The sequence below is a fragment of the Numida meleagris genome, chromosome 1 (assembly GCF_002078875.1).
Source record: "Numida meleagris isolate 19003 breed g44 Domestic line chromosome 1, NumMel1.0, whole genome shotgun sequence".
In the NCBI taxonomy this organism is placed as follows: Eukaryota; Metazoa; Chordata; class Aves; order Galliformes; family Numididae; genus Numida; species Numida meleagris.
Genome location: NC_034409.1, coordinates 181,047,530 through 181,098,455, shown reverse-complemented (window position 1 = coordinate 181,098,455; position 50,926 = coordinate 181,047,530). Strand labels below are relative to the sequence as shown.

General features: G+C 39.5%; 1 long non-coding RNA gene across 5 annotated transcripts; it reads right to left on the bottom strand.

Annotated features, from left to right (window-relative positions):
* Positions 20,516 to 48,303, bottom strand: LOC110390079. Of its 5 annotated transcripts, none has more exons than XR_002433531.1 (6): positions 48,010 to 48,295; positions 46,903 to 47,181; positions 45,571 to 46,148; positions 44,660 to 44,815; positions 22,444 to 22,551; positions 20,516 to 22,191 (listed from the first exon to the last, which is right to left on the bottom strand). It is a non-coding gene; the product is annotated as an uncharacterized LOC110390079 (long non-coding RNA). The 5 variants fall into 5 exon arrangements; XR_002433528.1 differs by having other exon boundaries at positions 45,950 to 46,148; positions 48,010 to 48,286; XR_002433527.1 differs by having other exon boundaries at positions 44,660 to 46,148; positions 46,735 to 47,181; positions 48,010 to 48,303.

Below are 50,926 nucleotides of genomic sequence, written 5' to 3'. Positions count from 1 at the left end.
TCTCCTCTCCTCTCCTCTCCTCTCCTCTCCTCTCCTCTCCTCATTTTTCTTTTCCTTTTCTCCTCTCCAAATTATTGTATTTTGACCCTAGCTTACATTTTAAAAAACAGATGTCTCACAGGCACCTCTCTGAATGTTCCCAAGATTCAACAGTATGATACACATCGTGCTTGCTATATATCGGAACATTTCTCAGACAGAAGTGCCTCACCCTGTTGATATTGTGAAGAACTGCTTGACCAGCAAGCAGCAATAACCAAAGGGAATGGCTTTGAAAAGCCTGTCAGGGGAATAGATGTTCAGAGACTGCTTCCAGAAGGCAGCCCTGTACTGTTATGACATGATATTAAAACAAGTAATTAATTTGAAGTGCTTCGCTGGCTACCGAGTTTCTTTTTCAATGCTACAGTATTTCTCCCTTCTCCCAGTCCTTTTTCCAGAAGAGGCAGAAGTTCATGAGTCCACTGTTCATCTCCATGCCCATCTTGGTTTTCCCCTGATGTTTTCATGCTTAGTCAGCTTAGTGTCATGCCTATTTATTCCCACTAGCTTGCTTTCTCAGTTCCACTTCTCCAAATGCATGCTGCACTCATGGCTTGCCTCTGTACTCCATGGACATGTGTTCCCTGTCTTGTTTCCATACAGTGACCTACCTCCTTGCCAATTCTTCAGACCCAGGAAGGGTGAGGAGGCACTGAACTAGGGTTCCTGGAAGGAAAGCAGGACCACATGCTTCCTACAACGCCAACTTACTGCTGCTGGTGACTTGACAGCTACAGTTCTACTCTAAACACCTGAAAAAATCACCAGAAAGATAGGTGTTTATTGCTTGTATTATTTGTCTAAATGTTAGCAGTTGAATAGTGTTCATGTTGCCCTTTCTAATTTCCTTTTTGTGAGTTACCATATATACTCAACTCTTTAATGCTGAATTCTCATTGTTTAAGGAAAACATTTTGTGTTATTTATCTTCAGAACATTTGTAGCGCTTTGATTCATGTCAAATTCATACAGTTTCCATGAACTTTCACTGGCAATTTTTTCAGTTTTCTTTATATTGTTCTGCCCATAACCTTCATTCATTTTGTTTTCCCATGTTCACACATCATTGCGGTGCTCTCCTTGGCATTACTCTGGTATTATACAAGTCTTTCAGTAAGAACATGTAACAAACGCCTTGTCAAATTTATTGACATTATAGTGTTATCATTTTGATATTTTGATTTATTCATTTTGTTTTCTCAGTTTATTGTTGTGGCTATTGCTACTATGGAAGAATGGACAGATCTTGTTATAGTATTTCCCCTGCATATTTGGTTTGGTTTGGTTTTGCTTTCGGGGCTATTTCCTCTATTAACATTGATACTGACGCTTTTACTTTACACCTAAAAATCACAGTTTTTATAGTCAGTATATTTTTTACCAAATATAAGAATTTTAAGAAGCAGAGTGAGCAGATTAATACTTCAAAATAGACCTATTCTGAACTAAACTGTAAAACACTGCAGGATTTGATTGACAGTGCTGCATTACTTGAGATTAAACTAAAACCTGCAAATGCGGTATTTGAGAGCTCTGATTATTTATTGTGACTCTTTCTTTGCTCTGTTCAAAAACTGTAGGAAGAGAGAGATTCTCTTAGCACAACTTCTCATCTTTCCTGCTTTGCAATATGATTCCTATGTAAAATGTCAACAGGAATGGTAATAGGTCTGTACTGGCAACTTTCATGGTAAAGCTGCATGTTTGCGTTTAGATCTTTAAGCAGTTCCTAAAAATTTGTTGGAACATTCAGATGTTCAACATACAACCTCCTTAAACAGCCACTATGTATTTCAAAATCCCAAACCTTTTCTTAAAATAAACTTGAAACATGGCCTAGAGGTCAACAAAATCCATTTTTCTCAGCTCTATTTCTCATACTAAAGAATGCCATAATTCTCAAGAGTGCTCCATATAAACAGTGTCATAAAGCTAGTGACTCGATGTTTATATCTGGAAAAGGATAGGTTGATTACATTAGAAACTCTGAATTACTGCCATAGTCCATGTAGACCTATCTTACAGTGGCCACAATGTTGTCCTGCACGGGGCTTTTGACAGCAGAGTTTAGTAGTTAAAAATACTGGTTGATTTTTTTCACAGTTAATCAATACCTGACAATTTTCTTACTATCATTTGGGTATTTTTAGGACTTGATACAACTAAAGGCATGTTTCTTTTTTTTTTTTTTAAGGAAGAGGAAGAGGGAATATCTGCTACAAAAAAAAAACTCATGAGCTCATAAGAAAGAAAAGAAAAGCAACTTTCCTAAGTGTTGTAGGAAAGGCTTGGAGGTTTCTGCTGCTATCAGAGAAACGATATTTTTGTTTAAAAAAATGTATGTGTGTATCTCTGTAACTGCTTTTTGCACTTCCTACTTAACAAAAATAGTCCAACTTTTCATTATTTACTGTACAAGATAATAAAACAGTCATGTCATGCAAATAACAGCACATTCTTGGTATGTTATGGTTCTTAGAGAAATGTGCTTCTGTGGTTCCATCTCTAATCTCTAAATATTTAAAGACTGCTAAATTCCACTTAAATTAGGATAGCAGCAAACATTAAATATGCCTGTCTCAGAGCTTGTCAGTTTTGAAGTAGCAGCTAAGAAATGAGAACATCTAGCACTGGGCATGTGGTCTGATTGTAAACATCCACATTTGAGCTGGGTGATTCAATTTCTGTAGGCAGATAAGAGTCACAGGTATCTGTGGAGATGGTTCAGTTCAACTTCTGAACTCTTCAGAGACAATTATGTGTTATTATTAAAGATATAAAGAACTCCCGTGATTTGATGGACTGATTAAGAGCCAGGAACCTAATCTTTTTTTTGGCAGTGCAGTGTCTTGGATTTATGCTTAAAATAAAAGGAATCAATATACTCTACTATAGGAGTCGTAGTTTTGGAAACTGTACGCTGCAAGCATACCTTTTTTCCCCTAAGCAAGGGCCTGCACAAGGTAATTAGTCTCTGTAATCTGTTATCTGGTGTTTTATTAGCTTAAGGTAAACACCATCAGATGAAAAAAAAAAAAAAGCTTTAAAAATTGTTGACTTACTAAATGCAAAGGTGGACCCAAACAAATGCAAATGGGATCTGCAAACAGCAAGGTACAAGTCAAAGAAAGCAAACAATAGAGTTATACAAGGAGATGAGGAAAAGGAAGCAAATCACAGTGCACATTACAGTATTTCTTGCACTCATGCACAGAAGTTGCTGCAGGGTTGGTACAGATATGGAAGATGAAGTGGGCTCTGAGACACTTTTATCTTTATAAATTGTCCAAGGGGAGGAAATAAATGTGCATTCAGTTATATTCATGAAAGCAATAGCTTCTCCTGAGACAGAAATCATATATTTTGTTTTATTTGTCTGTTTATGCTTTGGAAAATCTTTACTTAATGGCAGATTATTATAGTTTTGTAGCTGAGAAAATAAGCAGGAGCGTGAGAGGTGAGGAAACAAAGGAGATGAGAAACATCTTCTGATGTCATTCTCTACAGACAGTGCTGTTGCTTGTTGGATGACAACCTGAAAGCCTTTCCAAATACTTTGTCCTCTGGCTTTCAATTAATGCATCATCTCAGGATACTGAAGGGCTCATAGAATCATAGAGTCAATAAGGCTGGAAAAGACCACTAAGATCATCTAAGCCAACCATTAACCTATCCTTACCATGCCCACTAACCATATTTCTCAGTGCCACATCTCCGTATTTCTTAAAACCTCCAGGAACAGTGACTCCACCACCTCTCTGAGCAGCCTGCTCCAATACCTCACCACTCTTTCTGAGAAGAAATTTTTCCTAATGTCCAACCTGAAATGCTGTATATCCACGTGCTATATATCCCTGAAGGCATAACTGAGAGACCTTCACCCAAACACACTAACTTCCTCAAAGTGACTTTGTTGCTGCTGGATTGTCTGGCTGCTTTATATAGAATATGATATTCAATTTTCTGTATATGTGAAATGTGCATTTCAGTGTATAAAGCAGTTTTGCACAGACAACTGAACCCAGGTGGGATGAGGTAACTAACTCCCTAGCACTTCAACATTGATGAAAGTGTATTTTAACAAGATTTGTGTACCGGCTGAAGAGTAGGAGGTTGCTTCTGTTGACACTGAACAGACATTAGTGTTTCTCAAAGTCAGAAAGAAAGTCAGTTATGTTTCTTCAGGATAAGTATTAAAACTAATGTTGTGCAGAAGTGGTGAGTCCTAAATAGGCAGAAAAACTGGATAGAATCTAAGGAAATGCTGAGTTTGCTAGTGAATTTGGTGAATGTGAAAATATTATCAACATGAAGATCAAACACGAAATGAATCTAAGCATCAGCACCTCCCAAAGAGCTGACTGAAGTAAAGCTGGCCTTGGAACTGAGCTGCATGGTGAGTAGAAGTAGGCATGATGTTTAGTTTTGTGTAACCATTGTTACCATCTGTAATTTGATAACACCAAAGTTTTTCTTACTGTTTCTACTAATAGTCTAATATTTTACTGAGGACTTGGTTGTCCAAGGATGTCACAAAATTGACTCTTCAGCCTTACTATATTAACAGGCTCCTCTGAATTATCAATTTCTTTCAATAACACTAGGTTAAAGGAATGCATATCAATTTATATGAAATTCAGTATTCATCAGTAGCTTCATACTTAGCCATTCCACATTTCAATGGAAGTGGCTAAATGACATCAAATCAAGTTTGTGAGAAATTAGCCTCAGTTTCTTATCTTACTAGAAAAAACTGAAGCAGTGATTACATCTTCACCTGTTTTATAACATATTTCTATCATGTGATGATAACAGCCATGCTTCTGCTAGCAGGAAAAGTTAAATCTTTGCACTGATGTCACCTCAGATCCAAATCTTCCTTTTTTTTTATCTCAGTTTGTTTGATAACGTGAGTAATGGTTGGATCAGTAAGTTATGAGGTTCTTCCTTGAACTGTATGAAGGTGGTGAGGCACTGGAACAGGTTACCCACAGAAGCTGTGGATGTCCCATCCCTGGAGGTGTTCAAGGCCAGGTTGGATGAGGCATAGCAGAATAGGAGGCATTATTTTCAGAGCAGCCCTCCCATCATACATGATGTGGATATAGGTTCTCCTTAGCATCTGACAGATCTCAACAGGATACTTACGTAACCTTCTAGTTTCAACATCAGTCTTCAGTTATTTACACTTTTAGGACTCACCTTAAATTTGAGCCTGAAATGTAAAAATTAACTCAAAATTTTATGAAAATATTAATCATCAGTAATTTCATCAAAATTAATAAGTGCTCAATTTTTCTTCATGATTTTTCTTCAGATTCAGTTTTTCTTCATGATTCATTAAAAAAAGTATCTTCGTTAAAGAATTCACTGAATTATATGGTAAATCATTTTATGCTATAGTTACTCATTACTGTGAGAACTTACATCTGTTAACATTTAGGTTAGGACCAGCACTATTTAGCAACTTTTTTTGTGAATTGAGTGTATCCTTAGCAAGTTTGTGGATGACATCTGTGTGGTGTGAGCAACAGGTTGGAGGGAAGGGATGCCATCCAGAGGGACCTGGGCAAGCTGGAGAGGTGGACCAGTTCATGAAGTTCAACAAGTCCAAGTGCAAGGTCCTGCACCTGGGTCAGGACAATCCCAAACATGTGCACAGGCTGCACGGAGAATGGATTGAGAGCAGCCCTGAGGAGAAGGACTTGGGGATGTTGGTTGATGAAAAATTCAACATGACCTCATAGTGTGCACTTGCAGCCCAGAAAGACAAATGTATCCTGTCCTGCATCAGAAGCAGCGCAACCAGCAGATCTAGGAAGATGATTGTTTCCCTCTACTCTGTCTTCATGAGACCTCATCTGCAGTATTGTGTTCAGCTCTGGGGCTCCAGGACATGGACCTATTGGAGCAAGTTCAGAAGAGGACCATGAAGACAATTAGAGGGCAGAAGCATTTTTCCTATGAATAAAGGCTGAGAAAGGCTGTGTTTATTCAGTCTGGAGAAGAAAAAGCTCTAGGGAGAGCTTATAGTGACATTCCAGTACCTAAAGGGATCTAGAGAAAAGAGTCTCTCTCTCTTGAGAGAGACTCTTTACTGGGAGACTCTTTACTGTAGTGATAAGAAAAGGGGAAACAGATTTAAGCTAAAACAGAGTAGATTTAGATTAAATATTAGGTTGCCCAGAGAAGCTGTGAGTGCCCCGTAGGTGGTTCAAGGCCAGATTGGATGGGGCTTTGGGCAACCTGGTCTAGTGAGAGGTTTCCCTTCCCATGGCTGGATGATCTTTAAGGTCTCTTCCAACCCAAGCCATTCTATGATTCTATAAAAATAGAATATAGGGTGTTCATACTGTGAAACAGTTAGCAATTTATTTATGCATGAATGATTTACTCATTGAAAACAAGTGTGTCTGTGAGTTTCTTTTGTGTGGGTGGTAATTTTGTAGTTTCAACCAGAGACATAACTTTATATTGATAACAAGCTTTCATCTAAGCATCCTTTCCATCTTTTAGTGTAATCAAGAAAGAAATTACTGTAGAAAAATAGTTATTTGATTTCTTTTGTGTCTGTGTGTGTGTGTGTGTGTGTTGAAACAACCCTTCTGCTGTGTGTTAACATTCTTGGCCAGGCTTTGCAGATCGTGTCTTGCAATATTCTCTGTTCTTATATTTAATGCATCCAACTTTCTCATCAGATTAAATAATTTTGAGTTATAACTTTTGATTTATACAGCACCATTTGAGGAAAATGATTATCAGGAACAAGATTTACTTTCCCTGTTCTCTAATTTTAAGAGTTGTAGGCAAAACAGTGTTTATGTCTTCAATTCATATCTCCAGAAATTAAATTAGTTTATTAATGGTTAAATCCTCCTCTATCTTCATTGCTGGGCATCAGATATAAAGAAAAATCTCTGTAGGAAGACAAGAGTGTTTTATTGCTGCACAGCAAGGAGTGAAAGCATTTAAGAAAGGCTGAGTTACTTGATTAAATTAAAAACAAATTATTATCTCATGATGAGATAAGATAATATTGTTCCATAAGTTATATATGACAAGGCAGATTTTTCTAAGCGTATATGTATCACCAGTTTAACTGTGTGCTGACAAATGGAATGCAGTCTGCATGGGTTAACTGCGTGCATGCCTGTGAGCTTAGCAGCTCGGCAGTAGGAATGCTCAGATATGAAGGAATGTGCCCTATGATGTTAAAAGTAAACAAGAAGCAAGGCAGAAATACTCTACCTTTTGCGTGATGCACATCAGTCTGAATGATGTTTGGCAATAACATTAACTCAAAATATTGCCAATTGCTTTTGAATTAGCCAGGCATTCAAGAACCAAAATATTAAACTCTGCATTTTGTATGAGAAATTCTAAAGTGATAAACCCACATGGCTGCATTAGATTCAGTGAAAATATTCAACTTAAAAGCTGTCAAGGGACCAATATTCTTTCATTTCTCCAGTTCTATAGCTCCTTCAAATCATGTCCTCTAAGGATAATAAATGCCAAGTCATCAGCTAAGGAGAAGTGTAAAAGAATCTGAAATGTGAACCTTTGGGTCTGGATACTTGTCTTGCTCTCATGGTGTCAGACAAAGCCAGTGTTTAACATCTAGCCGATTGAAAAGGGCTAAGAAATTCCAAATCCTTGGGAAAGAGAGCATGACCCCATACTGAGAGCAGAAAAAAAGATGGTCAAGGAGCCCACAAATGGAAACTTGCTGAAGGCTCTAATAAACCTTTTTTTTGTGCCCTTACAGTGCTGATATCTTATAGAGCTATGGAGCTTAAATTGGGTCAGCAGGGCAATGCCTGGACGTGAAGGTAACACTTGGTTTCTTGATAATGTGAACACTCAATTTAGACGTCATCAGCTTTTCATTTATTGCTGTCCCTTCTTCCACAGGAGGTAGATTCTCTTTTTCTCTTGGAGCTTCAGGAAAAGCTCCCTGTTCACCCATGCCGATCTCCTTCCCCACTGCCTCATCTTGTGGCTCAGGGGGACAGCCTGTTCCTGCACCTTTAAGACTTCCTTCTTGAAGAATGACCAGCCTTCCTGGACCCCTTTACCGTCCAAGACCGAATCCCAAGGGACCCTCCCTACCAGTCTCCTGAACAATTCAAAGACCGCCCTCCAAAAGCCCAAGGGAGCAGTTTTGCTGTCCCCTCTCCTGGCTCCACCAAGTATCGAGAACTCTACCATTTCATGGTTGCTCTGTCCAAGACAGCTCCCAACCTCTACATCTCCCACCAGACCTTCTCTGTTTGTGAACAGCAGGTCTAGCAGGTCACCTCCCCTGGTAGGTTCTCTCACCAGCTGCAGAAGGAAGTTATCTTCCATACAATCTAGAAACCTCCTAGACTGCTTTTTCTGCGCCATGTTTTATACCCAGCACATATCGGGGAAGCTGAAGTCCCCCATGAGGACAAGGGCTGGTGATCCCGCAACTTCTGCCAGCTGCTTGTAGAACACCTCATCTGTCTCTTCATCCTTGTTAGGCAGTCTGTAACAGACCCCACCAGGATGTCTGCCTTGTCAGCCCTTCCCTTGATCCTTACCCATAGAGATTCAACCTTATTATCGCCAGCCGCAAGCTCTATAACATCAAAACAGTCTCTAACACAGAGGGCCATGCGACCACCCCTCCCTCCTTGCCTGTCCTTTCTGAAGAGCTTGTAGCCATCCATTGCAGCACTCCAGTCATGGGAGCGATCCCACCACGTTTCTGTAAAGGCAACTAAGTCATAGTTTTCCTGCCGCACAGTGGCTTCCAGCTCCTCCTGTTTGTTGCCCATTCTCCATGCATTGGCATAGATGCACTTCAGTTGAGCCCCTTGCCTCACCCCAGTCCTGTTATTGCTCCCATAGGTTCACCTCTAGCAGGCCTGGTCTTATTCCCTTCCTCCTTCATACCTAGTTTAAAGCCCTCTCAATGAGCTCTGCCCCAGTCTCCTGAAATCATTTTTGATAATCTTCAGGCTTCTGTCAGCAACCTCATCACTGCCGGCCTGAACTATTAATAAAGGATAATAATCAGAGGAGTGGATCAAACTGGGGAGTTTTCTAGAAATATCCCTGACCTGGGCCCCAGGGAGGCAGCGTACCTCCCTACAGGTAGGGTCAGGCCAACATATAGAGCCCTCCGTTCCTCTCAGAAGGGAGTCACCTACGACGATCACCCTTCTGTCCTTCCTGGTGGAGTCAGTCTTGTGGTGTGGATTTGACCGCCTCACCCTAGACAACTTTGCAGGCAGATCTCCCAGTGCATCCTCACTCACCTCTCCCTAAGGTTCCAGGGCCTCAAACCTATTACATAGAGGCACCTGGGGAACAAAGGTAGGTCAGCATGGGGGTTTCCTGTGTCGCCAAGCAGGGACTTGTTTCCATTCCTCCTCTTCCCTCATACTGTTTCCCTCTGCTCGACTATGGCAGGGGAGATGGTCCGCCACCGTTTGGGGGGTATTTTCTATTGGATGAAAACTGGATTGCAGGCAGAGAGTGAGCCACAGCATGATTCAGAAGCTAGGGCTGGGAGGCACCTGCAGTTTCATTACAGTGCATTCATTACAGTGCAGTTCATTACAGAACATGAATTCCTGCATCAGAACAGGCTGGTCTAAATCACCTTTAATAGACTTATGTGACTGAAGTCATGGGCTTCCTGGTAGTTTCGGGACTAAGGGAACTTCTGAGAAGATGTAAAATAACCCGAGAAGTTTTATTTCACTTCAAAGTTTTAATAGGATGCTTATGGTAGGTTTAACAGTGGGGCAGATTTCTAAGGTGAAAAACTATTTTTAATATGTTGATGTTAGCATCTGCTGGTCCAGTCTTATTTTTTATCATTGTATGTATCCTATTCTAGACTTATACCTGCTTTATTGAATCTATACTCAGTGATTCTGCCCCAGTGTTCACTCCAAAATGTACTACAGCATTTACGTACATTTGCAGATGCTAAATTATTATTTTCTTTTATGTGTTTGAAGCTAACCATCAACTATAAAAGATTTTGACTATCCCTTTGATTCTCTTGTTGCTGAACAAGTAAGAAATACTTAGTGCTTCCTTTGATTTTAAAAAACATCTCCAGGTAAAAAATTGAATTAGAAATCCATTTTCAACAATGCATGTTGCATAGAGTTTGGTAGTCAAAACAATTTTCAATTTTTCTGTCCAGAAGCAAAAAATGGGAGTTGAAGTATTTCTAGCAGAGAAACACCATGGAGAGGGAAGATCTACCTCAAAATGTCAAAAGGAAACAAATCTGTGAATGTGTAACCAAAAAGACTCTGCTCTTTCTGACTTCAGAATGAAAGATGCTCAGTTAAATTCTGGTGGCTGCATCTGGTTATTCAGGTGAAACTAAGTGGCCTTGTTTCATTCTTTATTGTTCAAAATCTAGGAGTCATCCTCATGTTGAAGATCCTTATTCGTAGAAGATTAAACCTAAACCTAATGCTAGAACTAGTGGAATTAAATGATGAACGGTCACCAGCATGGACTGGGAGAAAATTTACACCTCCTCCCTTTTCCAGAATGGAAAAGTGCTGGGAAAGTCAGAATATAAAATTCTGTAGTTAAACTCTGGGGGAGATTTGAGCCACCAAATTAATTTTGGCAGTTATGGTGGATGAGCCTGGGAGTTCACAAAATTATTTATGAATATAAATAATCATAGAATCATAGAATTAGCTAGGTTGGAAAAGTCCTACAAGGTCATCCAGTCCAACCATCCACCTACCACCAATAACACCACTAAACCACATCTCTCAACACTATATCTAAATGTTTCTTGAACACTTCCAGGGACGGTGACTCCACCACCTCCCTGGGCAGCCCATTCCAGTGCCTGACCACTCTTTCAGAAAAGTAGTACTTCCTAATGTCCAGCCTAAGTCTACCCTGGCACAACTTGAGGCCATTCCCCCTCATCCTGTCACTAGTTACAAGAGAGAAGAGGCCGACTATCAGCTCACTACAACCTCCCTTCAGGAGTTAGAGAGAGCGATGAGGTCTCCGCTGAGCTTCCTCTTCTCCAGACTGAACAATCCCAGCTCCCTCAGCCGCTCCTCATAAGGCCTGTGCTCCAGACCCCTCACCAGCTTCGTCACCCTCCTCTGAACACGCTCCAGGGCCTCAATGTCTTTCTTGCAGTGAGGGGCCCAAAACTGGACACAGTACTTGAGGTGGGGCCTCACTAGGGCTGAGTACAGAGGGAGAAGGACTTCCCTCCTCCTACTGGCAACACTATTTCTGATACAAGCCAGGATGCCATTGGCCTTCTTGGCCACCTGGGCACACTGCTGGCTCATGCTCAGCCGAGTGTCGACTAATACCCCTAGGTCCGTTTCCTCCATACAACTTTCCAGCCACTCTGCCCCAAGCCTGTAGCGTTGCCTGGGGTTGTTGCGGCCAAAGTGCAGGACCTGGCACTTGGTCTTGTTGAACCTCATCCCGTTGGCTTCAGCCCAGAGATCCAGCCTGTCCAGATCTCTCTGTAGGGCCTCTCTACCCCCAGGCAGATCGACACTTGTGCCAGCTTGGTGTCGTCTGCAAACTTACTGAGGGTGCTCTCAATGCCCTCATCCAGGTCATCAATAAAGATACTGAAGAGGACAGGCCCCAGCACTGACCCCTGGGGAACACCACTCGTGACCGGTCGCCAGCTGGATTTAACTCCATTCACCACCACTCTCTGGGCCTGGCCCTCCAGCCAGCTCCTTACCCAGCAAAGGGTGTACCTGTCCAAGCCACAGGCTGCCAGTTTCTCCAGGAGAATACTGTGGGAGACAGTGTCGAAGGCTTTGCTGAAGTCTAGGTAGACCACATCAACAGCCTTTCCCTCATCCACCAGGCAGGTCACTCAATCATAGAATATGTATGTAATATTGTATCATCGTCCTTATATTGGTATTTCATTATTGTTTAACTTTTAAAAGTTACACAGATGATTCTAAAAATGACGCACAAAAAGGGTCTCCTAAATATTTATTGCCAAATATTAAGGCTTTTTCAGAAATAGGTCCTCTGACATTTATAACTATTCTTCCCTTTTCCACTTGATTTTTATAAGTTTCCAAAGTGAAGAAATACTGTATATATCTTTCTCTTTTTAAGGCTTATATTAAAGAGCTTATTGTGGCTAAAGAGGCAGTTTAGTTCTGCTTTCTTTTGCCAAGGGAAATAGCTGGGATTTTTCTCTTCTTTTGCTTCTTCATACAGATGAGTTGTTTTTGCTGTTGCAAACTTCTCTAAGTCAAAATGTATGTTAGAGAACTGTGATTCCTTCTGCTTGCAAGAGAACATGACAGAAAACGTCAGAATTTGCACAAAACATACCCCAGCGTAACAGGCCAGTTCATACATCTGCTTTTCCCCTGGGAGCAATATTCCAGAATATGCAATATCAGCTGGCGTACATCATCTACCTGAATTCCTTGCTTACAAATTCATCTCCTGAACCATATGACCTTTGAAACCTTAGAGCTCAAATGCTTTTGCAATTTGCCATTTGCTTCATTCTGTTAGCCAGCAACAACATAACCTGGTTAGAACTGCAGGCAAAAATAATAAAACAAGCTAACTAAATGATGCCACAGCAGAAGCTATGGAAATTGTTGACTAACTGTAGCTTTTTTTGTGGTCTGTCTTGGTGTGTAATTATGAGAATACGTAGGTGTTTTGAACACAGAAGATGAAATGAGCCAGTCTGGTTTTCCAGATTCAAATCTAAGAAAAGTGCGTTGGAAGTCATTAAAAGTTAGGGTTTTTTTCCATATGTGCATCTGAACTAAATGATGATCTACTGCTTTCAGCATCTTTTCATAAGTCTCATCTGACTCATATCCTCTCATCTGATAAATGTCACAATTCTGGTTAGTAGGTCTCTTAGTACAGGGGCTCAAATATTTAAAAAACTGCTATGTGGCAAAACTGATAATTGTGTTCTTGCCTTCATCTCTTGGTAGTCATGAAAATAAAATTCAAGTATATCAAAGGTACTTTATGATAAGGTATTTTATGATCTAAATATTATGCCCCTGCCTTGTTGTTTCTTTTTATTTATATTGATGTAGGTTTGTTATTTAAGGTCAATCTTACACTTTTACTTTCTGCAGTGTAAAACATATAATTTGCAGATTGGGCAGTACTCTATGAGCTTCAGATAAAATGCTATGCATCCACCCATCAGATCTTCTGTGGATAGAACACCTGGCTAGCTTGTCACCCATGGAAAAGAACAGAGGAAGAATGCAATTTTGTTCTGCAGGAGTACTGCCAGGTCCATCAGGAGGGAGCCCAATCTCATGGGCCCTCCCACACCATCACAGTGTTAAGGATCTAGCATGCTCAGCAGATGCTAGTCTCTAACTCTGGCTGCCTTGGCAGCCTTTGCTGTCTTATCTTCAGTATTACTGGCAAATAGCTGGGTAGATTTTGCTAGTTAGAATCCACCTACATAAACTGTAATCATACCACACAGTATGAATACATACTCAAAAGCACAGGCAGATGCCCTCATTAATTTTCACCAATCAGAAAAGCAATATACCTTTGTCTTATTCATATATGAGGGGGAATAAACATCTAGGTATGATTTAGCTTACTGTTTGAAGAGCTTGGCAGGTTATGTTTTCTGATTTTGGAGACTTGAACATTTTCAGGGACCTTTACTCATTAAAAGTGTGCGAGGGGCAGCACCTATTTTTCAGGTAAAATGATATGGTATGTTTTCAGCTGTTGTGTTAAAGCGCGTTTTCATTTTTTTCTGGATGGTAACACAGCCCACCAAACTTTTTGGATTTGATAACGTTAACAGAGATTGAATAAGACAGCTATGTAGGAAATGAAGTTATAAATATTCGCAAGGTACACATTTGTGAGTAAGAGCAGCTTTGAGTGTTTTGGAAATGAGGTAGGCAATACACATACAATGAAGTATTCTGTTTTCTTAATGGAGCGTTGCACAGATAGAAATCAAATCACCTATCCCCATTTTACTATCTTTGCACACATCGGTCCAGGTCACTTATATTTTCACTCCATTTTGAGAAACAGAAAGAACCAAAACAATATGATTGCTGTTAACCAGGTCATGCCTTCATCCTTCTATGCTGGAACATCAGTATCACTCTGATACTCAGCTCAAACCAATTTGAAAAAAATATATATTTTGTAGCAACAGAATATATTCCTTATTTATGTAGTGCTTTTATTTGAAAGAGTCTCAAAAAGTATATTAATGCCACAAACACATACAAACACATTAAGCTTGCCTACAGACTCCACCATCACTTAGTGCCATACAACATTCCCATTTTGTGAACATTCTCATACGAGCACCTCCATAATTTCCTTTCCATTTAGTTGTTTATGCCTCTTTTTTTTAAATTTATGAGACGTTTTCCTACCTTGATTTGAGCTGTTGAGGTGTCACGTACTTGCTTTCTTTTCTAATGTTGACCTGAGTCCTTTGTCTGATCCCAAGAGAGACTAAACTGCCCTTGCTTACACCAGACTAAACTTCATTTTAGGCATATTTGCATTCAGATACTCCTTTGAAATTTAGAAAGGCTTCCTCATATTGCTTTCTTTCTTACATCGCATAGTTCATTTGCTGAACATTTGAATGTTGTATTTAGGTGATAAAACCCTATGCCATCTCTTATGAACAACCAACTCTATTTTATTTACTGTCACTCATGCTTTATTTTACTCTTCAGCCTTCCTGTGACCTTAGAAAAAGTATTCCCCTGCTAATTAGCTTCTCCAGCAGAAGGTTGTTCTCTTAAAGACCAGTAATAATTTGCACTTTTACGTACAGGCTTCCATAACAAGATATTATAAGTACTTTGAAAAATTGACTGAATTTTTTAGGAAGAAACACAGAAACAAAAGAAATCTGCAAGTTGCCTTCCCCTCTATTACCCTCCAGAGAAGTTGATCTGTATTTTATAGGGAAGGGTGTCACAAATGGTGGCACAGCTGATACTAATAGAACACAAATCACAATGTCCTGAAGACAGAAATCTTCTGCTATGGACAAATCCGTATCTGCTTTAATTTTTGCCCCCAGTCCCTTCTTCTCAACGGTGGATAATTTTTTTTCATTCCCTTTTTTTCTTTTAGTTTATCTTTAGGCTGGTGCTTTCCCTATCTTTGCAGGCAGTAATTAGCATCCTTTCCTAATTGTTTTTGGATTTAATACAATTTTGCAGATAGTAATTGTTACCTCCAACAAGTATTCAGAGCAGGAAATGATGAGGAAGTATATAGGGAAAGCATAGGGAAGGTAGGTGATGGAGAAGCAGCGCAGGTTGCCCAGAGAAGTTGTGGAGTGTCCTCAAACCACAAAAGCTGCCTGGACATGGCCCTTAGCACTCTGCTCTGGGTGTCTTTGCTGGAGCAGGGGTTGGAACTGGTGGACCCAGAGGTCCATTCCAACCTCATCCATTCTGTGATTTTGATTCTGTGAAGCATGGCCTGGCTCATGACACTCTCCAGGAATGGAGGAAAAGTTGACAACCATCACCATATACACAACATGTACAAAAATCAAATTGATTTTTACAAAAACACATCCTATTCCAAGTAATCTTTCCTCTTTTTTATATCCTCCTTGTTCACAGTTTGGTATGCCTTGGTGACAAAATAAATATGAAATATTTCTTTCATTTGATACTATCCAGATATCTTATCTTTTTCCTAGCTGATACCCTCATTTTTTTTTTCAGAGAATGGAGAAATTCCAAAACATTACCCAGAGTAAAGATAAAATCCAAACTCTACTCTGAAACAGTCCCTGTGGCCAGCAGTATTTTTCTGTCTTCTTAGAAGTCTGAATATGTCATTTGGTCTCTGTCACTTAAATATTTTTCCACTTGGCAGGGAGTGATGTGAAGCACTGGCCAAGCTGGCTTTGTTTCATTTGAGTGCTTGTTTATGCACTAACAACACTGATAATGTCAGCATGGCTTTAAGAATAGTGTTTGCTAACTTGTTCTTGCTCTGGAACAACAGATCACAAAACACCAGCATTTCATAAACTTTTATTTGCTCATTCAAGAGTAGACAGGCAGTGTGAAAATTTTAAAGACAGCAGGACACTCCTCACTTGTTTAATTGTCAAAAATAGACAGGGGATCGGTTTGAATCTTTAAATGCATAACTAGCTTATGTATTGACTATTTTTGTGAACTGGGAATAGTTACATCATTTTTGTTCACTCTTTCCAGAATGCAAAAAATACCAGCCAAAGGAGAACTGCTGTTGGGAGAAATATATATTTATAAATTGTAAGGATTTGGAGTGAAAGGTGCTATTGAATTATCTGATAATATTAACATTTAATTAATATATGTGAAAAGTGCCAAGATGTAATTTTACTCCACGTCTGATTGTGCTTTTGTTTACATTTTCACTAGACAGTAACATTTATATGCCTACTTTCATTACCTGACTCTTACTGTTTATTACCTGTATAACAGCAGAACAGTGGGAGTCTTCAGCCAGCAAGATAGGGAAACTTTCTTTAAGTGTAAGCAAACAGAGTGACATTGAAATCAGTGATTCTTATATTTTTCCATTATTGCACTAAATTAGAACCTTAGGAAGAATTCAAAATACCCTTTTTTTTCCTCTGTTCTCTAAAGTTTTGAGTGTTCTACATTCGTGCTGCTGTTTAATTTGTGCTGCCTTACAGTAAGCATAATAGCAGATGACTTGCAGATGACACCATTTTGGGTGGGAGCATTGATCTGATTGAGGGTAAAAAAGGCTCTGCAGAAGGACCTGGATATGCTGGATTGATGGGCTGAGGCTAGCTGTATGGCATTCAGCAAGGTTAAATGCCAGGTTCTGCACTTGGGTCACAACAACCCTGCACAACAATACAAGCTTGGGGAAGAGTGGCTGGGAAGTTGCCCAGCAGAAAACGACCTGGGAGTGTTGGCTGACAGCCGGCTGGAATGCAAGCCAGCAGTGTGTCCATGTGGCCAAGAAGGCTAATGGTATTCTGGACTGCATCAAAAATAGTGGCGGTCACAAAGACTAGGGAAGTGATGTTCCCCCTGCACATGACACTGGTGGGACTGCACCTTGAGTACTGAGTTCAGTTTTGGGCCCCTCATTACAAGAAAGGCATTGAGATGCTGGAGTGTGTCCAAAGAAGAGCAATGGTTGACAGTTCACAGAACAAGTGTTATGAGGAGCAGCTGAGAGAACTGGGTCATTTAGTCTAGAAGAAAAAAAAGGCTCAGAGGAGGCCTTATCGCTCTCTACAACTGCCTGACAGGAGGTTGTAGCGAAGTGAGGGTCAGTCTATTCTCCCAAGCAACAAGTGACAGGACAAGAGGAAATAGGCTCAAATTGCACCAGGAGAGGTTAATGTTGGAAATTAGGAAAAAATTCTTCACTGAGAGTGTTATGAAGCATTGGAAAAAGCTGTCCAGGGAAGTAGATGACTAACAATCCCTGGAGGTACTTATAAGATATGTGCCTACTGTGTGTAGGGACATGGTTTACTGGTAGACTTGTCAGTGCTAGGTTAACAGTTGGACTTAAAAATATTAAAGTTTTTTTCCAACCTAAATGATTCTGTGATTCTATTCTATGATAAAACAAAAAGAGGACAGTCCTTTATGTTTTCTGGGGGGGAAAACATCAGCTTAATTTAGTATATTTTGTTGCTTAAGTGACACCAGCCTAAGTAGGCTGTTTAAGTAAACTGGACTTTTTGAGTAAGAGTTTGATTAATGGAGGCTGTAAGAAATTTTATACAAGCAGGGACAATGAGCTAGCATAAGATCATCATGATATAACACAATTATTTTACTCTCATGCATTAATCCCTCAAACTTTTAGAAATTCCCTTAATGGACAGCATTTTTATGGATGCATTCACCTTAACTGAACAGCCATTGTTCTCTACATGTAAATTTTGTCATGCTTCTGAGAAAATAAGGTATGAACTTTGTCACATTCTGTACAAGTAAGTTCTTCATTTTTGTGGTAAAATGTGTATTCAGAATTTGTTCTTTCCCACCAACATACTTTGAAATCTTCCAATGTTTGGTATCAAATCTTTGAGCACTCTTGACAATCAGCATTTTAATAAATCAAAAAGAAGTGGCAGTCTGGACTTCCGTACAGAACTGGGAATGACAGCCTGCAAAATTTTCTCACAGGAGTGTAAAGCAAACGTTAGTCTGACACACTGCTCAAGAATATTGCCAAAAGCAGTCTGTAAGACAGGTCTGAAGTGGTGTGGGCAGATGTGATTGCACCCATCAGCTATGTGGTATAGAGGCATTTGAGGGTGGTCCCAGTTTTATCAGAAGGGACCTACTGGTGGGAATAAGCCTCGTGCAGAGAGGGATATGAGATGTGTAGTTTTCATTTGCTATTTAACTGACCCTTAGTGACTGCAGTGATCTAGGGGACTGCAAGAAGAGAGCTGGCAAATAGTACGGCAGTTCACATGGCAGAGAACATGTAGGAGGTCTAGCGCTGTACATGGGCTGATGTCTGCTGTTGGTGTCTTCAGCAACAGACTCATGAGTTGCTTCTATGTTTTCTTGGTTTGAACTGAACTTCAGGGTGTTCAGAGGAGCTATCAAGGTGGGAGGATCTGTAGTCATTACCTGGTGAGGAGACAATGGGGAAGCTTGGCTTGGTTGGCCTCGAGCACAGATATCTTTTGGGTGGGCCTACCAGCAGCCTGAAAATACCAAAGAAGGGGCTCCAAGGCAGAGCCACCCTCTTTACATAGATGAATAGTATGAAAACAAGCCACAGTATTCTTCATTTCAACAGGAAGGACACTGACTTCTTATAAACCACACCTTTCACAATGAGAATATTTAAGCACTGGAACAGATTGCTAAAAGAAGTTTTACAGTCTGTACCCTTGGAGGTTTTTAAAATCCAACTAGAAAAAGCTCCGAGCAATTTGATTTGAATGTAGCATCCAACTGTGAGCAGGAAGCTGGACTAGAGATTTTGTAGAATCCTTCCCAACCTGGATTAGACTGCCATCCCAAGAATGTCTCTTCCAAAATATCACCAGTGCTGCTGAAATTTTTCAAGCATGCATGAACATACTCATATTTCAAATGAGACAGTTCAACATGTAGCATCTTCTAGACCTAAGATGAGGAAATACAGCACAGAATGTTTTTGCAGCTGAAAGTGGCAGTGGGTTCATAAGGATGAAGCTGAAAAATGATTTATTTTCAGTTAGAATAAGATAACTTCAGATGTGCAGGTGCTCAAGTAGCACAGCAGATAGTAGCACAGAAATCTATATAAAAGTAAGTTGAAGAAATAGACCACAGTTTACCTTGCTCAGACCATGGTCTATTCTCCAACAGAAGTACATTTGCAAGCTCATCTCCGCATATTTTGGAAAGAATTTCTCTTTTCCTCTTGAGCATCTGGAGATTTTGCTGCACAGGGGATTCTGAACTAGATGATCTAGTAATTTGATCTAAGGCAATTACTGTGTTCCTGAGACACCAAGTGAGGTCTCAGAAACCCAGTGCAATACACTTGAGTAACTATAAATGATGTTGCTAGACTGTGCCATCTTCATATCATCTCTGCATACTTAGATCGATGACTACAACTGTAGTGTACAGTAAAGAACAAACAATGTTGTAAAAATGCACTAACGTTTCTCACAATCATATCAAATGCATTGGATGGGCTTGTTTTTGGTGTAAACTGATGTAATCTACTAGCTTCTTGAAGTGAGGAAAGTTTGCACTTAGGATTTAGCCTTGGTTTTCTAATAACAAGTTCTGTGCCTTGTCCAGACCTCTCCAAATCTGGCCACAGTTCTAACCTCTTAACATCCTCCACATGACCTCTCCCACCTGTGTACTTAATCAGGTCACTTTTTTTCCAGATCACTTCTCAAAACTAGCTTTTTCCATGATGCCTTTTTACAAACTAAGAAACCTTTATATATTTGGAAGAAACTACATGCATTGTTTGAATACTGTGCCTTTGATCTGTGGACCTTGTGCTTTAGTAGTCTTCTGGGAACTCAAACACTTTGACAGCATTTAGTACATAATTCAAGAGGAAAGCTTCCAACTAATTATTTTACTCAGTGAAATATCAGCCTTGAATTGTAATCAGTTTGATTTTGGTTAGGGAAAAACACACCACGGATTAGTAATTCTCTGACATCAGATGATATTATTTTACTCCAGTCTTTAAATGTCATACTTCAGCTATGGCCTTGTGTTTATTTAAGCATATATGTGAAGGACTGTACACCATGTGCTTATTGAGTGATTAAGACAGAATCTCTTCAGTGTGCAAAAACGCACCTTTGAGTTTTATTCTGGTTAAGTCAGATTCTGATTAGAAAATATATTTATATTTACATTGTTTGTGAAGTCACTCCAACTTATTTGTTATATAGAAGTTATCTTGAAAGCGTGTAAACAAGACGTAAAACACTGAATAAAGCAATTTTTTATTTGTTTTCTTGTTTATTGTGTAAAAGGAACTCATGTCAAACCACTCAGATCTCAGGCGAACTGTTTTTAACATGTTTTCTATAAACAGAATTAACATTACTGATAATCTTTTTTTCAGTCAAGAAAATGAGTAAATAATCTTCATGAAGTATGATTCAAATGCAAATTTCCTCGTACTGTGTAATCTGCTGGCATACTATCTTGTACTAAGGAGTCTGGCTTGTCTAACCTTGATTTAATTGTGCTCTGTGCATAAGCAGTGACCTCACTTGGGTCATGAATCGCTGAATCAATGGAGCAAAAAGTACCATGTCTGACCTTGCCATTAATGGCAAAGCCTTAAAGGGTGCTGTATTATGTTCTCTTTTGTAATATGTATATTCTTTCTGTGATTAGTTGATAGTTTGCATCTGTAGAAAATATATATGCAAGTGGCACTTTAGGTTTTGCTCTCTCTCTCTCTTTGAACACAACATGCAGTCTCTAAAGAAAATCAACTTCATGAATTAAAAACTATGATTTATAATATTAACTTTTTTTGGGGGGGGGGAGTTTTACAGTTTTAGTGCAGAACTTCATTTAGTTACAGTTGTATTAAAACCAGAAGATAATGGTCATATAGCATATTTAAAATTGTTGTTATAGTTTTCAGTCTGTTCATCAGTTTCACTGGAGTGGGATTATGTAAATATTTAATGGGACAATAAAATACAGGCAGATGACAATGAGACAACTGGGAATACTGCTGGTGCTGTGCTGGTCTCTTGGAAATAAAACTATTTTTTAATGTATAACATACCTTACTTACATGTTGATAGTTTCCTAATAAACATTCAGATGAAAATTCTCTTTTTTCCCTTTCATCTGCTTGTTATTGATAATGGACAATGATTATCTTAAAGCTTAGATGCTGAGCACTGCAAGGCAGTGGCTCACTGCAGAGCTATGTTATATCAGATGCAAAGGAGCTGGAAGTGAACTAAAATTTTGAATAAAAATACTAACTAGTATTATAACTAACTAGTTAATAGTTATTAATGAGTTTGCTAACTAGTAAAGACTGCATTTCTCCACATAAGACTTCTAAAATATGGGAGTTTGAAATATATATTTTAAAGGATACCATTGTATTTAACTGCTAATAGGGTTTTATCTAATGAATTTTTTTTTTTTGGTGAAGAATTCATGCATATTTTAATTTAGTTCCCATCTGGACCAAAAACTATCAGATACATAAAGTGCATATAAGTGAAATTACAGAAATGCTGATGAAAAAGCTATTAATTTTAGCTTAGTGAAAGCAGAGAATTGTGATAAAATGGGAATTGGATCGTATTGCTTAGGAATTACATTATCACTAAAATAAAACTAAAATAGAACTTTAAATATTTTAAAATGAATTTAAATCTGTACAACATCTTTCTCTTTCTAAAAATGTTGGTTTTTACTTCAGCCAATTTTTTTTCTATAAATTACAAACTAATTAACCCAATACTGGAATATGGAATTAACCCAATATTGGAATGTGGAATATATGGAATTAAACTTTCTAAATAAATGCTTTTCTACTGTAGTTTCTTCCAGCAGCTTTCGTGATTAAACTTGATCTGATTCAGAGGCTCCAGACATTCCAAGGGTTATTTCATAGCTAAAAAATAAATAAAAAAAAAATAAAAAAAGTCAGTAGTCAAATCAAAATATATCTTCTTGTTCCTGGGATTCACAAAACATCATCTTAAAGTGCACAGATAGATGCAGTGGGTTTGAGAAATGCAGACGAACTGAAAGGTGCTTCATTTGTTCAGAGTGATACAAACTTTTTCATCTGATTTTGCTGGATTTTAATCAAATCACTAATCCCAAATATAGGGGTAGTAGGAATGGAATAGAGTGTACTTACATGTTTCTTTCTCTTCCAGAATTTGTTAGATAATAATATTCTGGAGAATCAGACATGTCTAATTCAGGTGCGACAGTAATATGCAGAAGCCTAGCAGTAACAATATATCTAAGAACAGAAAAAAAATCACCAGGAAATAAAATATTTCAAAATTAGGAAACACAGTATGACACACCAAAGAGTAATGCTGAAAATTCTCAAGTGAAAATAGTTGGTTCCAACACTGGGAACTTTACCACCGTCTCAAGTGTAGCTTATGTATTCCTCAGGTTTCTTTAATAGGATGGAAATTGGGAGCTTTCTTGTGCAGGGGAACACGATCATGTTTGGTGCGAAATGCAGTAGGACCACATCAATGAGCACATAGATGTGTATGAAGTGTTTGGATAAGGATGGAAGACTTTGTGGGGGCAAACAGCACCGAATCTGGAGTAATCTGGTCAATGCTATTTACAGGGAACAGCTGCTGAAGTGAATCTCTCCTAAAAAGACTTCTGGATTTTACACTATTATGAGCTTGGAGTTCACCCTAAAAGAGATCCCACAACAAGCACAGTCAGGAGGTCCAACCCCAGAAATCAGCGCAGAGGTTAACTTAGAGATGCTGTACCTGCACATGACATCCAATCTGCACTATGCAAGGTTGTGTTTTGCCTCATTTAGCAGAATAAAATCCAGGCTAAGTAAAACAAAAAGGAGTGTCTTCCTATTGGTTCAAATGCATCTGTTTACTTCAAATTGTGTTTTCTGTTTTGGTTTTGGGTGACCCAGCAGCATGTCTGTGAGCTGTTAGAACTTTCAGGCTGACACTGCAGCTCGGGACGTACATTTAGAGTCTCCGAGCCAGTAAGGAAATTTGAAGAAGATTTCTGTTTCCTCTTGCAAGAGTTTGATCTATTAACACAGTCTTCCACCCAATACCCTAAATAACAAAGTCCTCAGCTCTGGGTATCTCATAGCTTCCTTCATGTTATATCTTGAAAAATGTTATTGCAGTGTTATTCTCCCAAGACAAGCCGTGGCAACTTCTCCTAATCTTTCTTGTCACATGGTTGTTTTTAGTACCATTCTGCCCTGCCTGATTTTATCAGATGAAGTAGCTATGCTAAAATTTTTGAACCAAAAAAGGTAATAAAATAGCTCTCTGATGATTTTTTTTTTCTGGATTTTAAGTCAGGCAGAGATGTTGTGTATTTTTATTTTTGTACCCCCAGATGCACTCTGTAGCGAGCAACCCATCTGAGAGAAGGTGCTTTCTTAGAATAACATTTTTGTGCCACACCAAGAGAATGCATAGTTCAGATCAAATTAAAACCCACTGAACTGAAAATGTACTGCTAAGAGGCAAGAAACAAGAAAGCTTTTCTTCTCCCCCTATTATTACAGAATATTAGCTGTTACAAAGAGTTCTTTGTAAGCGTAATACCCCAAGCCCCTCTCTATTCCATCTTATCACTTTAGAAGAGTGGAAATGAGTAGAATTTTTTTCCAGTAGTGATGGAGAACTGTTCTATTTTGAGGATTTTATTGCATTGTAGAGGTCATGCTGGCATTTTTAAGAGCTACTTCAGACTTCTCCAAAATTTTTTCATTATGTTGTGTTCTGTTAGGGACTATAACTCTTTAAGCTAAAAACAGGCTGACATTAGTGCTCAAGAAAATCATGGGCACCAAATCTGTATTCTTGTGGCAGGTCCCTGAGATATGCCATTGGAATGCTCCACTGTTATCAACTGAAATGTCATCTTAAAAAGTTTGTTGTCATCAGTTTAACTTCTGTAAATGTAGCTGTCTTTACTGTAATTTTGTTATGAAGTTCTTTCAGATTTGTTGTAATCATCGCTAACTACCTGCATCACTAAAACAGAAGTGATTCTCAATGGCATTTTTACATTGATCTGTATGTAGGAGCTAGATGATTATGCTTGGCAAATCGAACATTAAATTCATGACTTACTGGTTTGTTTTTTTTGAGATGAGTTCATAAACGAAACTTCAGAAATTGCTAAAAGCATTATTATAAATTTACAGGCAGTCTGGAACCCTAAAATTACTTTCTACAATAGCACCAAGTTCTTTTCTCTCATCCTCACCCCCTTTTTTTTACATAAGAGAATCTGCTCATTAACCTGTTCTGCCAGACAAGGAAAATGTTAAGACTTCAGGACTGAAGAGAGTTCAGCAAGGCTGCAGAGACCACAGTTTCAGGTACGTAATTCACTAGTAGCAAAAGAGGACAGAAGACTTTTTTGAGGTCATCCAGTGATCACCAGCATTTGATGATCACAAGGTAACACGTCATTCAGTTCAGTGCTACTGATACATATGGAATCATAGAATCATAGAATCATAGAATCATAGAATCATAGAATGGCTTGGGTTGAAAAGGACCTCAAAGATCATCGAGTCTCAACCCCCCTGCCAAGTACAGGGTCGCCAACCACTAGACCAGGCTGCCCAGAGCCACATCCAGTCTGGCCTTGAATGCCTCCAGGGACGGGGCATCCACAACCTCCCTGAGCAACCTGTTCCAGTGCGTCACCACCCTCTGTGTGAAAAACTTCCTTCTAATATCTAACCTAAATCTCCCCTGTCTCAGCATAAAACCATTCCCCCTTGTCTTATCGCTATCAACCCTCACAAACAATCGATCCCCCTCCTGTTTATACGCTCCCTATATATATATAACTCTATTTTTGCATTAGCTGAGATTTTATCAAAACGTGTTCCATCATCCCCCTTACGGGTTCTCCATGTTCACCTAGCAATGATAGCAAATGTATATCCACACAGTTATAACTTTGCTTATAAACTTAGTATATCTAAGCTATATACAGACATATATCTATAATGTATATTTCTCTTTCAGGAACTTATTTTATATTCTCTTGAATCCATATTAACTTCAATGAGCTGTGATCTCCTCCAACCTAAGTTCCTTAAGCCTATTACTCCTCCATGAAGAACTTATTCTCATTTTGAATGGAGATTCTTCCAGCCTCCCTTATTCTTGTACTGCAAGAAAATCCTCCTAGATTCCTCTCTATTCCCCTTCTGTCACAATCATCCTTTAATAGATCTCTATCATATACCTCTCTTTCCAGATCATATTTTATCAGTCTTAATAACTCTTTTTATGAAACTGAAATCTCTTCACAAAAACAACTCTTAGAATCATAGAATCACCAAGGTTGGAAAAAATCTCCAAGATCATCTAGTAAACCATCCACCTACCACCAATATTTCCCCACTAAACCACGTCCATTAATACAACATCTAAACAGTTCTTCAACTCCTCCAAGGTCAGTGACGCAACCACCTCCCTGGGCAGCCTGTTCCAATGCCTCACCACTTTTTCAGGGAAGAAATTTTTGCTAATAACTAACCTGAACTTCTCCTGGCCTAACTTGAGGCCTTTAATTAAGATATTAAATATGCTAATGGTTATCCAATTATATGTCTTGTATGCTTCTTCTTCTTTTCCTTGTGAACACAACAAAAATTATCAGTGATGAATTCCTGCACTCCATACAAGCAATGACATCTATTAAGAAAACTAACACATTCAGAAGTTTTCAAGCTCAAAAGATAACTCCACAGCTATTGCCATATCTTTCCAAAACTGCCATTTAGATAAACCAACAAAAGGGAGAAAGGGAAGGGTCCATTCTGAAAAGTTTTCTGACTCAAACCCTTCCTTTTTATTAAAAACTGTAAATCCATAGTATATTTCAACATCCCTAAGTCGGTTCTTCCCTTTGTGAAATAGAAATCATCATTAAGAACTACTACAGAGTGATTAAAACTGAGGCAAAGATCTATTTCTTATTTGCACTTTGGTTTTCTTTTTTTTCAGAAGTGAATCTAAGATCTTGAGCAAATTACATCCTTGAAAGACACAGGAGTTCAGTTGCAAGCCCCACGCTTTAGTGTCATTTCCTGCAGTTTTAGCAGATGCTGTGAGCTAGTTCTAGTATTAGATGTGCAACCTTGCATTGCCTGAACTCTAGCCTACTCTGCAGAGACTGAATAACAAACAACATCAGTTAATTCAGCAACGGTTTCTACAAGCCCATTTATAGTTCAGGTGCACTAGCTGGAAAGTGGGTTTAATACACGTTTGTAAAAGTCACATCAGGCCAAGGGATTTCCTCTGGCATATGTACTGCTGAAGGGCTGTTACAGCACTGCATCCCTGGAAATGTTCCTGACCTGAAGCACACTTAAATGTACTTTTTAATCTCAGTTGATCAGTCTTTATAGACTATGCCTCTGTTGTTCTCTACTTCTCTTAGAAAGAAGAATTTACTGTGGTCATTTAAGTACTGCATCTTTCAACTTTGTGTTACAGGAGAAAGTAGGCATTGTCAAAAGAAATGACAGAGAATGAGAACAGAAATGGTGTTGCAAAGAAAAGCAGTAGCAGAGACAATGTTATGCATTTTTGCTTTTTTTTGTGCCCTTTCCAAAGAATACATTTTGACCTGCGTTCCATCTCTTCCTCCCATGGATTTAAGGAAACGACGCATCTCTTGCTGATGAACCACTACCGATTTCAGTAACAAAGATGTCATGAGCAATAATAATATAGCAATATTCTTATTGCTAATAGGTTATGATTAGTAGTAATAGTAAGATTGCTAGTAATTATGAACAGATTTTCCCCAACCATGAAATGGCACAGGACCTGAAATGGGATGAATTTTATTCCTGCATCCAGAGGGGATTTCTAGTGCCTGAAGACCAAAGTGGTAACTGTCTCTGGAGAAGAATTCTACCTCCAATAGAAAACTAACTATACAGAACTAGGAGAAGGGAGAGGTGCCTCAGAAAGGATTAAAAAAAAAAAAAGTCACACACTGATCTGCCCTCTACGGTCAGCTTTTCTTGGTGTAAATCTACCTGATAGAAAATACAGTACTACAAAGGAAAGTGTGGATACTTCTTCATATTAACTGAACACATACAAGTCTGTGGGTCCCAATTACATGCATCCCAGCATCCTGAAGAAAATGGCTGATGTAGTTGCCAAGCCACTCTCCATCATATTCAAAAAGCTATGTCTGAAGGTGAAGTCCCTGGTGACTGGAAAGAGGGAAATGTCACTCATTTTTAAGAACAGAGAAAAAGTCTTGGGGAACTACAAATCAATGGGACTCACGTCTGTGCCTGGGAAGCTCATGGAGCAGATCCTCCTAGTAGCTATGATTAGGCAAAGGCAAGCTAAGGAGTTAATCTGAGACAGCCAGAACAGCTTCGCCAAGGGCAGATCATGCCTGACCAATCTGGTAGCCTTCTATGATGGAGTAACAGCACTGGTGGACAAAGGAAGTGCAGCTGATGTCATCTACCTGGTTTTGTGCAAGGCCTTTGATATGATCCCACACAACTTCCTTATCTCTAAATTGGAGAGAGATGGTTTTGAACAGTGGACTATTCAACTGATAAGGATGGATGGACATTGCCAAAGGGTTGTGGTCAACAGCTCTATGCACAAACAGAGAACAGCGATGAGTGGTGTCCCTCAGGAGTCCATTCTGGAACTTTATCAGTGACAGAGACAATGGGATTGAGTGCACCTCAGCTGACGATATGAAGCTAAGCGGTGCTGTTGACACAACAGAATGAAGGGATGGCATCCAGAGGGACCTGGAAAAGCTTGAAAACTGGGCTCATGTGAACCAACTGAGGTTCAACAAGTCCAAGTACAAGGTGTTATACTTGGGTCAGAGCAATCCCAGATAAGTGTACAGGCATGAGCCATACACAGGCTCATATCAGCATGAGCCAGTAATGTGCACTTGCAGCTCAGAAGGCCAAATGCATCCTGTGCTGAATCGAAAGAGGCATGACCAGGACTATCTGCTCTGCCCTCATGAGGCCCCACCTGGAGTACTGTCTGGGGCCTCCAGCACAAGAAAGACATGAAGCTCTTGGAGCAGGTCCAGAGGAAGCCCCAAGGATGATTAGAGGGTTGAAGCACCTCTGCTACAGACAAAGGCTGAAGGATATAGGGTTGTTCAGTCTGGAGAAGAGAAGGCTTCAGGGAGACATCATTGTGGCCTGTCAGTATTTAAAGGGAGCTTCTAAAAAAGATAGAGAGCAACTTTTCAAACAATGTAGTAGCTACAGGACAAGGAGGAACAGTTTGAACTAAAAGAGGGGAGACTGAGATTAATAGGAAATTCTTTACTCAGAAGGTGGTGAGGCTCTGGAACAAGTTGCCCAGAGAAGCTGTGGATGCTCTGGGGCTTTCAAGTCCAAGTTGGATGGGGCTCTGGACAACCTGGTCTAGTGGGTGGCAACCCTGTCAATGGCAGGGGAGTGGAACTAGATGATCTTTAAAATCCCTTCCTACTTAAGCCATTCTATTATTCTGTGATTCAAATAAAACTACAAAGCAGGCACTTAAGTGCACTTGCAATAGAATGGCACTCAGGATAGAATTAAGATTAAATAAATAAACAAGATTAAATAAATAGGCATAACCACACAAAAATAGCATGGCATTACAATATTCTTATGTCTGTTTTAATATATTCATTCTTTTTCCTATCAATTATTTTTTTCTAAAAATTAAATTTTTGTCCCACTTCAATTTTGCCCTGTTAATTTCTTCTCTTGCCATGGTGGTGAAGTGCCATTCTTCCTAAAAGTGCATCTACTCAAATTATAATGATTTGTCAGAAAGAATTATTATACAACTACTTTCCTCTAAATCACGTGTAATTAGAGTTGATCAAATCATCAACTCCTTTTAATAATGAGTTTGCTTTTAAAACCTACCAGGATTAACACTCGTTAAAGCAACTGTCAGCTCCTGTAACAATTGACTATATGCAATATCTTCGGTAATTTTAATAGTATCTGTACAATGAGTAGCTCTTTGGTTCTGTTTGGATTCTGTTCAGGGTTTGTATGGTATTCAACAAGGAAAATCTTACTTTATCTAGGATGCCTAGGCCTAACTGTAAAAAAAAGATAAAGTAAAGTATACATTGCATTATTATAACATATCCACCGTGGAGCGGGAAAGTACAAAAGTAGCATGCACCCACACTACTTATATTGGAGCATTCTGGAAAATTTGAAATATATACACTCTTAACTCTGTAGTAGTTATAATCAATGATATAACACAGTTCTTCTTTTGCTTCAATGTGAGCCTGCATTTATAAAGCACAGTCTATTAAAAATACTATAGGCAAGCTTATTCTCTACGGTAACTTGTTTGTTGCACCAATCCATCATCTATTCATTGTTAAGAAAAGTGAAAATTAAAAATTCTTTCCCATTTTGAGGCTGTGTACTTTCAGGTACATACTGAACATCAGCCGTTTATTCCATAGTTCAATTAGAGAATGTAGTAAATTCCAACAATACAGATATTACCATCTTGTTTTGCTTTTAACTGCCAATGCCAGCCTAGTGAGACTGTTTATCAGGGCTGCAGTATGATTGCAGCTTTAGGCATCAGGATGATAGCAATCCTTCAGTTGAGTTCTTAACTGCTCAGGCCAGCTATATAATGTATTGCTTGTTACTTATATGACTTCCACTGTTTTATGTGTGTACTACAGAATGCCGAGATCTTAGTCAAAGGAAATTTATTTCTGCCCAGGTGTCTTTACTCTGGTCAGAAATCTGGGATTTTTACCATTCTCTGTCTGTGACCAAAAAATAAAAATAAAAACAAAACAAAATAAACCCTCTAAGAATTAGATAAGATTCTGTTCTGAATCATTTAACTGAAAAAAAAAAAACATAACTGACATGTTCCAGAAGTATGAATTGGCAGCATTCAGTAGTACATCACCCACTAAAGTAAATGACTAGCACTTAATTTTTCCTATGATTTTAACTGCAGATTATTTTTTGCATAAACTTTTTCACCTGAATTTCTCCTATGATTTCTTAGTGCAGATGCAAGGATAGGGGTTGAGTTTTTTGATTCAAGTTCAGCCAACTCTAAAATGATGTGGAGAGATGGATTTCAAATATTTTACAAGAGTAACGAAATGGTTAGCATTTCTTTTCTTGACTGAGTCAAGATAAAGGGACTGGGGATATCTGGTGCCTGATTATTCTTTATCAGTCTATGCAAGATAAAAGTCTATTATCTCATTTTTCAAAGGCATTCACACTGTAAATTCCATTTGCTAAGATTCTCACATTACCAGGCAAATTTGAGTTAAGGCTGAAAACTAAAAATAAGGTCACCCAGGGGTTTTGCTTCTAATTAGTCAAGAGGAAATTGTTAATAAAAGTGACTGTGCACATTTTCAATATGAACTATGAGGGCTGCTCCAAAAATAATGCCTTTTATTTTATTGTATTGGCCCACAGTGTTAGAGGCAGATGTTGGTGGTATGGCAGTAGACGTTGAACTTTCCTGCCAATATTCCGTTACATTTTGCTGCCATGTGACAGATGGCAGTAGAGGGGCAGGGTGACAAATTGGTGTCTGACATGGGAGCATGTATAAAGCAAAGGCGTGTCATTAAATTCCTTCATGTGGAAAAAATTGCACCAATTGACATTCACTGATGCTTGCTCAGCAAACAGTGAATGTGAGCGTGGTGAGGTGGTGGGTGGTATGTTTCAGCAGTGGTGACAAAGCAGATTTTTACTAGCACAGTATGCAGGTTCTTGTTCAACACTGGTAAAAATGAATAGCTATTGGTGGTGATTATGTTGAAGAACAGTGTGTTGTAGCTGAGAATTTGCTCTACCAAACAGTGCTAATGTGCTGTTCGTGTCTGTTGTAATTTCCACAGAACTAAATAGGAGGCATTAGTTTTGGAATGACCAACCTACATTCTGAATTACCAAAATAATATTTCAAAATAAGAATACTTGGATGATGATGCTTAAATATATGTATGACTTAGTCTCTCTTTCTTGAGGCATATTTTAACAGCTGCTTTAACTGAATCTCATCACCGGTAATCTTAAAATGTTCAGCTATAATACCAGACAGATCATTTTTTGTCTGCAGCTACTGAAAGTAAATAATCTAATCTGCAGAGAAAGCCATGGGCCAAAGGTAAGAGAAATGTATGTCTGCCTGTCTGTTTCCATGTAGTATTGTAGATTTTGTGGCTGAAAGATCAGTCTGACAAATTCTATCCCTGCCTATTTCTCATACATTTCATTGCCTTCATTATGGAATAAGATGGCAAAAAAAAGGGCCCTCTCTTCCCTTTCCTCCTCCCCTCTCATTCATGTCTGAGTGTTACTAGGGTTATTTTCTTCTAACAAAATTTCATCCTCCAAGGGCTTTAAATTATCTTCACTCCTGTTTTGTTACCTGCAGCTAGTATGAGTGCAAAGAATTAAACATTTCAGAATTCTTTTTTTTGTACTCTCACTTCTATCGGAAGACTCTCCTCTCAGCTTCACTTGGCGTGCTTGTTGCTGCCATGTTTCGAAATATTTATTTCAGACCTACAGTTTCTCTATTCATTAACAATATTTCCAAGTCCAGAAAATGTAAGCTATGGATGATTCAACAGAAATCTAAAACATTTCTGGGAGGGTATTTCATAGAAGAAGTCACTAGCATATTTTAAATATTGTAAAGGCAATGATTAAAGGCAGATCTTGCCTTAAATGTCTTAGTTTACCGCTAGAGTGAAGAATCTCAGAAAATCCTGGAAACATCCTCATTTTAATTTTACATATTGACTGTCCAACTGCAATGCCTTAAAAACCTGAAGTGAGGCTGGAGTTATGCTGCAAACCTGTTTAAATGTGAATCACAGGCAACTTTATCTGTGCTCCTGACACTGATCTTGCTGCAATTAAAGAAGAGTAGCAAGAGCTTTTAGGGCACGATTCGTCTCATCCTAATGCAGACATATGTAACAGGACACATGAATCACCTGCTCCAGGTGCCAGTGTTTCTCTATTGATTGAGAAGAGAGCCTTGGATAACTGCTCGGGTGTTAGCTTCTGCACTGCAGGCACTTGAAGTTAAGTAATATGAACCACAGCCCAAAATGATAGCTAGTCCTTGCAAAGAGACACAAAGGCAAAGAGTAATGAGTTGATTTACCCAAATAAAAATGGACATCAGGGCCAAACCCAGGGAAACAAAAATCTGCCAACCTACCGCTTAACTCCCTACTGACTAGCCCACCGATCAGGCTGTACGCATGTTCTTTCTTTCTTTCAAGAAATGAGACAGACTTCGCATTCAAAGGGAGAGCTGGTGATGGGTAGTGATTAAAACCATCAAACGAGACCATGATCACAGTTCCTTATTCTGTATGTTGCAGGATTCTTGACATAAAGATTTGAAGATACGTTCCTCTAAAATGGGGAGAAATTTTGTTTTCCCTCAGATTCTAGAAGAGATTTTATGCGGGTCTGTACAAGGTAGAAACTTGTATCATCTTAATTGTATTTGGTTATCATTTTCTGCACAGTTTCATTTCTGCTTTTGTTGTTTGTTTGTTTCCCTTTACCTTCCTTGTTTTCTCCCATGCTTGCCTCAGAATATGCCACTGTCTAGTACAGTTTCACTATTAAAAGCCCCCCCTTTATGGCTTGCATTGCCTCCCAGTGGAGATAACATAAACTGTACTATTGTCTTTGAGAAGACCCTTTACATACTTCTCTTCAGATAATTTGATACTTTGAATTGTTTGCCTTTAGATATGAAATTAAGTGTGAATACCTGAAGGTTTAGTGTTTGAAATAATGGTCAAATGCGGCTACAATTGGTTACATTTAATTTTTTGTACCTACAAATTTTATTTAATTGAATTATCTGGTGAGCTTGGTTTCCATGAAAGAGTTATAACCTTGATATTCTTCAAAAAACACATCACAGTTTGATCTGCAGCTATCTCCTGATTCCACATAGTGAAGAAAACTAGGATATTTGTCTTTGAGTGGAATGCTGAAAATGTACAGTTGGGCAGAAGAACAAACCAGAAAAAATGTGCTGTATAATTTATTACTTGGCAGTTTAAGTCTCAGTGAGATTTGAATAAGGTCATCAGTATAGTATATGTTGAAAATTATTTTATTGCAAATTATTTTGTTTTAAATAATATTTTGTTTTGAAAAACACTCTATAGAGACCTTAAATTACCTGTCCTAAAAACACAATGTTGGTTTGCTTATAAAATACCCAATAAAGGTTTTAATGCTACTGCAGGCTGTGTTGGTTTTGACCTTCAGCCTTACCAAGGAACTGTTAAAAACTCTATGTTCTGCTTTATTTTTCTTTCAGTTGTTTTGTTGCTATCCAATGTAGGCAACTTCCTGCTTTAAACCTTACAGTCACACTCCTTTATTTGGGAGAGGGAGAATACCTGGCACAGTTTGGTGGAAGATTGTGAAGTAAAGGGAAGAAAGGCAGGAGAAGGGTCCTCTCATGGTTCCTCAACACTATAAAGTACAGGAAGAGATGTATATGCATGTATGTCTTCAGCTGGGACAGAGAGATCACTCACTGCAGACAGGAAATAGAAAACTATCTTCTTTTTCTGCTCTGCTTTCTGTGCTTGCCCCAGCTGAAGGAAAACTGAGAACACTCTGCAAACAACATTTGCTCATTTGGAGGTTGGGGGTGTTTGTAGAGCAAAAACTTTTCCATTTTTTTTCAGCTATGTCTTTGGGTAGGGTCCCACTGCATAGTGAGATGAGTTTTGTCCTGGACCATCTGTCCTGATGCCCTCGGGGCAGCAACTGCAGGAGCTGTGCTTTGCCTCTAAGAGGTGGAGAGGAAAAGAGAAATGGCCTGGGTGGGAGGCTCTGGCACTGTACTATTGCTACGGGTGTCCTCTGTCAAGTGCTGGAGGCTTGGAGGAAACTTAGTGATGTCACTGAGCTTTCACAGAGGGGAAATCAGATTGAAGTGCCCCGTTCTGCTGCCCTCCAGCTGCCTGCTTGTATGGGCAGCTGCTTACATTACATGCACCTCAAGCTGTAATTACATGCAAATATTTGCTCATATGTTAATACAACACATTTCATTCGTGTATGCATTATTAAATATAAATGGGAAAGTTCAATTTTAGAATGGCAATGGGGCCTTTCACACAGCACGTTTTTGGAAGGCTGTCACATGCTGAGCGGGTGACGTCACACTGCCTTCAGCTTCAGAGCTCGTGCACCTGCCAGACGTATGGTGCAGTTATGTGCAAAAGCTGCTTTTGGAGTTTCTCTCCAGCTCCTGACCCCTCTGCTGAGGGGCACTGTCAGGGCAGCTGCAGCACAGCCTCCCAAGGGGTCTGGGCTGAGCCTCTGAAGGCCGTGGCAAGGCCTGCAAGCAGCACTCGCTTCACCTTGTGTCCTGGGTGCCTGGCAACGTCCGCGCTGACCTCCCCAGGTTGCCATGGTGACACCTCTAGTGCAAGTGTCACTAGGAAGGCTATCGGAAATGATTTTCTCTTCAGAAATGAAGTTCTGGTGATGCTGACCTCAAGGAATGGGCAATTTTGTTGCTGTCACTGAGGAACTGTGCCTTTTAGAGATGAGGCAGCTGACTGAATTTGTCAGCAGCCAGTTGCCAGCTTTAAAATACATTCGTACTCAGGATGGCAGTCCCTCAGAGGTGTCCCAGCTCCTCTTGGCTGGAGCATCCTTAGCAGTGTGTCCCCAGCCCTTCATGGATGCCCATTTATTCCTTTTGTTTCTCCAGGGTGCAGGCCTGGCTAAAGCAGCTCCTGGATGGTGCAAAGTGGTTTGTGACTTCTCAGCTCATATCAAAACTGTACTTCCCAGCTGGATTAACTTTTGCACCTTTGTGCATTATAAGCACATGGCTTTGTCAGCCTCCTCACACCAAGCCTACCTCCACATCTTTGCCTTGACCTTGTCTGAGCCTTTCCAAGGTTCACAGCCATGATGCCATTCAACAAGCTTTCAGGGAAGATTTCTTCTTGCAGCCCAACACTTAGTCATCCCCTTTGCAGACCAACTCCAACTGGAGTTCTAGGATTTGTGTTTTTCTTAACTCTAACCTTAGAAACTGGCTCAAATACAGCTCTAACCGTAATATAAATACACAGATGCACCCCATGAAAAGGATGGGCTGCAAGAAGGATTTCCTCTTGAGAACTTACTTACAAGGTCTGTGGCTGAAAGATATGTGCTAAAAAGCTGTTGTCAAGAACGTTGTTTATGTGTAAGGTTATTGTGATGGGTAGAAGTTGCAAAAGAGGTGAAAAAGTAGGAGCAAGCTACAAGGTTTTGGGATAAATGTGTCCTTCTACCTAGGCCAACAGGGATGTAGCTAAGGCTCAGCCAAGGTCAAGATGTAGGGCTCCAGTTGGAGTATCAGTACAAAGAGAATGTTGAAGAAAGGGATGGGCTGCAAAAATTTCAGCAGTGAACCTGTACAACAGGATAAAGGCTCATGGTGCTGCAGTAGGGTTTCAGGCCATGACAGGAACTACAGCTAGGATAAGGGATAGAGTTAGGAGAGAAACAAAGCCTAAGGCTCCAGATGGAGTAGGAGTGCAAAAGGAAGATGGGATGCAAAGAGAAATCTACACTGATAATTTCATCAAGAGGAGCGTAACTGGGGGCCTTGGGATAGGTCTGAGGCAAGGCCAAGACCTTATTTTAGAGTTGGACTAGTTTTAGAGTTAGTATTAGGAGAGAAACAGTACCTATGGCTTCAGTTGAAGTGTTGTTTCAAAGAAACTGCTAAAAAAAGTAGATGGCATAGTCAAATCATTTGTGGGAAATTCTTCAATTGTGCCATAGATGGCAGTATGAAGAATAGGTTCTGCAGAGGCCAAAACCTTGCTATACGTCATCATCTTGGGTAACCCCTATCAAAAGTTGCCCAGCCATAGCCCTGCTTAAATAAATTTCAGAGGACTGTTTTAATGTTATGCAGTAATATTTATGTTTCTGAACATTATATTCAGAGTATTCATGGTATTTCTAATGGTGCCTATTTTACCATGCTATTTTATTTTGATGATAGTGAATGATGAGCTATCTGTAAATGCCAGTGACCTCTGCATTCCAGTGGTGTTAGGATGCAACTTTTGTGGAATTCTTGCCTAATGCAATAATAATGAAATATAGAGTATTTCCACAGCACTTCTCAGCTTCACAGAGCTTCACGAAGATAAATCAAGTTATACTAATTTTCTTATAATGAGATGTTTTAATAATTAATCTGACCAGCACTTTTGTAACTTGTATGCTCACTGTGAAGATAATGATTGTAGCCAAGCCCCCAACTAAAGCAGAATGTGTGAGTAACTCAGCTACCACCTTGGTAGAGGCTCTTGTATGCCAATAGGTCTCTTCAAGTTATTGCTGCTGCTCTAAATGTTGCCTGTACAAAGGAGCCATAGGTCTGTGGTGGCAGATCAAGCAAACAGTGATTGCAACAGCTGGACAAAGTCTGTGAAGATAGGAAGCAACTGGAAAGGAAGAGAGAAGAATTCCTGGATGAAAGGAGCTTGAGAGTTTGCGGGGGAGAAAAAGGATCTCTGTGTCATGGATTCTAAACTATCTCACCGAGGCCCTTGGCAATTACATTATCCTCTTGTTTCCTTTTACAGGAAAGTACTGAGTCCAAATATAGTTGTTTCTCATCTAAATTAGGTATTTGTCTTCTCTCTTGATTAAGAGATATTTTTTTTGAATCATTCAGTTACATCGTTGGTGGGGTTTTTTTTGTTTGTTTGCTTGCTTTGTGATTGCTACATTTGTATAACAAAATATTTCTGCATGTCTGCATGGTTCAGTCATTTGCTTTGCCCTGAAAGCAGGTGATCTGTTAGTGGAGCAGTGTGCTTCTAATTACACTTCAGGGGAAAAGCCTTGCTTCCACCATATATTTCAGGATAAATGACAACAAAATATCTTGAAGAAGCACAGCCAGTGGGTAAGCAAGTGCTGAGTTAAAAAAAAAGATTTATAATCTGAGAGGAATATGATAGAAAAACTAATGAGAAGAAAATGCAAAGATGGCAAATGAACAGAAACAAAGAGGTTCATTCTCTGGGAAAAAAAGAAAAAAAAGAAAAAGGGAGAGAGAGAGAATGAACAGCAGAAAAGAACAGTGTGAAAATACAGTGAAGTGGAATAAAATGGACAATGACCAGGCAGCAATAGGCAGTGAAGGAAGTAGAGACAGTTGACAGGACAATCCAACTACAGAACACCAAGTCGAGATTAGGAAGTATGAAGAGAGACAGCCATAAGAATGGTGAAGACACTACCAGGAGAAAATAATTTAGGTGAGAAAATGCAGCAACAGACCAAAGGTAAGTTGATTATTTTACTATGAAAGACAACATTTTCTTAACCTGGACATCAGCATCACCAACTTTGATGTATCTGCTGAAGAACTGGCCTAAGTTTTACTTTCATGCACCTCAAAAATACAGTTCTTATGTGGAAGCTCCTATGGTAGACTTGTTAAATTTGAAGCAGTTATAAGAAATATCCTGTCTTGCAGCTCATAAGAACTGTAATGTTCACAACAGACTACTGTTTATACTTGCTACGCAAGAGCTTTTGATGCTTTGCATCTTGAAAGTTATGCCTGAGGGAAGAATATTCCCCTCAGTCATTAATTTATTCTGCAATTAGAATCAGAATCACAGAAACACAGAATGGCTGATGCTGGATGGCACCTCTGGAGACCACCTGGTCCAACCCCTGCTCAAGTGCTGACAACTAGAGCAGGTTGCCCTGGACAACATCCAGATGCTTTTTTGAAAATCTCTTATCAGGAGACTCTAAAACCTCTCTGGGCAATCCGTGCCATTGCTCAATTGCACAGCACAGAAATGCTTCCTGATGGTCAGATGGAACCTTCTGTGTTCCAGTTTTTGCCCATTACCTCTTGTCCCGGCACTGGGCACCACTGAAAGAGCCTGGCTAAATGATAAATAGAATAAAAAACTTACTGCCTTGAACGCCATTCCTGAGAGATCACAGCCTAGTTCCAGTAAAGCTGGTAATATCAAAGGCTGTCATTTTAAAATACATGTGTCCAAAGCTCATAGACCTTAGTCATTAAAAACTGAAAGACAATGATAATTCCAACAATTTAATCATTTCTATAAAAAAGCAATAATTTCTATACAACAAGAAGATAACTGCATAGCAAAATAGTTGACTCATTGCAATATATATACTGCATTTTATGAATGTACCACTGACACACATTACTAAATAAAATGCCAGAACCAAACTATTTTTAAACTCCTCTGATGAATACCTTCTTTTATAGAATTATTATTTGAATGTATCTAAATTTCTATAGTCACAATATTTAGTCTTTTAATAATCTATATCACTCTTACTGCTTTCTATCAATCCAAACTCAAGGCGCACATCAGCCAATAAATATTTGAAAAATTTCCATTGAAATATCTTACCAGCTACTGTGTGATTGTAGAAATGCTCTGATAGGATGTACGCACAGCTCTAACTCTGATAATCAAAGCCTGCAAATAATCTACAGATTGTAATGTTTGGCTAAAATACTTAAGCATGGTTTGATACTTAAAGGAAGTAGTTAAGTGCTTTATACTGGTTGATAAAGGCTACTCTGGCAGATTTTTCACTGAAAACTAGGAAGTTAAGTCAAAATGTGCACAGCTCTGTGCTGCCATGGCAAGAATGTTCACAGTACATGAGTTTGTTTGAAGCTGTCTCACACATCTCTACTCTACCTGTGGTTTGAAGGATTAGCACACTCATTAGTTCACACTGTTGAAAAAAAGGACAGGAAAGAGGGAATATGTGTGATTTCCTGGGAACGTTTAACTGTGAGCAGTGAAAGCCTGGGAACAGCCATAGCAGAGGAGGTTAGAACTAATCTCCTCTGTTATATGTTTTATTAACACCTATCAATAAAAGTTAAAAAACAAATGTCAGGAGGTGAATGAGTTGGATTTCAGCTTAGCGTGTGGTCTGTGCTTGTAGGCTGCGAGAAGCATTTGGATTATTGCTTCTGGACTTTGCCAAATTCAGCTTTTAAGATGTGAAACTGAAGAGAACTTGACATGGGTGATGGAAGAGTAACAGCAAGTTTATTGAAAGTTATAAGGCAGCTGCAAAGCTTGGCTTCAGTCCTGTAGAAACTGCAGTAACTGTTCCAGCAACAGATGGTCTCAGTGCTTTCATTTATTCAGGGACTGTTAGTGTGTACCTGCCCATTTCTGTCTGTAGTGGAAGGATGTTACGAAGACACAAGAACAATTGTACTGGGTCAAAGATACATCCAGCCTTGTATCCTGTCTGACAGTGGCCATTGCTCTCAGAAGAAAAGCAACAAGAGAAGTTCCAGAGGAAGATCCTTTTCTCAGTATTTGTCTGTGCCTGCAGCAGTTTGGTTTAAATATTTCCTGTCAGTTAGCTCCATCATCTACATTACTCCAGTTCTTAGTTTTTTTGTTTTTTTGTTTTTGTTTTTGGGGGAAACTGATATTTTCCAGTGGAAAGTAAAATGAATGTTATTTTTGCTAACTGCCCTTCCTCCACCGTAGCAGAGTTGCATGCGGCTGAATCCACTTGTGATACCTTGTGATACTTGTGATATCTGTGAGACTGCAGCTGTTGGGTAATACTGCAAGTGCTCTGAAAAGCTGAAGACTTACTGGCCAACTTCCCAGGAACTGTGCAAGTAATGAGCAAAAGGATGTAAACCTCACCAAGCCAAGCCATCTGTAATTCAATTGAATACTCAGCTAAGGGTGAGCTAATGTAATTTCAGTTGGGCTGACCCAGTATTACTCTGCAAGAGTGAGGATTGTAGAATCACATATGTAAGCTCAGTCAAGCTTTTGGGGAAAAATCTAAGTCCTGTTGACTTACATGAGAAATAAGAGTGTGTTTAAGAGAAATGCTGTGCAAGAAATACTATCAGGAATATATATTCAACTTTCAGACTTTCAGACTTCTACTCTACATCAACCTGCTTCATAATCATAGAACTGGAAGACTTTCAGCAACTTTTAACTTTTGTTAATTTTTTCTTTAAAATCATAAAAATACTTTGTGTTACATTATCCTAGTTTAGCTTGAAGGTTTTTCTTTTTATAATAGTTACTGGCAGTCTTGCTAAACTGTATCCTAAAGGGATACTAGCACTTGAGCAACTGAAGCTCCGGAATACATGGCTTCTCATAAGTTCAATGTCAATGACTAAATGTAGATGTATTACCAAGGGAATTATGAGTAAACCCTTGCTAGTGAGGTTCACTTCGTTGACTGGTGAGATGCCTGCCTGATGTGCAGGGCCATCATGGGCCAAGAGGCATGTTCTGCCTCTCTGCTGCTCACATGCCAAATAGGTTCTCCTGCCGGCCTCATGTGTGGGCCATTAGTTACATATCCTATCCGATATGCCTATAAAGCAGGGCAAAGATCTCTTGATGGACTGTGGCTCAGAGGCAAAATACTTGAAATGCTAGGCAGAGTGCCAGTGTTTGCAGTGAGTGCTGAACAATCATCATGAAAACATGCCATGAATTATCACCAACAGCTTTTCTCAGCATGGGAGCTAAACTTCAGAGGTAGAGACTGGCAAATCACCACACATCTCTGTAAAATTAATAATTTATCATTCTGTATCAGGAATCAAACATAGGGTAGGACCAACGGTCAGTAGGCGAATTCCCCTAAATAGAGGACTACATCCAGATGGACCAGACACTGTACCTGAGAATCCAGACTATCACAGAATGGGGAGAAAAACTAAAGAGGGCAGCTTTTGGCTCTGTGCTACTGAGATGATTTCTAAATTACTTAGTAAGGAAAACCCACCTGATGGTGGAATGCTCACTCTTAAGCCAAGGTCATGAAAGTCATACAGGAGGAAAAAAAAATTATAGACTTGTCAAAGGCTGAGGCTGTGGAAGACAAAGTGGTTCATTAATTCAAATGTCCTCACGCTATCTCTGTCACAGTATCAAGATTGACAGGGGGGATTTTCTTATCACTCTGCTTAGAAAAGGAATTGAATAGCTCACAAACTAGTTTGATACAATCAGTTCTACAAACAGCCCAGACCAAACTGCTGTTTTACATTAGAAGGTAGATTCTCTTCCTCCTAATGACTAGTCCTATTTCACCCAAGCCTCCTTCAGTGCATTTCAGAGACTATAATTTCTGATTGTATCCAGTTCCGGGGTACATGAAAGACATGGACCTGCTGGAGTGGGTCCAGTAAAGGGTGGTGAGTATGATCAAAGGGCTGAAGCACCCCTCCCATGAAGAAAGGCTGGGAGAGCTAGAGTTGTTCAGCCTGAAAAAGAGGAAGCTCTGGAGAGACTTTATTGCAGCTGTACAATATACATGGGAGACTTATAAGAAAAAATGGAGAAAGATTTTTTACCAGAACTTGCAGTGACAAGACAAGAGGCAACAATTTAAAGTGGAAGAGAGTAGATTTAGATTGGCTATAAGGAAAAAGGCTTTTTTCTGTGTGGGTGGTGCAATACTGGAACAGGTTTCCCAGAGAAGCTGTGGATGCTCCATCTCTGGAGGTGTTCAAGACCAGGTTGGATGAAGCCCTGGGCAGCCTGTTCTAGTAGAATGAGTCCCTGCTCATGGCAGGGGAGTTGGAACTGGATGATCTGTAAGGTTCCTTCCAACACAAATTATTCTATGCTTCTATAAGACAATTCTGACTCTGCTGTAACTGAACTGCTTGGGTTGGGTTCAGTTTACTAACAAAATTGTTAAGGTATACCTAAGTTGTAGGTATGAGTACGTAGGTGACCACATGTAAACTAAGTGGTTTCATTCCCACAAGAGGTGATGGAGACCGACTGAAACAGTCTGTGTAACTTAAAGGAGATTCAGTCCACCCCAGAAGGTTCCCCATTAGTTATTCCTATAATAGACATTTTATGGCTTGTCAGATGAACTTCTCTTTCAAGACAAAAGAACGAATAGAGGGTTAATCCCCTGGTCAAATGCCTTCCTCAAGTTTTACTGTGCCTAAACAGGTTAATGGTGGAGGAGAAAATTTTCCTGTTGCAGACCTTTAATTCCAATAGAGATTATGGCAACAGACTGATCCTCAGGAGATTCTTTCTGTGCCGACAGTGGATTCAGTCACAGAACCATACTTTGTTCATGTCAATGTTATGCTGGTTTCAGTCTGATGGGGCACTGCTGGGCACTCCTCAGAGAGCCACCCTGCAGCCCCCTCACTCCCAAAACCTCACCACTTACACCCAATACAGCTATCCCTCAGATCTTCAATGTTTCCTGCATAATGTGCTTTTCTAATGGCTACTCCCATCAGGAGATTAAATTTTTTTTCATATTAGCACAAATATTCACAAAGACAATGCTTTATCTGGTCCAGGGCAATCCCAGGTATTTATACAAACTGGGGAAAGAAGTACTTGAAAGCAGCCCTGCGGAGAGGGACTTGGGGGTCCTGGTGGATGAGAAGCTGGACATGAGCCAGCAGTGTGCGCTGGCAGCCCGGAAGGCCAACTATGTTCTGGGCTGCATTAAAAGAGGAGTGGTCAGCAGGGAGAGGGAGGTGGTGGTCCCCCTCTACTCGGCTCTTGTGAGGCCCCATCTGGAGTACTGTGTCCAGGCCTGGGGCCCCCAGCACAAGAAGGACGCGGAGCTGTTGGAACGAGTGCAGAGGAGGGTGACCAAGATGATCAGAGGGCTGGAGCACCTCACCTATGATGACAGGTTGAGGGAACTGGGCTTGTTTAGTTTGGAGAAGAGAAGGCTCCAGGGAGACCTCATTGTGGCCTTCCAGTACTTGAAGGGAGCGTATAAACAGGAGGGGGATCGATTGTTTGTGAGGGTTGATAGCGATAGGACAAGGGGGAATGGTTTTAAGCTGAGACAGGGGAGATTTAGGTTAGATATTAGGAGGAAGTTTTTCACACAGAGGGTGGTGACGCACTGGAACAGGTTGGCCAGGGAGGTTGTGGATGCCCCATCCCTGGGGGCATTCAAGGCCAGACTGGACGTGGCTCTGGGCAGCCTGGTCTAGTGGTTGGCGACCCTGCACTGAGCAGGGGGGTTGAGACTCGATGATCTTTGAGGTCCTTTTCGACCCAGGCCATTCTATGATTCTATGATTCTATACACAAATACTCATTTTATATGTTTTAACTAAACAAGATTTTAAAATTTTCTCAGCTGCTCTATTTCTAGCTCATTCTATTCTATTGTATAAAACTGGGAGAGCATTTACTCTTGGCTAATGATTAGACAGGCCAGCAAAGAGGTTTGAAGGATTTATAACATGTCTTAATTGGTGATGCCTAAACATGGTTTACTGGAACAAAGGCAAGACGACAAATTCAATACTTTGAGCAGTGCTTATTAATTAGCTATAGCTACTTATTTTAAGATGACTCTGTTGTACGAGTATTGATAGTTTCCAGAGTCTATCCATTCTTTTTCAAGGTAACATGTTCAATGAAAATAGCAACTCCTGGTGGGGTCAGTACATTCTCATTTATTTTTACATTTTAATTTAATGTCCATTCAATTTAAAAACATTTGTTCTGATTTTCATTAACTGTAAGCATCATGCTGCCCCTTAAAGACATGTTATAAGCCATCTCTTAACCTTCTCACTGAAACCCACCTGATACTTGTTTGGTACAACACCTCACACAGCAATGTTTCCGTGCAAATCATTTACATCCAAGAGGGAGTACTGCATCTTCTATTCTGACCTATACCAGTAAAAGTCATTAAGTTCTATACAGATGTTCTTTTATAAAGATTTAGAGAAAAACTGCAGCTGGTAGGATGCAGAACTATGTGCTACTGGCCAAATGCTGCTAACCTGGGGCACTTAAATATCTGATAAACTGTCCCTTGTTCCTAACAGATGAAGAACAGAGAAAAATCAAAGTCCCCCAATATCTTGAATCTGAGAAAGACATTTCCCCAGCCTTTGCACGTAACAGATGGTATAAACTTAATCACTGATCAAATGATAGAAATGTGTTTTTAATAGAGTTTAACAAGCCAGGTATCTTGCACATACACCCATATGGATGGACACAGAAATTCTTCCAGAAAAAGTTTCTGATAGAAAAATTTGACCTTATTTTTAAGGCTAAGTGGTAGCAAACTCACTATCCTGTTTTTATTTTGTATTTCTAGTCTGAACGTCTTACTCTTGACATCCAGCAAAACTATTTTGTTAGCTCATTTGTTAGGTAATTAATGTCTCCAGTTATAATTTTGAAAAATTCCATGTGACCCACAAGAAAATACTTACAGGGCAGCATCCAAAACATTTCTCAACCATCTTTTCAAGAGTCCATCAATACTACAGTCCTTAATCTTGCATCAGTTCATGACCTGCCTCTGACTTCACTCGAACTGGTGGACACTGGCTATACAATCTTCTTCAGTTTGAAAAGCTCTTCTATATCTGTCAGAAAGGAAAAAAAAGATAGTAGTAAATTTCAAATTTACTTTCTTAAACCTAATTTCCTGAAAACAAATCATGAATTATAGATAGCATGTAGAGTTTATATGCGCAGCAGCACAAATCATGCCTCCAACTATTCCTGGAGTTTCTTAAGTGTCCTTTTTCATCTGACGTTTTAAGAGACATTTTCAAACATGCATGCTTGTGACTGCTTGTGTTATTTATCAGCTGCCCTCCAAAGTAAAGCAATTCTGGAAAATACCTTTACAATTTTAAATTCACTTCATTCTTTGAGTTTCTTCAGTGATAAGTTAGAAGAATGGGTGTTTGATTTTTTGTTGTTTTTGTTTTCCAATATGAATGGAATGCTTTGCTTATTGAGACTAGAATAAGGAGATTTGTGTAATTCCTCATGCTCATTTAACAAGTTTAAGATCTGAAAAGTGTGCTTACAATAGCTTTGCACGTTTCCGTCCTGCAAATACTCCTGAGTGAATCTGAGAATTATAACAGCAATACATGATGTACATAAAGTTATCTAATACATGGCATCTATCAAAAGTGTCTTTTGAGATGAGTCAGACTTTAACTTTAAGCCAAGTTGCGTGACCTTTCATTCTGATTGTGTTCTTGTCTAGTGATAGTTTCACTAACACTTGCATACAACCTTTTCCCAAATTTCTGCCATCCAAACAAAGCCTTTTAACACTTAGAGGTATAAGCAGCATACATAGTTATCAGACATTTTGTCTGACCTCTCACAAAGAAATACACTTCTTTTGCATGGTCACTATTTAGACGGTGGCATAACAGCAGGCAACCTGACTAGTGGGTGGCAACCTCACCCACAGCAGGGGATTTGGAACTAGGTGATCTTTAAGGTCCCTTCCAACCCAACCCAAGCCATTATGATTCTATGATTCTATTAACAGTGCTTTCTGCTCTGTAATCTTCTTATTTCCAGAAAACCTAACCCCTCACACATCTATCGTGTTTTTGTTGGCTGCTTAGCAGAGATTTGGTTCAATAAGGTGATATCTTTCCCATGTTGTTTCTGCTTTCATCATTTGTGTGCATCAGTTTGTGCTGTTATTGTTTCCCTATGTGCATGACTTAGTAATTATCTTCACTGACAATTCTTTTGTATCAGCTTTATCTTTTTGCATATAGAGGACTTGCTCTTTAATTTCAAAAGCTGATCTCTCCTGAGATGGACCAGAATTCCTTGATGCTTCTGAGCTGAGAAGGCAGCAAGTAATGAGACATGAATCTTGGAGGGAGAGGATGGCTCCAAGTCTTTATGAAAAGGCCTGGACGTTGACAGTGAAGGAAGCTAGGGGGAAAAAAAAAAAAGCTTCTTACTTTCCTAGGTACAGCAGTTTACAAATTTACATATCCAAATTATGTTACAGAACTATCATCCTAAATTTTGCGTAGATGTGATATCACTCCTTTGCTTTGCTGTTTCCCCACTCAGAGCTGATAGACCTGCGTTATTTCAGATTACAATGGCAATATCTGAAGTCACTTCATCTGAGAAGTGACCCACAGTTTTGCTAATTTATGAGACATCAAAATGAATGCATTCATCAGCCATGAAAAAAGCAATTTCAAAGACCTTTGCTGTGCAGAGTGAACAGAAATAGGATGATTGTGCTTTAACTCAGTGTTGGCTGATAGTTTCAAATATTTTTCAAGCATCCTCAAAAGATGCTGAAAAATAAAGCCAAGCTAAATGAATATTTTCTCCTTTGCTGCAGTTTTTATTTTCTGTAATGAAAATGGAATGATAGTACTTGTCTGTTTCTCCTTCCAAATCTTTACATTTTAAAAAGCTTTTTAAATACTTGAAAACTTTCAAAACTAAACATAAAATTAAGAGGTTAGGTAGGCCTCTCAGAACTGAATTCTTTACTCACCCTTGTTTGTAGAGACGGGTAACTGCAGCTGCAGGAGCATGCTCTGAGCATACATTTAGCAATCAGAAAACAGGAATCAGCAGTCATTTAGCAATTAGGATCTCCTAACAGTCATTAGGCTAGCAGATCTGGTTAGCTACATGGACTACAGTGCAAAGACTAAAGTACCTCTCAGTAGCCAGGAGCAGAAGGGTCAAGACTGACACCAAAGATTTACTCAAGAACAAAAGCAGCTGTTCATTCCATGCTCGCTGTTATGTGCTGGTTCTAGCTGAGTTGGGATTTCGTAGGTGATCCTCTCAGGACTGTCCTTAGCACAGCTAAAGTAAGACAGACGTGGCATGTTCATCCACTTTTGAGGCTAAAACCAGATGTGCCATGAATTCTCCAGTCACACCTTGTGGCAGAGATATGGGTGCTGCATGCATCTCTGGAACCCCTGTTTTGCTGGAAGAAGAGGAAATGTGAAGCTGGAAGCTGTGTGAAACTTCTCACATAGGAGGACATAGCTGGAACTTTCCTAGCTGCTGGCTGATAGTGGTATGATGCCAGCTGAGTGTTGGGCTCACACACTGGTAAGTGAGGGAGAGGAAGACAGCTTGAATAATTTTACTAAAGGTCTATGTGCCAGTGCCATGCCCTGTGTATGGACAGAAGCAAAAATAGGAGTGCTATCATTCAGCCTTTGCGTGTGGATTCAAATTGGTGTAGAAGGGCCCTATCCAGATATAATTCAACCATAATAGCACTATGTAAGTAATGCACATTTAAAAGATAGCAGGCCTCAAATTAAAAGACAATTTTTGAAAATTATGTGCTTTTTATAGTTAATGTAATAGGAAAGGCAATGAGAAAATAGACCATGAATGGGTCTTATCTTCCTGTGCAAACAGATGGGCTTCTGTCAAAATGCAGGCATTGCACTCTGGCTGTAATACATCAAGGTACTCGATTCCTTGAATGTCTTGACTTTGCATTTACAACCTCTTTAATTTCATAGCATAGGTGCTTACAGGCATATCATTAAAAATAACTCATTAAAACAATGTGCTTTACTGACAGCTCGGTTTTCCCAGACCATATAAATTTATCGCTTTCTTATCATTCTCTGACCTTGCTGTTGTAAGTAGGTAGGATGAATTCATTTGACATTTACTCTTTGCCAACTTCACTTCCTGAACATCCTCTACAAAGCAGCAGATTAATTCTTCAGGGTTAAAGCGTGGTGTGACAACACAGCTGAACAAGAGACTGAGAAGATAAAAACCTCCTTACCACTCACTCCACCGGCCACTGGTATTTTTACCAGTGGCAAGATCTAGCAAGCCCTCTTCCTGTCAGCATGCATCAGAAGAGGAAAGAGACGACAGATGATTCCACTTCTCTCCTTGAAGTATCACGGCTTCAGCAACAAACTGCTGCTCACTTTGGGGTGGGACAAGGTGGAAAGGGGGGGCAGTGCTTTTGAAGGACTGTGCAATTATGCACAGATCATTGCTCAGAGCCTTCCCTAACCTCAGAACAAACACTGTGTGCATGCGCATGATTTGAATGCACCTTAACATAAGAAAAACAAAAATAAAAATACAGATGGGAACTAATGGAAGCCATTCTAACAGAAATAGCAGTTTGATGCAATTTGAAAACTGCTGAGGTGCTAGTAATGATACTCCTCATTTTGTCTTTCTAATTTTGCCTTTCTAATTTTGCCTGGGAAAGGAACTGCAATATGTAATGAACTATTAACAATACTGTGGAAAGAAAACAACACCCACTCTGTCTGATGTTTTGCCATGAAGATCGACTGGCTACCAACACAAAGCTTTTCAGGTCACTGTGTTCCATATTTTCCTCATGAAGTGCACTGTACACTTTGGTCACTTGGATAAATCTGTGTATGCAGTTTCCTGATAAATTTTTTATTTTATTGCCTAATAAAAGGGACTTTAAAGATCACGTGGATCTGTAATTGAAGATCCTAGGCTTAAAGAGAGAACAATTTTATAGCAGCACAAGGGATGTGGTATTTGTTCTGAGAGTATCATATTTTTTTGCACAGCAGATGCAGAACAAAGAGATGCTGAGAATTCTTTTGCAGACAGATGCCAACCAGCTCTGGTTCAGTGCTTAGGAATAGGAATACAACCACAGACAGGGAGCCTTTGCCAGGCCGTGCTGTGTGCAAGACCAGCTGCCCTCCTTCCAGCCCCTGAGCAGCGGGGTCAGCCAGCTTGGCTACCCACCTCCTGCAGCAGCAGCTCTGAGGGGCACGTGGCACCCGTGGGCAGCACAGCACTGACCTGACCGGGCTGGGACTTTGATTCAGCCTTGGGCTGCCCAGGGCAATTACGTAAAAGAGGATATATTTAATCACAGACAGGAAGTGTGTGAATTCTGAGCTCATATGATGTATCCTTTAACAAAATGCATCAAAGCTAGCCTTCGTTACCTTAGCTTGCTAGCCTTCGGCTACATGTTTTAAAGGTTCTGCTGTCCAGGGTGTAGTTGATTGATGAGGAATTCCTCCATATGTTTTCATCTGTTATGGGATATTTAATTTTTTTTTAAATTGATATATACTATACAGGTTTGTGACTACCGGAAGGAGGAGAGTTTGTGCTGCATCCTTTTTTTTTTTGCTATCACAGTGTACCACCTTGTGTTAGATACATTTATTTTGAGGAGAGCATAGATTTATGCCCTAGATCACATATAAACCACATATTTCTCAGTAAATAAGATTTGGTTACTTTGTATTTCTCCAGAATTTTCTGATCCAGTCCTGTTCTGGAGAAATCTTGACTGATTCGACCTCGTAAGCTAAAAGATGAAAAGCTGCAGTTTCAAAATGACTTAAATGAAATTTGTAGAAATGGGGAAATGTTAGTTAGATTACACTTTGACTTTTTTATTATTCCAGTCAACAGCTGAAAGGAAATATTTGAAGGGAGAAGAATATCCCTTCAATACCCTTTGCATGAAAAGGCACCAGCCTGGTAACTTTATCTGAAGACAAGATGATACAGTGCCACACAACAGCATTCAATATGAAAAATTTATGTCTCAGATCAGAGACTGTAATTAAAGTGGAGACTGTATGGACTGGGCATCAAACAGAAATGTAAGATTAAAGAGGATTAAAGATGAAAAAAAGGAAATTACTGAAAGATCTGTTTTAGAGTCTTTTCATTAGAATCATAGAATCACCAAGGTTGGAAAAGACCTCTAGTCCAACCTTCCACCTATCACCAGTATTTCCCACTAAATCATGTCCCTCAGTACAACATCTAAATATTTCTTGAACACCTCCAGGGTCAGTGACTCCACCACCTCCCTGGGCAGCCCATTCCAGCACCTGACCACTTTCTCCAAGAAGTGTTTCCTAACATCCAGCCTGAATCACTGCAGTGTATGTGCAGTGTAGACGGCACTGCCGCTACCCAGGATGGGAACTGTATTTTTGTGACAAGTGAAAAAGATTATGAGGCTGCTGTAAGGAATGGGAAGTCTTTCACAGGACAGCAGTTAGAAGGGATTCATTTCTTTATCACGGTTAAACAAAAACTGAGGGCACAGGTTAATGTTTTTATAAATATAGTTTGGGGAAAATCTAAGACAAATGGTAGCGTGAACAGAAGAACATGTAAGCATAAATTCACTGAAAATAATTATAGTCTTCGAATTCAAAGAGTATCTCTGATCATAGGACCAGCGAGGAGCTAGAATAACTCACAATGAGCAATAACGGAGACAAAAGAATACACACAGCTAACTGCTTTCATGTTAATGTAACAGATATTGTCCACTGTCCCCATCAGTAAGTGAAGTACCTTATCACCCAGAACGGTATAAAACCCAGCTTTTTCCCAGGTACACAGCAAATATAATTGAGTGTTTTCTCTTTTGCTGGTGTCATTCATAACTACCTTCTTCTGACAAATATTAGCATTAAGATTTCTTCTATCCCTTACACATTTAAAAAACAGGCTTATGTTGTATTTCCCTCTGCTAGCACATTTTCCTACCTGACACCTTGTTCTCCTTCATAATTTCTCATTTAAAACAATCTCAAGACATTTGTTGTGTCATTATATTTTATAGTCTTGATTCTATCTTAACTATCTGCTTCTCTGAGAAAAAGATCTCCAAACGTGTGTTTTGGTGATGCAGTTTACTTCCTAATAAAATCAAC